Source organism: Nicotiana sylvestris, chromosome 1, assembly GCF_000393655.2.
Source record: "Nicotiana sylvestris chromosome 1, ASM39365v2, whole genome shotgun sequence".
In the NCBI taxonomy this organism is placed as follows: Eukaryota; Viridiplantae; Streptophyta; class Magnoliopsida; order Solanales; family Solanaceae; genus Nicotiana; species Nicotiana sylvestris.
The window spans coordinates 22551898-22623680 of record NC_091057.1 but is presented as its reverse complement, the minus strand read 5'-3'; the positions used below and the strand labels follow the sequence as shown (position 1 = coordinate 22623680).

At 37.3% G+C, this 71783-nt stretch overlaps 5 protein-coding genes across 6 annotated transcripts; 3 read left to right on the top strand and 2 right to left on the bottom strand.

Annotated features, from left to right (window-relative positions):
- Positions 1–27795: 27795 nt before the first annotated feature.
- Positions 27796–28643, bottom strand: LOC138891214 (uncharacterized). The gene is made up of 3 exons (XM_070174375.1): positions 28425–28643; positions 28154–28284; positions 27796–28090 (listed from the first exon to the last, which is right to left on the bottom strand). Exons 1-3 carry the CDS (start codon positions 28641–28643, stop codon positions 27796–27798), a joined length of 645 nt encoding a protein of 214 aa, XP_070030476.1.
- A 3339-nt stretch (positions 28644–31982) lies between these two features.
- On the top strand, positions 31983–35679 carry LOC104219218 (DNA-directed RNA polymerase III subunit 1-like). Of its 2 annotated transcripts, none has more exons than XM_070158538.1 (6): positions 31983–32196; positions 32275–32388; positions 32486–32583; positions 33928–34132; positions 34232–35102; positions 35460–35679. In XM_070158538.1, the coding sequence occupies exons 1-5, from the start codon at positions 32065–32067 to the stop codon at positions 34430–34432; spliced, it is 750 nt and encodes a 249-aa protein (XP_070014639.1). In that variant the 5' UTR covers positions 31983–32064; the 3' UTR covers positions 34433–35102; positions 35460–35679. The 2 variants fall into 2 exon arrangements, with proteins under 2 accessions (XP_070014639.1, XP_070014637.1); XM_070158536.1 differs by having other exon boundaries at positions 35352–35679.
- A 3124-nt stretch (positions 35680–38803) lies between these two features.
- On the top strand, positions 38804–39814 carry LOC104219216 (vicilin-like seed storage protein At2g18540). Its single transcript, XM_009769854.2, has one exon. The coding sequence runs from the start codon at positions 38904–38906 to the stop codon at positions 39624–39626; it is 723 nt and encodes a 240-aa protein (XP_009768156.1). The 5' UTR covers positions 38804–38903; the 3' UTR covers positions 39627–39814.
- Positions 39815–39963: 149 nt separating this feature from the next.
- On the bottom strand, positions 39964–41901 carry LOC104219215 (chitinase 2-like). The gene has a single exon (XM_070170827.1). The coding sequence runs from the start codon at positions 41814–41816 to the stop codon at positions 40896–40898; it is 921 nt and encodes a 306-aa protein (XP_070026928.1). The 5' UTR covers positions 41817–41901; the 3' UTR covers positions 39964–40895.
- A 5119-nt stretch (positions 41902–47020) lies between these two features.
- On the top strand, positions 47021–66352 carry LOC104226293 (DNA-directed RNA polymerase III subunit 1-like). Its single transcript, XM_070174371.1, has 17 exons — positions 47021–47211; positions 48841–48912; positions 49568–49802; positions 51004–51195; positions 52743–52841; positions 53179–53382; positions 53466–53744; positions 55246–55393; positions 55500–55651; positions 62334–62459; positions 62751–62906; positions 62985–63098; positions 63196–63293; positions 64598–64802; positions 64902–65104; positions 65622–65775; positions 66133–66352. The coding sequence occupies exons 1-16, from the start codon at positions 47021–47023 to the stop codon at positions 65668–65670; spliced, it is 2523 nt and encodes an 840-aa protein (XP_070030472.1). The 3' UTR covers positions 65671–65775; positions 66133–66352.
- Positions 66353–71783: the final 5431 nt, after the last annotated feature.

The window sequence follows — 71783 nt, the reverse complement described above, 5'->3', positions numbered from 1 at the left end:
CATGGCCCGTTGACATTAAAGCAGCTTTCTTAATTATATGTCAGTACCAAGGACCGACTCACCTAATGTTTATGCAGTATGACCTATTTTACAAAAGTAGAGTGTTTCCCAATTTTCAATTGGACTGAAGGATGCGAGAAGTTATGTGAGTTGACCTGACAAAGCCATTCTCCGAAAGTAGAAAGTTTTGAAAAGAAGGTTTGGAGGGGTGTGAAAAACAACCCTCATGTGCCATTGTGTGTGATAGTGTATGGCCAAGACTCAATTGAAAGAAATATGATGGCAGTGTATATAAAGCAGTAACAAGCAAAGGTTTAGCAGCAATAAGCATGATAATTATAAAGAGCAAATAAAACAGGTAAGCATGTAATTGCAATTTCAACTACAATCCAAGCAAGGTATAAACGAATCTAGATGCCAAATTAATCTAATCTTGCTAAGTTCAGAACCTAAATGGGGTTTTCCTAGCAGAGTCGCCATGTTGTTGTACCCTATTTTTCACTAGTCAAGACAGGATTCATCTTGTGGTTTCTTTGTTGTTGATGAAATAGAGTTGCCACCTAATATTTAAAGGTATGCTCGGGTACCTATTTAATTACTAAGTTATATTCCTTATAGGTCTGCAAACAAGTGAGATTATGGGTAATGGTTCTTGTTCTTCTAAGGAGAAGATGTTAGGCACCCCTTAAAATCTACCCAAGGTAGCTCCATAGGACTTAGACTAATTTTTAGAAACGCGTTATTTATAATATGCTGAATTACTATTAGGGCATGGCTTACTACATATATATTAAAGGAAGGGTATATATAAAGAGTGTAAGACTTAAGGAGGATGCGAGATTATAAAAGAGTTATAGAAGGTTAAAAGAGTTCTGAAAGTAGTCCATATTTTAAGTGTAACGATCCGACCGGTCGTTTTGAGCTCTGGCGCGTCATTCAGCAGTTTGAGGCCATGAGCGGCTTCATCTCAGGTATATTGACTTGTGTGTATGGTCAGAATTAAAATTCAGGAAGTTTGGAGTCAAATCTAAATGGAAATTCTCATTTTGAAAGCTTAAAATTGAAGAAATGAATTAGGATTGGAATTTTGAGTAAACGACCTTGGAATTGGGATCCGAAGGTTTTAGCAGGTTCGTATGATGATTTTGGACTTGGGCGTATGCCCGGATCGGGTTTTGGATAACCCGGGAGCGTTTTGGCACCTATTGTGGAAGATAGCATTTTAGAAGAAATTGCATCAGTTTGGTTTAAAATGCATTTTAGTGTTATTGATGTCTGTTTGGGATTCTGAGACTCGGAATAGCTCCGTATGGTGATTATGGATTTGGGAGCGCGATCGGAAGTGAATTCGGAGGTCCGTAGGTCATTTTGGAGTCGTTTGGCTAAAGATGGAAAATTGAAGGTTTTTGAGAAAATTTGGCCGGAAGTGGAAATTTTGATATCGGATTCGAAATGCGAATTTTATGGTTTAGATAGCTTCGTTAGGTTATTTGGGACTTAGGAGTGTGTCCGGAATATCTTTGTGTTGAAATATATGAATTATGGGAAAATTTTGATATTTAATATTGTTAAAGTTGACTTTGGTCAACATTTTTAGTAAACGGACCCGGACCAGTGATTTTTCGGTCTCGAAAGGTCCATAGAAAAATATGGGAGTTGAACGTATTTCCGGAATTGAATTCCGAGGTCCCAGGCCCGAGAAATGAATTTTTTCGTGAAATTGTTTTCTGAAAATGTTTAAGGAAAATGAAAATGAAAATGAAATTTGATTAGAAAGTAATGGTACCGAGCTCGTATTTTGGTTCTGACGCCCGGTACAGGTCATATATGTTGGTTAAGCACTTCCTGTAAAGTTTGGTTACAAAAGGACGTTGTTTGACGAGTTTCGGCCTTAAATTGGAAAATTTGAAAGTTTATGAAATTTGAAAGAATTCTTGGATTTAAGGCTCAAATCATTGATTTTGATGTTATTTTGGCGATTTGATTACTCGAGCAAGTTCGGGTGATGTTTTAGAGTCAGTGTTCATATTTGGTTTGGAGCCCCGAGGGCTCAGGAGTGTTTCGGAGGTGTCTCGGAGTGATTTCGGACTTAGGAAAAATTGCAGAAAATTCTGCTGTGCCCAGAAATTTTAGGTGCGAGTAGTCCGGTTTGGAAGCTCATATCTTGTAATCTATAAGAAATCAGAAAAAGTGCAAAACGTGAAAGTTATATCCCATACATTCTAGTTTTCGGAAAGTTAAACCATTCGCGATTTGGATATCATCTCGGAAAGTTACGATGGATCGAAAAGGGCTGCTGGAGCAATTTCGGCAGAATTTACGAGGCACTTTAGAAGCTCATATCTCGGGATATTTAAAGAGTTGTATGGTGTATAACCTATCAAATTAAAGATCTTTGCGAGTAGTTTCTAAATCTTCAAACCGTGTGTCATTTGGATATTTATACAAGACGTTATGGGTGTTTAAACAGAAGGTGTCCGACAAGGAACAATTTTAATAGGATGTACAACTTGTATAGCACAAATGCAAGGTACAATTCGACGAAGCACAGACAAATTCTTTTATACACGGATTTAGCTCACTTTTCTTCATTTCTTCAAAGTATGGACGATTTTTGGGGAGCTACAAGAGGGGATTTTCATCATCAATGTGAAAGTAAGTTATCCCCACTTATTTTGAGTTAAGTACATCAATTATGTATGGATTTGAGCATGAAAATTGTAGAAAAATTGAGGATTTAGGCCTAGGGATTTGAAAATAAGATTTGGTGATTTGAGAGGCCAAATGAACTCCGATTTTGGTAAATTTTAAATGTACGGACTCGTGGCGAGACGAGGAATCCGGTGATGGGACTTTCATAATTTTTCGAGAAGTGGGCCCGGGGCTCGGGTATTGCAAATTTCGTGATTTTCGATATTTTTCGAGTTTTTTCGATTGGGTTATATTACCTTAGCCTATTGTAATATATTCATTGTGGTTTTGGCAAGATTCGACGTGCGAGGAGGTCGATTTGAAAGGAAAGGGCATCGCGGAGTAGACTTTTGGTCGTCTTGAGGTGAGTAATAGATGTAAATGTTGTTCTGAGGGTTTGAAACCCCGGACTTTCACATCGTAACGCTATATTGAGGCATGACATGCACTCCATGGTGAGTGAGGGTCGAATACTATTGGGGATTGTGACTTGGTCCATCCCGTATGATGTTTATACTATACTGGTGATTGATACACATACTTCATTAATATTACTGGGCCTGATGCCATGTTTGGGGCCTTGTGCCGATTTGTAAAATCCTTCGAGGATTGATATTACTTCTTAGCATGATTTGCATATCATTTAATTTCAGTCCAAGGTTTTAAATGTTGTTTTGCAAACTCAGCCATAATTCTAAGTGTTGAAAACTTAAATGATAAATTTAAATGTATTCCGGGCTGGGAACTTCTATTTTGTAAATGCCCAAGGGGCTTATTATATTATTTTTTGGACTGATTATAAAGTAACTTGAAACAGTGGTAACAATGACACTGTGTGATATACTTGAAACAGTGGTAACAATGACACTATATGATATACTTGAAACAGTGGTAACAATGACACTGTGTGATATACTTGAAATAGTGGTAACAATGACACTGGATGATATACTTAAATAGTGGTAACAATGACACTGTATGATATAAATTGGTCAGGTAACAATGGCTGATCGGTCAGGTAACAATGACTGACCAAGATATTGTGCTTAGGCTGCAGGAGCCCCTCCGGAGTCTGTACACACCCCCAGTGAGAGCCGTCGACGATAAATAAATATGGATGGCTCGGGCTGCACGCCGTAGTAGGTACTGGAATGTACCATCATATGAATTGCATTGCATTCATGTATTTGTATTTATACTGGTGTTTAGCTGCTCAGTTCCATATGTTGTTGTATATTCCGATTGTAGCTTACTTTGTGTATTTACTGGATTTTCTTATCTTTGGACTGTAGTTACCTTTATTACTCACTGGGTCGGAGTACTCACTTTACTCCCTGCACCTTGTGTGCAGATCCAGGGCAGTCTCAGGCTCAGTAGATCCAGTTGATCAGCAGATCCAGCCTCTGGGAGTATCGAGGTAGCTGCACGGCGTTCGCAGCCATTGATCTTCTCCCTCCTATCCTATCTCTTTATTTCCGCATTATCGGACTTTGGATATACCGTGTATTAGAATGATATTCTGTATTCTAGAGGCTCAGATTCGTGACACCGGGTCCTAGTGAGATTATATTGTGTAGTTTGTTAAAATCTTCTGTACTTTAATCTTGCTTAATTGATATTTCTATTCGCTATTTTTCATAAATTGGGTTAAGTGTTCAATAATGGTCGGGCTTGCCTAGTAGTGTGTTGGGCGCCATCATGACCGGGATTTGAGTCGTGACAAGTTGGTATCAGAGCCTAGGTTACTTGGTCTCGCGAGTCATGAGCCAGTTTAGTAGAGTCTCGTGGATCGGTACGGAGACGTCTGTACTTATCCTCGAGAGGCTGCCAAACCTTTAGGAAAACTTTACATTCTTGAATTCTTATCGTGTGTCCATGATTCAACTTGAAAAGAAACTTTTGAAATTCCTTCCGCTTGATCGTATGCACCAACGGGCGCTCAGTATCAGATATGTCTCGATGGCTTTTGATTCCCCGATCGAGGGGCGAGGTGTAATCTCTGTGAGTTTGAAGTTAGACCAGTCTGGAGGACTTGAGGCCAAATCTTTGCCAATGGCTTGAGCACCGAGGTGCTGATTTTGTGAGCAAGTGTTTTGAACTCATATGTTCATTATTGTCCTTGTTAGCCGGAATGGCGGTTGGATATCCACGTGATGAGTATGTTAGTGTTGCGAGGTGTATTTGTACGACTTGGTAGTGGCGAAGAAGCCTACTGGATAGTAGATGAACTGTTAAGTGATTCGTTTCTTATTGTGATTTGTTGAGTAGCCCGAGTTATGGGCGCGTGAAGAATATTTTTCGTGTCTCCTAGTTAGATAAGTCTGGGAGCTGAGATCGCTTCCGTAAATGTATTATGACGAAATCGTTGAGTCAAGGAGACCACCTTGAAGGTCGAAAATATTAAAGGAAGAATATGTTCCTACTTGGTTGAATAGCCCAATAATGGAGGGTTGAAGGGTATTTTCTATGTGTTATGATTCAAATAGGTGCAACGCATGTCCATGTATCAATTTAGATTTATGTAATTGATATGCATTGTGATGCTTTGTCAAGTTGTGGATGTGTTGTTAGGATGGTTTTGGTGATTCTCTGGCAGGTGGATAGGACCAATTACAAAGGAGGCTCTGCCGAAATTTTTGAAAAATTTAGGACTTAAAAAAAATTGGTCGCCTAGAGAGTGGGCTTAACTGTTGTGTGAGTAAATGCAAGAATTGCAGAAGAGTTAAAATTCCAGATGATTCGTGTTTCCACGAGCTTATGATGGAGTGAGTTTAATCTCACCATGATATTACGACAGCAATAGAGTATATGTGTTGTGATCTATGGCTTCGAGCCAAGTTGGGGAGCTTGCTGTTGATTAGCTGATTGCACGGTTTATTACCTGCGTGAATTCTGGTTATTGGCGTATTGGTGGGTTATTGCAGCTACGGAAAAGGACCATGAGTGGTAATTTGAGTAAATGAATTGTTGGATGCATGCTATGGTTAGCCTTATTGGCTCATGTTCAGACTTGAGGGAAGATTCATGATTTATGCCTCGTATAGGTGCAGGCTTCGAGGGAAGTGATCCCTCTAGGTGCTTTATCGAGAGGGTATTCATATGTTATAAAATTCAGTAGAGTTGGTTGCATTCGGGGCCAAGTCAGAGCTGGGTGGCTCTCAATAGCGGTCCTAGTTAATTCAAGAGGTAAAGTGTGGTGCCTAATGATTTTGAGTCTATAAGTACGGTTAAGAGTCAAGCTTTTGAAGCAGCTTATGAAGAAAGGCACAGAATGTTCTATGATGTTTTGACTTGCGGTGTAGCATTTGAGAGACATGAAATGGTCATGGTATTTGAGACAGCATGGTCTCGTGATTTAAGGTCACTCGGGGTGAGTTTGGTTGAAATAAGTTAGGTGTTAAAGGGAGATATTATTATTTCTAAGGCAATCAAGGATAAATTGGAAGGAAGTAGATTGATTAGCCATAGTTGAGTTGGTATACTGGTGTCAGTGATCGGTTCGTTCAGCGTGATCGAGTTATGCATGTGAGGCTTGTCGGCCGCAGTGATTGATGTTATTCTGAAGCATTCTTTTGTTAGGGCCTATTATGAGTAGGCGGATCCCAGAAAGTGTTATGGTGGCTTGGACAACTACTTAGAGATTGGCATATTCGACGATTATGAGGATTCGCATGTATGCTGCTATAGTTCTCCTGAAGTGAGTTAAATGGAAAGTCTTATGTGATGAAGTATTAGCCTATCGGCGGTTCCAGAGTTGTGATGGAAATCGCGTCTATCGTATATTGGCACGTGAGGTGCAGTGAGTGGTATGGAATTTGAAGTAAGGACCAAGGTTGCAGTTTGGTCAATGACTGTGATGTCACGATCTCGGATGAGCAGTATATGAGTTTCAGTGTTTTGAGTAAGATGGGTATTGACGTCAGTATCACCTGAGGTCGGTGTTCTGTGAGAAAGGCTTTGCATCCTGGTTAGGGATTCTTGATCGCTTTTCAGCGTTAGTGCAGCCGGTGGTTTGGATGTGCAGACCCGTTAATTATTTCGGAAGATGGTGGGAGCTTGTCCCATATGAATATTGTATAAGTGTGACAGGTAGTCACTTGATTAATTAGAAATTCAAACCAAGTATGAGGATTTTGGTAATATCATCCATTTGAGAATTTATGCTTAGAAGGCATTATGTTTATTGGGTTATGGACCTGTGAAAGATTATTGGCCTAGCTTGGCACGATCAGGATCGACTTGAGGTCGGTGGATAGATTTAAATGTGGAAGTGAGCCTTACATCAGGCCAGTTGTGTTTATTTCATCAATGTGCTCTTTATGGAAGGATAGTCGCGGTCTTATTTCGTGGTCAGTTAATTCATGTAAAGATATATTGCACCGTATGAGTTGTGAGACGGCTTGGTAAATTCCTTATGTGTTGAGGTTCCGCTCAGCGGTGATGTTATATGAGCAGGATGAGACTTAGATCATGTATCGCACCTCAGTTGTGCTTGAGTTTGTAGCCTATAGCGCTATATGTTTCCTTGGGAATGATATTATGCACCTTAGTGTGTTTATGACCGATATTCGGTATTTTGATGTGATGAGCTATTCAGCTCGACGTATATCTCCTTATGTGAGTTCTATATGTGGATCGGGTGGCACACCGCCATGGGTATGTTGTTTGGATCGGGTTGCACGCCGCAACAGTGTGATGTTCAGTTCAGTGCCCATATTTGCTTTTGTGTGTTCTGTTTCCCTATTTTCTGAGGAAGTCTATGTTAGTGTGCAAGTTGAGTAGTTCCTTCTAGAGTTCGCCTTCCTTTTGTATCGCGTTCGAATTGATAACATACTGGCACATTGTGGCGTCTTGTGGGATTTTTGATTATGTCTGAGGTGGCTTATTGCCTGAGCAGTTCGTACTGGGTGAGACGAGGTTACTAGATTTGGGGTCAGTGCAAACTGATTATATGAAGTATATTATAGAGCAAAGATCATTCTTTGGTTTGGGACAAGGTAATGGAACTTGTCAGGAGTGTAGATCCAATGAATTGTTGATTCAGCAGTTGGTTGTGAATTTTGGCACATCTCTTCAGTCGTATCAATGTTGAAAAAAAAAACTAGAGCAAGACCTTGTAGATCATGAGATGCAATGGGAGCATCAGATTCGTGGAATTTCGACTATTATGTTTAAAGAATGTTATTGTGGTTCTATGAGTAAAGTGATGCAAAGTGTGAATTCAGCAAAGTTATGCAGTCATGTTTGGGTACAGCGTGTGGAGATTGATATGGTGGTCGTATGATGGAAACAGGCTTGGCAGGGAAATTCAGGATGTTGGAATTGGGCCTAATGGATTATTTGCTTGAATAAATAAGTATATCTATAAAATTATCGAGCTAATGTGCTCAACGGAGTAGTGGTAGCATGGGAAGGTGCATGGTATGTTAAACAAGTGATTTCAAACTACTCCAGTGTAGTTCTCAGCACGTTCGAGGACAAACGTATGTTTAAGTGGGGGAGATTGTAACGACCGACCGGTCGTTTTGAGTTCCGGCGCGTCATTTAGCAGTTTGAGGCCATGAGCGGCTTCATCTCAGGTATATTGACTCGTGTGTATGGTCAGAATTAAAATTCAGGAAGTTTGGAGTCAAATCTAAATGGAAATTCTCATTTTGAAAGCTTAAAATTAAAGAAATGAACTAGGATTGGAATTTTGAGTAAACGACCTCGAAATTGGGATCCGAAGGTTTTAGCAGGTTCGTATGATGATTTTAGACTTAGGCGTATGTCCGGATCGGGTTTTGGATAACCCGAGAGCGTTTTGGCACCTATTGTGGAAGATAGCATTTTAGAAGAAATTGCATCAGTTTGGTTTAAAATGTATTTCAGTGTTATTTATATCCGTTTGGGATTCCGAGATTCGGAGTAGCTCCGTATGGTGATTCTGGATTTGGGAGCGCGATCGGAAGTGAATTCGGAGGTCCGTAGGTCATTTTGGAGCCGCTTGGCTAAAGATGGAAAATTGAAGGTTTTTGAGAAAATTTGGCCGGAAGTGGAAATTTTGATATCGGATTTGAAATGCGAATTTTATGGTTTGGATAGCTTCGTTAGGTTATTTGGGACTTAAGAGTGTGTCCGGAATATCTTTGTGTTGAAATATATGAATTATGGGAAAAATTTGGAAAATTTTGATATTTAATATTGTTAAAGTTGACTTTGGTCAACATTTTTGGTAAACGGACCCGGACCAGTGATATTTCGGTCTCGAAAGGTCCATAGAAAAATATGGGAGTTGAACGTATTTCCGGAATCGAATTCCGAGGTCCCAGGCCCGAGAAATGAATTTTTTCGTGAAATTGTTTTCTGAAAATGTTTATGGAAAATGAAAAAGAAAATGAAATTTGATCAGAAAGTAATGGTATCGGGCTCGTATTTTGGTTCCGACGCCCGGTACAGGTCATATATGTTGGTTAAGCACTTCCTGTAAAGTTTGGTTACAAACGGACGTTGTTTGACGAGTTTCGGCCTTAAATTGGAAAATTTGAAAGTTTATGAAATTTGAAAGAATTCTTGGATTTAAGGCTCAAATCATTGATTTTGATGTTATTTTGGCGATTTGATTACTCGAGCAAGTTCGGGTGATGTTTTAGAGTCAGTGTTCATATTTGGTTTGAAGCCCCGAGGGCTCGGAGTGTTTCGGAGGTGTCTCGGAGTGATTTCGGACTTAGGAAAAATTGCAGAAAATTCTGTTGTGCCCAGAAAATTTTAGGTGCGAGTAGTCCGGTTTGGAAGCTCATATCTTGTAATCTATAAGAAATCAGAAAAAGTGCAAAACGCAAAAGTTGTAGCCCATACAGTCTAGTTTTCGTAAAGTTAAACCATTCACGATTTGGATATCATCTCGGAAAGTTACGATGGATCGAAAAGGGCTGCTGGAGCAATTTCGGCAGAATTTACGATGCACTTTAGAAGCTCATATCTCGGGATATTTAAAGAGTTGTATGGTGTATAACCTATCAAATTAAAGATCTTTGCGACTAGTTTCTAAATCTTCAAACCATTTGTCATTTGGATATTTATACAAGACATTATGGGTGTTTAAACAGAAGGTGTCCGACAAGGAACAATTTTAATAGGATGTACAACTTGTATAGCACAAGTGCAAGGTAAAACTCGACGAAGCACATGCAGATTCTTTTATACACGGATTTAGCTCACTTTTATTCATTTCTTCAAAGTATGGACGATTTTTGGGGAGCTTCAAGAGGGAATTTTCATCATCAATGTGAAAGTAAGTTATTCCCACCTATTTTGAGTTATGTACATCAATTATGTATGGATTTGAGCATAAAAATTGTAGAAAAATTGAGGATTTAGGCCTAGGGATTTGAAAATAAGATTTGGTGATTTGAGGGGTCAAATGAACTCCGATTTTGGTAAATTTTATATGTACGGACTAGTGGCGAGATGAGGAATCCGGTGATATGACTTTCGTAATTTTTTGAGAAGTGGGCCTGGGGCTTGGGTTTTACAAATTTCGTGATTTTCAATATTTTTCGAGTCTTTTCGATTGGGTTATATTCCCTTAGCCTATTGTAATATATTCCTTGTGGTTTTGGCAAGATTCGACGCGCGAGGAGGTGGATTCGAAAGGAAAAGGCATCGCGAAGTAGACTTTTGGCCGTCTTGAGGTGAGTAATAGATGTAAATGTTATTCTGAGGGTTTGAAACCCCAGACTTTCACATCGTAACACTATATTGAGGTGTGACACGCACTCCATGGAGAGTGCGGGGTCGGATACTATTGGAGATTGTGACTTGGTCCATCCCGTGTGATGTTTATACTATACTGGTGATTGATACACATACTTCATTGATATTACTGGGCTTGATGCCATGTTTGGGGCCTTGTGCCGATTTGTAAAATCCTTTGAGGATTGATATTACTGATTAGCATGATTTGCATATCATTTAATTTCAGTCCAAGGTTTTAAATGATGTTTTGCAAACTCAACCATAATTCTAAGTGTTGAAAACTTAAATGATATTTTTAAATGTATTCTGGGCTGGGAACTTCTGTTTTGTAAATGCCCAAGGGGCTTATTATATTATTTTCTAGACTGATTATAAAGTGACTTAAAATAGTGGTAACAATGACATTGTGTGATATACTTGAAATAGTGGTAACAATGACACTGTGTGATATACTTGAAATAGTGGTAACAATGACACCGGATGATATACTTGAACAGTGGTAACAATGGCATTGTATGATATAAATTGGTCAGGTAACAATGGCTGACCGGTCAGGTAACAATGACTGACCATGATATTGCGCTTGGGCTGTAGGAGCCCCTCCGGAGTCTGTACACACCCCTAGTGAGCGTCGTCGACGATAAATAAATATGGATGGCTCGGGCTGCACGCCGCAGTAGGTACTGGAATGTACCATCATATGAATTGCATTGCATTCATGTATTTGTATTTATACTGGTGTTTAGCTGCTCAGTTCCATATGTTGCTGTATATTCCGATTGTAGCTTACTTTGTGTATTTACTGGATTTTCTTATCTTCGGACTGTAGTTACCTTTATTACTCACTGGGTCGGAGTACTCACTTTACTCTCTGCACCTTGTGTGCAGATCCAGGGCAGTTTCAGGCTCAGTAGATCCAGTTGATCAGTAGATCCAGCCTCTGTGAGTATCGAGGTAGTTGCACGGCGTTCGCAGACATTGATCTTCTCCCTCCTATCCTATCTCTTTATTTCCGCATTATCGGACTTTGGATATACCGTGTATTAGAATGATATTCTGTATTCTAGAGGCTCAGATTTGTGATACCGAGTCCTAGTGAGATTATATTGTGTATTTTGTTAAAATCTTCAGTACTTTAATCTTGCTTAATTGATATTTCTATCCGCTATTTTTCATAAATTGGGTTAAGAGTTCAATAATGGTCGGGCTTGCCTAGTAGTGTGCTGGGCGCCATCACGACCGGGATTTGAGTCATGACATTAAGGCTTGTAATAATGAGATTATGTTATGAAAGTAATTAACTTAGGGAATAGATATTTATATGATTCTAAAAGATGTTTGTGAGAAAGAGTGATTGTAAATGTACCTTGATTTAAAAACCTATCTTTGAAAACTCGTTTGAGTGACAGTATCTTACCGTTATACAAAAAATCTGATTTCATTCCTTGTTAATAAATTGGAGATTCTTTTTTATTTCCTTTTTGAAAAAGGGATTGCTATTTTTTATTAGAGTCTGGGCTTCAAAATCTTTTAAGAGAGGTGAGCGAACAAGATGAATAAACTTTCACCAGCGGTGTGAAGATTAATTACGAACTAATTTTTTTTAAATCCTATATTGTTTAAAGTTTGCCTATGTTTCAGGTGATATTAAAGCATAAAGGTAAGGTACATGATATAATATATGAGTGTTTAATACGTGATAATGAAATACAACAAAATGACAGAAGTAGTAGGCAAAAATAATACAGCTGTAAACTAGTCTATGGAAGCAATGAATAGTAATGAAAGAAATAAGGGAGAGAGGACTGGCCTCTGATGGTTGGGCCTCAATAAGGTAGGCCCAGCAATTAAGGATTGCGACTATAGCTGACTGGATCCTCCAGAAAAATACAACAAGTTGGTTTAGGTCCGAGTTCCTTAGGAACTCAGTAGACCCAAATATGTACATGCCCAAAAAGAAAGAAGGTCATTAGAAGTATATCCCACATTCTCAACATAAACATGTATGAAATGTATATAGACAAACAACTGGAACAGGAAATTTATCAATGATTCAAATACTATGAAAAATTATATTAATAATGTAGTTATACACGACAAATAGTTTACTTTAAAAATCTTTCGCTGTCATTAAACACTAAACCCCTAAAGAATAAAACGTGTCAATGAATTAAGAGCTAATGAAGAAGTTCTACTCAAGGTCTATGCCCCCTTTAAATCCTCCGATACTTCAAAGTTCCCAAGGGACTCAAGGCCCGGGGCAATGCTCTTGCTTGGGAAGGCAGCCCAACCTAGAGCTAAACTCCACTCCCAAATACTCTTAAACATTAACAACATGTTTTCCTTATGGTTTTAAATGCTCAATGGGGCCCTTTAAATATAAACTAGATGTTATAGTATTACTTGCCACAAAATATACTTTCCATCCTAATGGAAAGACATAAGAGGAGACAGTCTACATTTGATACCAAACAAAAACACATATCAAGTGAATTTAAAGGTCTGACTTTCAAACACACATATGTGAGGAGTAGAAATATTACAAGCATGTTGTAAAGGTCTGAACATTAGAGAAGAGCACACTCAAAGGAAAGACAAGCTATATAAGGTCACATATGCAATAATACAACAGACACAGATGTTCCTGTTCTGGCAAACCAAATATGAACTGATTGGTTCACTTCTAGCACATACATAGGTTGACAACACTACTTTAACACTTTAAAACTCTTCAATAAAGCTTCAGACAAAACAATCATGGCTAACCTTTTTTACAGAGGTTATCAAGGATATCGTGAACAAGATCAAACTCTCAACAGGACTATAAGTTCAACAATTTAAACATGGAATCCCTGAAGACTCAACAAAGTCATACCCCTAACAGTGTTAGCCTTAAATAAATTCAGACAGTATCAACAAAGGATCTCATAAGGTTTAAGGATCATATATGGTTTTCTATTAATAGTCGGGAAAGGACTGGGGTGGTTCTGGATAAAGCATGAAATCAGGAATCAAATAGGAACATACAGTATTCTGTTAGTTACATGAACACTTCAAGTGAAGTAATAGCTTTATATAGACAGGGACACTTTACACATTTATAAAATTAAGTTAAGTATGACATGATGATAAACATTACAGATAAGGGATAGCATTGTATCAAAACAAGTTTAACCCAAACATAAATCTAGTTTAGCATCTAAGTATGAGATGGTCATGCTTCTGTTTTCACAAATTATCACTTGATTATAATAGAGTAATTAAGTCCCTTTTTTAAGGGAAGATAATCTTAAAGATAAAATGCATGTCATCTTTTCAAAGACCAATAATAACTTAAAAAGATTAGAGACAGGGATGTATTATGCTAAGTAGGTTTTGAATTGAACATGCAACCAAAGATGCAAATCAGTCAAGAAACAACCAAGTTCAGTTATGCAACAATTACCTTTGACTATAACAAAACATGATCATGACTAGTTTTATGGAGAGGAAGATAGCTCAATCTCAATAGCATGTACAATAAAGATTAATAAAAAGAAGACACTTCAATTATAACAAAACCAGGTCAACAGATACAACCATAACTAGATGAGATCATGAAAATGCCATAGTGATAAACTAGAAATGGTCTTCATAGTATAACAGGCATAAGTATAAAGAATAGAAACATATAAACACTTAGAGCTTCATGTTTAAGTTAAAGGGTAGATAATATAAACTTAAGCACCTTTAGATTTATCTATCATGATTATCAAATAATGAGCTCAATCCCAAGGCTCACATGCTACAGAGAAGCAAACATATAATGGTAAAGGTCAAAGGTCACTGTAGAATCATCAATGGAAGGCTATAAAGTTCATGTGAACATGAACAATCACTCAAACATATAGACTTTTAGAAACTTAGAAACGAAACATCAGCAGGAATCACTTAATGGTTTGATCAATCATCGATTAAAGATTCATAAGGCAAGAAAAATAATCACATAGTAGACATTAGACTAATAGAATATAAGAACTAACATACGAATCACAAATACCATAAAACAACTATAATCATCAGAATATAACTAACACATTTGTAGCATTCAAAGGAGATGAACAAAAGAGAGGGATGAGGGTTGTGCTGACCTTTTTGAGCGAAGCAGACCAAACAAAGATTTTCTCACTTGCTTAAGACCCCAGGAACCTCAATTTTGAATCAGCAACAGTACTCAGAAAATGAAAAGAAAAGAACAGCACGAAAACTTAGGCTTTTTGAACTCTAAATTCTCTTAGATGATATCAGTGTTAGGTCGTAGCGTTCGTGTGTTTCGTGAGAACATTAAAGGTCACTTTTATAGTACCATTTAAGGGTATATGGTTTCACAAGTTCAAATCAGTGATGGAGAGTGATTCATGGTAATGATTTTAGCAAATTGAGTGAAAATTAGAAGACAGAGGGAAATTCAGTGTTGACTTTAATTGAGAGAAAGGGAATCGATCGTTAAAGGTTTTGAACCAACGGACAAACCCTAAGACCTAGATGTCACTACATTTGATCTCTCGGTATAGAATTTCATGATGAATCACTGAAGAAATTTCCATGCATACTCCGATTCGATGGAGTATTAGAGAATTTGAAGGATTTGTAAATTATTAAGTATAAATAAATAAATTTAAAAAAGGGGAGGGTCAACATTGGTGGTTAACAATGACGACTCCAAGGATTACTCTATTGTACTCATTGAATCTCAACGAACCCCACCAAAGCAGAGAACAAGACTTAATATAACATACAATACAAGCAAAGATTCTAAATGCATGGAAACATAAAGCTTCTAAGAACAATTCTAAAATAGTTGCATAACAGCAATTTATGAATATTCTAAAAGAAATTCCTTACTTTTTCTTTCTTAAAAAAGTTCACTTTATGCTTCGGGAGTTCCAACTATCCTAACTTATTTTTATCTTAGTCACCGTATAATCGGCACGGGTTTGATCACATCCTGATGGAATAGGCCCAATCCACGAGGTGCCACTAGCTTCATGGTTCTAAGCGCTCATGTATCATACCTTAGCCTAGCTAGGCAAATTCTAAACAACGAGACCCTCGGCTCGTGTGGTCCCTGCTTTGGCAAGATTAGGTTTAGGAAGTCAACGCCTTGGTCAGGACCCTTGGCCTGGACAATGACCCCTTCTAAGAATAGAGGATACTCCTAAAAAAGCTTTAATAATAAACTTTTTTTGTGTGACCTCGCTAGGGTCTAAAAAAACTTCGCAACTTTCTTGACCATTCAAGTCTTAATCTTTTCTAGAACTACTTATGCATACTCATAATAGTATCTATAAATGTAAAGCATGGAATAAACATGAAATACATATTCAAAAATATTTCAAAGGTTCTTGATTTTTCATGAATTTTCAAAATCAAAACGACATAGAAGAATAACACAAAATTCTGAAAATTTATGAACATATATCAGAATAAATTATCTAAATATTTGCTAGAACAATTCTAAGTTAATAGGTTCTCACTCGCTCCAATTAAGTATATATTAACTCTTTCAAGATATTCATCAAACACCTTGTATGCATGCTTTTGTGAGTTAAATCACTTTAGTAAAAGGTTATATCAACTCACCTTAAAATTCCTCCAGCCAATACGTAGGCTCCAGTCCAATTTATACTCGTCAATGATCGATTCTAATACAACCAATGCATTTTAATTAATTTTAAAGTTTCACGCCTAAACATTGAACTTACTGTTGATACAAAGAAAGGAGGGAATTAACTATCCAATTCTTACCCACTACTATTGTAGGATAATTAACAACAGAAAATTTTATATACATGAGTTCAAGAACTAGTAATTTGCAAAGAAACCTAGAACTTCCTGTTGCCCGCGTGAGTATTTCGCTGGGAGCCTTTGTTTCTCACTACTTAAAATTCTACTTCATTGTTGTTCTGTTTGATATAAGGAGGCTTTAAGCCTTTTACGGACAGCAACCCTCTTTATGTGCTCTAGTAATCCCTTTTTTTACTTAACTTTTTGTAATGACCCAACCAGTTATTTTGAGCTCTAGTGCGTTGTTCAGCAGTTTGAGACCTTGAGTAGCTTCACTTCATGTATTATGACTTGTACGTGTGGTCAGAATTGAATTTCGGGAAGTTCAGAGTTTATTCGGATAAATAATTCTCAATTTGAAAGCTTTAAGTTGGAAGACTTGACCAAGGTTTGACTTTTGATCAAACGAACTAGGAATCGGGATTTGAAGGTTCCAATGGGTTCGTATAATTTTATATTTGGGCGTATATTCGGGTTGAGTATCGGGTGGTCCGGAAGCATTTCGATGCTTATTATAGAAAGTTGGCATTTTTAAGTTCAAAGAATTTCTCAAGTTTGGGTTGAAGTGAATTTTGAGGTTATCAATATCCGTTTGAGGTTTTGAGCCTTGGAATAAGTTCATATCGTATCATGATTTGTGATTTGCACGCAAAATTTGAAATCATTCTGGATTGATTTGATACGTTTTGGCGCAAGATACAGAATTTGGAAATTTAAAAATTCATAAATGCGATTTGAGGTGCAATTCGTAATTTCGACGTTGTTTAATGTGGTTTGAGTCCTCGACTAAGTTTGTAATGTGTTTTGGGACGTGTTGGTATATTTGGTTAAGGTCTCGGGGCCTCGGGTGGATTCTATATGATTAACGGATTGGATTTTGGAATAAGGAAATGCTGGAAAAAATCTGGTTGCTGGTGCAATCGCTAATACGGAAGCTTGATCGCAGAAGTGACCTCGCACAAGCGAGGTGAGAAGCTATTGTCACGACCCTAAAACCGACCCAGTCGTGATGGCGCCTATCGTGAAACTAGGCTAGCCGACACAATCCCCGAATTCAACCAATATTCAATAAAAGTCATTTTAAGCCATTAATTAATCAATAATCTCATAATATAAGTCTAAATGAACAGTGTGGAATAAATACACAAGCCTGACATCGGGGTTTCATAAGTCACGAGCATCTACTAAGGTCTAAAAACAACAAAGTATCTGAGAATAAACTATAACAGGCTAAGGAAGATAAGAGGGAGAAGGCAGGGCTGCGAACGTCGGGCAGCTACCTTGCTAACTCTGATGACTCTGCCATTGAGCAACCAACACCCGCTACCGGGTTCAAAAATACTGGATCTGCCGACAAGGTGTCGGGAGTAATGTGAGTACACCAACTCAGTAAGTAATAAAAGTAAATAAAGACTGAGCATTAGGAAATCACGTAAACCACGTCATAGCACCACAGTAGGTACAATATGTTTCCAAAAAACAGAATACCAATCAAGTTATCTCGTTAAACTCCAATTTCAGTAAAATCCTTTAAAAATGTCTTTCTAACCGTTTTCGTAGAGGTTCAATGTAATTTATAGTGAAAGTGATGAAAATCTTAACTGGCCTCTCGGGCAAAACATAGTTCGTATACAGCCCTCCGGACAAACATGAATCATATACACCTCATAATATAAAAATCTCGATAGAAATAACAAAGCCAAATTAGTGATTAAATTCCGAACATCTAGTAAAAACTCCAGTTTAAATGAAAGTTGTTTAAAACACTTGTTTAACATTTTCAATAGAGGCTCAGTTTAAAGATGAGTGAAATCAGTAATTTAATCAACATATTCAATAGAGACTCACTTTAAGGAGGAGTGAAAACAATAATTTCATAAGCAAACCCCTCAGTCAAAGCATCACTCGTATATGTGTATATATAGCCCCTCGGGCAAGCCTCTCATGTCACTCATGACTCAACTCTCATCAATCAGCGCTTACACTTAGCACTCACGCTCAATAGGTACCTTATAAGACCCGCTGCGGCATGCAGTCCGATCCATATATCTGCGGCGTGTAGCCCGATCCATATATATAGTCGACTGCGCTCACTGGGGGAGTGCAAACTCAGGAGGGGCTCCTACAACCCAAACACTATATCGCTGCAGCGTGCAGCCCAATCCAACATATCGCTGCGGCGTGCAGCTCGATCCATATATCGTTGCGGTGTGCAACCCGATCCATATACAAATATATATACATATGTATATATTTATATATGTATATGGATCGGGCTGCACACCGCAACGATATATGGATCGAGCTGCACGCCACAGCGATATGTTGGATCGGGCTACATGCCGCACCGAAATTGGATCGTGGGTGATCTCAACAGCTTCGTATGGCGATTTTGGAGTTAGGCGCATGTCCGGATTCGAATTTGGAGGTCGGTAGGGTAATTTGAGGCGTTTTGGCAAGTTTGGAAAATGGAGAAGTTTGATCCATAACTGACTTTTGTGATATCGCTGTCAAAATGCGATTCTGAGAGATGGAGCAGCTCGGTTATGTCATTTTGGACTTGTCTACAAAATTTGGCGTCATTTCGGGTTGATTTTACTGATTTTGGCACAAGTTTTCAAATTTGGAAGATTTCGAAGTTCATAGTTTGATTCATGGTGTAATTCATCGTTTCAACATTGTTTGAAGTGATTTGAGACCTCGAGCGAGTCCGTGTTAGGTTATGTGACTTTTTTATGTGTTTAGACATGCTCAATGGGGCCTCGGGTGTGTTCCAGGTGGGCCACGAGTCATTTTCCCTATGTTTGAACTGTTGTTCTGCTATCTGGTATTTCTTTCTATGCGATCACAATGATTTGTCCGCGATCGCGTAGCACAAAATTTGGACAGTAGCATTTTCCTTCTATGCAATCGCATTGATTTGTCCGCGATCATGTAGAACAAAATTTGGACAGTGGCATTTTCCCTTCTATGTAATTGCATTGATTTGTCTGCAATCATGTAGCACAAAATTTGGACAATAGAATTTTCCTTCTATGCGATCGCGTTGATTTGTCCGCGATCGCGTAGAACAAAATTTGGACAGTAGCATTTTCCTTCTATACGATTGCATTGATTTGTCTGCATTTGCGTAGCACAAATTGGGCCAGCAACTATTTCTTCTATGCGATCACATCTCTTCTCCCGCGATCGCGATGTACAAATACCTGGGCAGTATTTAAATAGCCCATCCGCGACCCTTCTTCATTTTTCCACCACTTTTGAACGGGATTGAAGCTTTTGAGGGAGATTTTTGAGGAAACCAAAGGGGAATCACATGGAGGTAATATTCTTGAAGTTAAGTACTCGTGGTAAGTATCTTTTAAAGTTAAGTACTCGTGGTAAGTTCACATGGGCCATTTAAAGTTAAGTACTCGTGGAAAGAACGTTGTTTTGGGTTGATTTTGAGCCTGTTCGAGGTAAGTATCTTGCCTAACCTTGTGTGTGGGACTTCCCCTTAGGAATTGAGTCTTGTATGCTAATTGTAGTCCATGCATGCGAGGTGACGAGTGTGTGCTCGGATTTATTTGTGGAAAATTTGCCTCTAGGATTCTTAGGTCCTTATGTGGAAAGTATCTCGTTATGATTAGGTTTTCTAATTGCTTAAATTGCCTCTATATGCTCCATATGACGTTGTTAGATTTCCTCTAATTCTTACTTGTTACATTGACCCTTAATTACCTTAATTGAAGTGATTGCCTTCGTTATTGTTTTGATATGTCTTGATTGTGAGTTCCTCTATGACTTCGTGCAAAGAGGTTGCATGTCCAATTGTTGTGGTTACTGGTGTAATTATCACGTGCTTATTATGTCTTGTTGTTTAGTTGAGGTTTTATTGTGAAGTTAATTTTTGGTACAAGTTTGGCTACAGCCGATTCCCTTGCCGGGACATATTTAATTCTTACTATTGGTTCCCTTGCCAGGACGTGTTTATTCTTGTTGTTGGCTCCCTTTCCGGAATTCTTTTGTGATTGGTGTTGATTTGTATATTGGGATCGGGTTGCACGCCACAACAATATTATATGATTTGGATCGGGTTGCACGCCTCAACAATATTATATGTTTTGGACCAGGTTGCACGCCGCATCAATATTATATGATTTGGATCGTGTTGCACGCCGTAACATCACTATATGATTTGGATCGGGTTGCACGCCACAACAGTACTACATGATTGGGATCGGGTTGCACGCCGCAACAAGAAAGAATAAAAGTGAATATTGATTTTTTGGTGAGAACGAGAGTAAAAGCATGAAGGGTAATGCCGTGCACTTTCTGCTGCTGTGTTTATTTGTTGTTATCAATTCAAATGTTTAACTCTCATATTAAAAGTAATAATACATTCGATGTTGTATTTTAAATTAAAAGGGGTACTTTCTTTACTCAAAGGATTTCCAAAGAAATGACTTCATCTTTTCTCGCTGGCTTTCCTCATTAGCTTAGAAATTGTAATTTTACTTATATTAGGTAAATATGACATCTTGGACATATTGAGTGCATTGTACGGACGTTATGTATTGTATAGCATGTGGATTTTGTTGTTAAAAGTGAAATGGAAAAAAATATGGGGACACAAGGTGCCATGTGTGTTGAAGGTTCGGAAGTTGAGATTATTATATGAGAAATCAAGGGTTAAGACGGTCAGGATTGTGTTCTAGACATGATGTGATTGATTTAGTTGACATTGCCTTCTTTATTTGGATACATTCTTACTTATCTCTGTTCATGTTATGTCAGTGTTGATTTACTTGGTCATCCAATTTACTTGGTTATCTGATTTACTTGGTTATCATTCGTTACTATCCATGTTCTCCCTTTTAATTTTGTTCCTACTATTTGTATTTTGATTTCTCTCCGCTGTTGGTATTACCTCGTTATCTTTATCTCGATATTTTATTATCATATCCTGTTCATTCCATTTGACCAGTAGGTGTCTTGACTGTTCCTCGTCACTACCCCACCGAAGTTAGTCTTGATATTTACTGGGCACCGCCGTGGTGTGCTCATACTACACTTCTTTACATTTTTGTATACAAATCCAGGTGTTCGATCGATAGTAGTTGTGCGAGTCGTTGCGGTGGAGACTCAAGGTAAACCCACTACAGCGTTCGCAGGCCTCGTAGTCACCTTCATTTGTACTTGTCTACAAAATTTGGCGTCATTTCGGGTTGATTTTACTGATTTTGGCACAAGTTTTCAAATTTGGAAGATTTCGAAGTTCATAGTTTGATTCATGGTGTAATTCATCGTTTCAACATTGTTTGAAGTGATTTGAGACCTCGAGCGAGTCCGTGTTAGGTTATGTGACTTTTTTATGTGTTTGGACATGCTCAATGGGGCCTCGGGTGTGTTCCAGGTGGGCCACGAGTCATTTTCCCTATGTTTGAACTGTTGTTCTGCTATCTGGTATTTCTTTCTATGCGATCACAATGATTTGTCCGCGATCGCGTAGCATAAAATTTGGACAGTAGCATTTTCCTTCTATGCGATCGCATTGATTTGTCCGCGATCATGTAGAACAAAATTTGGACAGTGGCATTTTCCCTTCTATGTGATTGCATTGATTTGTCTGCAATCACGTAGCACAAAATTGGGACAATAGAATTTTCCTTCTATGCGATCGCGTTGATTTGTCCGCGATCGCGTAGAACAAAATTTGGACAGTAGCATTTTCCTTCTATACGATTGCATTGATTTGTCTGCATTTGCGTAGCACAAATTGGGCCAGCAACTATTTCTTCTATGCGATCACATCTCTTCTCCCGCGATCGCGATGTACAAATACCTGGGCAGTATTTAAATAGCCCATCCGCGACCCTTCTTCATTTTTCCACCACTTTTGAACGGGATTGAAGCTTTTGAGGGAGATTTTTGAGGAAACCAAAGGGGAATCACATGGAGGTAATATTCTTGAAGTTAAGTACTCGTGGTAAGTATCTTTTAAAGTTAAGTACTCGTGGTAAGTTCACATGGGCCATTTAAAGTTAAGTACTCGTGGAAAGAACGTTGTTTCGGGTTGATTTTGAGCCTGTTCGAGGTAAGTATCTTGCCTAACCTTGTGTGTGGGACTTCCCCTTAGGAATTGAGTCTTCTATGCTAATTGTAGTCCATACATGCGAGGTGACGAGTGTGTGCTCGGACTTATTTGTGGGAAATTTGCCTCTAGGATTCTTAGGTCCTTATGTGGAAAGTATCCCGTTATGATTAGGTTTTCTAATTGCTTAAATTGACTCTATATGCTCCATATGACGTTGTTAGATTTCCTCTAATTCTTACTTGTTACATTGACCCTTAATTGCCTTAATTGAAGTGATTGCCTTCGTTATTGTTTTGATATGTCTTGATTGTGAGTTCCTCTATGACTTCGTGCAAAGAGGTTGCATGTCCAATTGTTGTGGTTACTGGTGTAGTTATCACGTGCTTATTATGTCTTGTTGTTTAGTTGAGGTTTTATTGTGAAGTTAATTGTTGGTACAAGTTTGGCTATAGCCGATTCCCTTGCCGGGACATATTTAATTCTTACTATTGGTTCCCTTGCCAGGACGTGTTTATTCTTGTTGTTGACTCCCATTCTGGAATTCTTTTGTGATTGGTGTTGATTTGTATATTGGGATCGGGTTGCACGCCACAACAATATTATATGTGATCGGGTTGCATGCCACAACATCATTACATGATTTGGATCGGGTTGCACGCCGCAATAATATTATATGATTTAGATCGGGTTGCACACCGCAGCAATATTATATGATTTGGATCGGGTTGCACACCTCAAAAATATTATATGTTTTGGACCAGGTTGCACGCCGCATCAATATTATATGATTTGGATCGTGTTGCACGCCGTAACATCACTATATGATTTGGATCGGGTTGCACGCCACAACAGTACTATATGATTGGGATCGGGTTGCACGCCGCAACATGAAAGAATAAAAGTGAATATTGATTTTTTGGTGAGAACGAGAGTAAAAGCATGAAGGGTGATGCCGTGCACTTTTTGCTGCTGTGTTTATTTGTTGTTATCAATTCAAATGTTTAAACTGTTTAATTCCTTTATTGTTGTGATCCTTTGTGTTAGAACCCACAATGTTTTCAAAACCTCACCGTATTTACATATATATATATATATACGTTCCAATACTTCAAACTTCAATAATTGTTACATCCTTAATTCAATCAGTTTCTCAATTATTTCCCCTTAAACGGTCTGAGGTTGTATTTTTCTTAAAAAGGAATTTCTACTAAATTTTAAGTTATTAACTCTCATGTTAAAAGTAATAATACATTCGATGTTGTATTTTAAATTAAAAGGGGTACTTTCTTTACTCAAAGGATTTCCAAAGAAATGACTTCATCTTTTTTCGCTGGCTTTCCTCATTAGCTTAGAAATTGTATTACTTATATTAGGTAAATATGACATCTTGGACATATTGAGTGCATTGTACGGACGTTATGTATTGTATAGCATGTGGATTTTGTTGTTAAAAGTGAAATGGAAAAAAATATGGGGACACAAGGTGCCATGTGCGTTGAAGGTTCGGAAGTTGAGATTATGATATGAGAAATCGAGGGTTGAGATGGTCAGGATTGTGTTCTAGACATGATGTGATTTATTTAGTTGACATTGACTTCTTTATTTGGATACATTCTTACTTATCTCTGTTCTTGTTATGTCAGTGTTGATTTACTTGGTTATCCAATTTACTTGGTTATCTAATTTACTTGGCTATCATTCGTTACTATCCATGTTCTCCCTATTATTTTTGTTCCTACTATTTGTATTTTTATTTCTCTCCGCTGTTGGTATTACCTCGTTATCTTTATCTCGATATTTTATTATCATATCTTGTTCATTCCATTTGACCAGTAGGTGTCTTGGTTGTTCCTCGTCACTACCCCACCGAAGTTAGTCTTGATACTTACTGGGCACCGCCGTGGTGTGCTCATACTACACTTCTTTACATTTTTGTATACAAATCCAGGTGTTCGATTAGTAGTAGCTGTGCGAGTCGTTGCGGTGGAGACTCAAGGTAAACCTACTATAGGGTTCGCAGGCCTCGTAGTCACCTTCATTTGTACTTATTTTCATTTGTTCCTTTTGTTTCAGAGCAGTGATGTATTTATTTGTATAACTACTCTTAGAAAGGCTTGTGACTTGTACCACCGATTTTAGGAATTATAATTTGTTCAGAGTAATTTAATTTAATGTTAGTAACTATCTATGTTTTTTCAGTTTATGTTAGGCTTACCTAGTTTAGAGACTAGGTGTCATCACGACTCCTTTGGAGGGATTTTTTGGTCGTGACAAGTTGGTATCATAGCTCTAGTTTCATGGGTGCTACGAGTCACAAGCAGGTTTAGTAGAGTCTTGCGGATCGGTACGGAGACGTCTGTACTTATCTTCGAGAGTCTACAGAAGTGTTAGGAAATTCCCCTTCTTTCATTTCTTATCGTGCGATATTGATTCAGCTAGAAGTATGTAACTTATGTTCCCTTACATCCACTTATTTATAATATTATGCTCTTAGCGTTCGCCACACGCCAGTGGTTTGCGATGCTACAGACGAGCTACGAAGGAGTCAGGGATGCTAACGCATTGCCTTGACGTGTTGTCCAGACTAAAGATACAGAGGTATTGAGAGACTAATAAAATATTAGTACAAGATGATGTTAATCGAGGAAGGTATGTATATTTTAATTAATTTTATTGTATTGCTTAAGATAGTTAAATAATATATTAATTGCTTGACCTGTTAATATATATTCTTATTAGATTTTACTAATCTTGGCAAAGAAGCTTCCACCGACGATGTTTGCTAGAGTTTGTTAGCTGCTATGTAACTTCTCCATGTTAAATAATATACTTGTAAAAGAATGTGATGTATTACAAAGTTCTTAATATTTTTCTTAATTTCTTCCATGTTTAAAGGTTAGGACTTTCAGCAAGGGATACCACAATTAAGGAATAATCATATTTAAAGCTCAAGGGAATGAAGTTCAAATTAATGGAAAACATAATTAGTCGTGATGATGTATTTTTTTTTATACCGTTCGAGCGTTGGTGGCATACATTTGATCCCTTACTTTAGTTTCGTTGCATGTGCTTGTTGACATAATTTTTATGTTATAAACGGTGTTCGTCTTATTTTAGCTTCTTTTGTCCATATTAGTTAGGCGTGTTTATAGCGATATACTTTCCGTGGAATCCCGCAAATTTTCTTATTGGTGTAATCGATAACCGAATCGATAAGCCCCAAAAATCGATAAATCGAAATCGAAAAAATCGAAACCTTATTGAAACGATAACGATAAGCATATGTACAAATCGATAATCGATAAGTAATTATCGATAAGGGTCAAAATTGAATCGATAAATCGAATGCATACCCCTAGTGTCCTATTTTGTTGTTGGAATATTCTGTAGTTTCTCTCTTGCCATATGTGATAAGTAGTACAAGCCAAGCTCACTCTATAGGTTTCTGCCAACGAGTTCTTTCCATTAGCTTGCATTCCAACACAACTAATCTCCTCCCTCCCCCAATAGGACCTTTTTCTAATGCCGAGCCACTTCAGAATATACATCCACACCTTCGCGGATGTGCAACAGTTGAAAAACAAATGTTGGTGACTCTCCTGTTCAACTTCACACATTGCACAAATAGTATCATTCCACATACCCCATTTTATTATCCTATCTTTGGTGTATAGCCTCTCTTGTATCGATGAGAACAATATGAATATCCATTTTGGGCTTGCTTAGGTGTTACAGATCAACTTCTTCCAGCTCACTTTAGGGAAGTTCCCCCCTAAGCATGTTATACATTCCCCTTATAAAGTACTCCCCATCTACCACAACATCTTCAATCTTCAAGGTTGCCTTCTCAAGATATTTCTTCACATTAATTATCTTTCGAATAGTCCACGAGGTATTCTTGGCATCCACATCACTTATATCCCTGCCTTTCACATAATAAATGTGCACCCACTTAATCCATAACTTGTCCTTTTTTTAGACAAGTTCAGTAATGTTTCAGGATTGCAGCTCTATTCCATACTTGCACATCAACGATATTTAGGCCCACAGTTGTCTTAGGTAAACACAATTGATTCCATGCCACCAAGGCCTTTTTCTTAGCTTCTGTATTTCCTGTCCAGAGGAAGGTTCTGCATACTGCTTCGACTTTGCTGATGACCTTCTTAGGCAACAGGAAAATCTGAGACCAGTAAGACTGAATTGCTATTAGCACACTTTTAATCAGTTGCAACCTCCCTGCATATGATGGAAACTCTTTACAGTCCAATTAGTTATTCTTCCGAGCATTTTATCAATCAATGGTTGGCAGTATGCTATAGCCAGTCTTTTGGAGCTTAATGGTACTCCAAGGTACTTGAAAGCCAAGGTACCAACAGAGAATCCAACTTGTTGTACTATCTCATGCTGCACATGGTTAGGCACTCCTCTAAAGTATATACTACTTTTGTTTATGTTAGCTATTAGTCCTGATGCCTTGGAAAATTATTGAAATTGATCAAATAATAGCTTGGCTGATACCACATCACCCCTGCATAACATGAGGCTGTCATAAGCAAAACCTAGTTGTATTATGCCCAGCTTTTCACATCTAGGATGATGATTGAAGTTTGGATTCCCCTTTAGTGTTCTAAGCAATCTAGTAAGATATTTCATGGCAAGTACAAATAAATATGGGAATAATGGATCACCCCGCCTGAGCCCCTTTTTGCCTCAAATGATTGTGTTGGATTTCCATTTATAACAATTGAATAGGAAACTTTTCTGATGCAGCTGCTAACCCATTTGATGAACCTTTCTGGAAAATTCATACTTGACAAGATCTGCTCCAGAAAAACCCATTCCAATGAGTCATAAGATTTTTACATATTCACTTTGATCACAATACTTTGTGACACTCCTTTTCTCTCGTATCCTTTAATGATTTCATCGCTTATAACCACATTATCATGTATCACCCTTCCATGAACAAAAGCATTTTGGGTGCAATCCACTAGGGAATCCATGAGTTGTTGTAGTTTGTTGGTAATCATTTTGGAGATGATTTTGTACAATGTTGTGCAGCAGGAGATTGGTCAATATTCTTTGATAGAGACAAGGTTCTTTACCTTAGGTATCAATGTTACTGAAGTCCAGCTTATAGGTCTATACATATCAGCTGTTTCAAAGTATCTAAGTACTTCAATTGTTACCTCCTCTCCCAGTATGTGCCATGTTTTCTTAAAGAATGTTGAGTTAAAACCATCACATTCTTGGGCTTTCAATGTGTTTATCCCTTCTGGTGCTTGATATACTTCTTTATTTGTGAATGGACTTACTAATTGAAGCTGTTGGGCTCTGTTCAGTTTTGGCCCTTCCTTCATGATGTTTGGGTTGATGCCAAGTAAGCAATTCTGGCTTGAGTCTAGTAGGCCTTTGTATAAGCCAATTATCTCTTATTTGATCTCCTCTGGCTTTTGCAATAACCTTCATGTTGTGGATTTAAGCTGCTTCATATAATTTTGTGCTCTTCTCCCCTTCATGTTAGCATAGAAATATGCTGTATTGGAATCACCCAGCTTGAGCCATTTGACCCTTGACTTTTGCCTATAAATGCTTTCTTCTATTATACTCCACTTTTCAAGTTGCTTCTTTAGTTCCTTATCCCCCTCATACTTTCCCGTAGAGTGGCTGATATCCCTCATTTGTGCTTGCAATTTGTTCAGCTTGTCCCTAATATTCTGAATTTTGTTCCACACTCCTATAAACTCCTCACTGTTTAATCTATTCAGGGCTCATTTAACAATCTTCAGCTTTAACCATATGCCCATCATGCTTTGTGTAGACCTTTGACTTGACCAGCCGCTTTTAACTATGTCTGCAAACTTAAGATGGTTTGCTAGACAATTCAGAAATCTAAAACAAAGGAGGCATGGATCCTTGATATGGACTTGCAGAGGAGGCATGGCATTCATCCACTGTGCATTTACTAATGCTTTGTCTATCTTACTATAAACATGGCCATTGGTCCATGTAAATGTTCTTCGAGTAGTTTGAAGTTCTGCAACCCACACTCTTCTGTGAACCTTCTAAAATCCCTGGTTTCATATTATTGTACCTCATTTCCTTGTGATCTATCCTTCACATATATAATTGAATTAAAGTCCCCCATTATCAACCAAGGGTGGATCATTAGCTCCTCTATTTCCTTTAGTTTCCTCCATAGTTCCCTCCTAGCCGGGATATTATACAACTCATACACTGCTAAAAAGTGAATGATTATATTAGTATGTCCATGCTGTATTATCCCATGAATGAGCTGATCATGGATCTCCATGACTATAAATTTGACTTCAGTAGCGACCCATATTATCCATATACAATCTCTAGTTGTATTAGATCCGTTGGTACACCATTCCCAGCCATAAGCTATTTTGTTTACTATCTTGGCAACCTTATTGCTATTAACTCTATGCTCTGAGATAGCTATTAAGTTTACTTTATTCTCCTTTAAAAACTCCTTCAACTCCTTTTGTTTGTATATTTTGTTTATTCCCCTAACATTCTATGTGACGATCTTCATGTGGAATGTTGAGATGGTTGGGGTCTTCATTCATTCTTACCACAACTACATTGCCCTTTATTATCTATTTCCCTTTGTGTGTTTGTGCATTAGTTTCTGATTAGTGGACCAAAATCATTGTTTGTAGGCACCCCGACTTGTTGCTATACTAACATTTTTATTGCCTTTGTTTGCAGACCTCATTCTTGCTTTTTGTCATCCTTCATCATCCTTGGGATCATGCTGTTGAGTTGGTCCAATACCCATTCCAATCCCCTATTTCTCCACTACCACCTGAGTCTATGATTTTTTGGTCTGCCATACCCATTGCTTGGTCTAATTCTTCTCTCTTGGCTTTTGGGTTTTTTCCTTTCTTGTCCTAGGTTGTTTATTTTTTGCAAATAGCCATGTTTATAGTAATCCATCTCAATCCATCTTTTACTTGAAGGACAACAATCCATTTATACATGTTATGTCATTTCATGAAAAGTTAGATTTCAGGCAATGGAAGGCAGCTTGATTGTCACATATTAGCTTCACTTGTTTGACTTCACTTCACCATAATTATTGGAGAAATTGTTTCTACTATATTAGCTTACAAGTTATAATTACCATCACTATATTTCTACACAATATCTAGTGGATAACGTTTCTCTTATCTCATTGAGAACTTGTTTAATTCGCATAAGAATATCCAACAATGTATGTGTTGATGGTCTCATATTTACCTTAGGGAATACGTTGTTGTTTCCTTATATGATCTTAGGTTAAGTTAGGCTTACGGTTCATTTCATTAACATATGTTAGAGACAGATACACTCAAGCGTTGGGTTTTATTTAATAAGATAAAGAGGTTTGAATGAAAATGGAGGGAAAAGAATTGGAGGGAAATGAAAAACTTGAAATGTTCCTTTTGTTAAGGCATTTTGTTATGCTTATATAGAGAAGCATATCTTCTACCTCTTAAAAAGTTGAGAAGAATTGGTGCCTCGCGTCATTGCGCTCGCTCGGCTTTAGATTTGGATTTGGTCAAATGATCTAATTGATTGATATATTTTTTGGACCAAATTTATTAATTTCCTTTTTCCTATAATTACTCATGCAAATTTTTAAAAGTAAAATTTGCGGTATAAATTTATTTTAATTTTTTTCCAAACGTCAAATTTGCGACCAAACAATTCACTTAACATAAACTTGATTAATTTATGTCAAAAAAAATACCTTGTCAAACGAACAGGTATCTTGGCACATGTTGAACCCAAACCATTGGCTATAAATGCGGAGGGCTAGCCTAATTTTTCATACACTAAACATCGAAAAATCTGCATATATTTTCTCCTCTTTTCTATGCATTTATGCATAGTTTTCAAATGAAAAAGTAAGTGTCTAGTGTGATTTCCAGCCGTTTGTTAAGTTCACTGTAATTTATATTGCCGATACTACAAAATACTTGTTCCATTTTATCCTAGGAGAAATTAATCCGAAAATTTTGAGAAACAACGAGGGGATTAAATTCTTTAAAAAAACACAACTTTCTGTAAGTCTTGGAACTTTATTTTTTTCGATTCAGTTTCTAATTTGTTCATCTAACTTTTTTAGTTTCTGATTGTGAACACAAATTACTAATATCAAGTTCTTGGTACTAATCTTGGGCCCAAGTGTTCCACGTTGATTGTATTTTTTTATAGAGAAATTTTCATAAAGCACTATCTTTTGGTAGTAATTAGTCATCTATAGATACCATTTGCTATATTACGGATTATAGATACCTTTTATGTGGTTATAAGATGTATTTGATGTATTTAAGCTATTGTATTCATGAATACAGTAGCAAAAATAGGCGTGAATCAGGGAAGTCCAGCTAATCAGTTGTTGTATTCGAGTGTATTCGACTGTATTCATGGAGTGAAACATGGGATTACAGCTGGACAGATTATTGTATTCGACTGTATTCACGGCGTGAAATAAGGGATTACACTATTTTTAAAACAGAAAGTGAATCAATTAACATACTAGACTCCTAATATAATTCCGGTAAGAACTCAAGTTTTAACTTTGGTATAACTCATGCAACATTTTCAACTTTCTATATAACTTATTTAGCATTTACGTGTTCTGGAAAATATGAAGTTCATTAAAAGCTACTTAAAATCTGTAAAATATTATGCATAATGTTAAAAATATTCCTTGCCCTGTTTAGAGCAATATATTTTGATCCCTGCCATTAGGGGTGTCAATGGATATTCGAAAACCGACTAAACCGTACCGCACCGAACCAATTTTTAGGTTTCTTTTTAAGAAACTGTAGGTTTTTATATAAATCTATAACCGCACCGATAACTAGGGTAGGTTTTTTACCGAATAAATTTTACATGTAGAAAATATATTTATTTATTAAGTTTAAAAATAATAATGTATTAAATTTTCTTTGAGCCTTGTAATTATGAAAACTATTACAAACCAACAAGTAATTAAACTCAAAATACTAATTCCTAAAACCTATTATGCTACTTCTACTTAAACTAAGTTATTTCAAGTATCTTTATTAGCAAGACACAAAGTATTCTAGCGATTATGAGTAGCAAACTACAATGTATTGAATATGTTTCCTTTCATATAATTTAGATTTATCTTTTTGAATATTTAATCTTCTATAGACTTTATTCTTGAGTCTCAGCTTTGTATATCTTTCAACTCGTGTGATTAATATTTTCTTTGCCTTTGTTTGATTTCTTTTACGCTGTTGTAGAATAGTTGATGGATCTATACTCTAGCCATCTTTTTTTTTAATTCATCACCCTTTAAATAGTAAAAATGTCTAGAGAGTTTTGCTAAGTACTATAAAAGAACGTATGTTATTGTAATTCTACTTCTACTGGTGAATTTTACATGATATTAAAAACAATACCGAAAATTAACCGAACCATACCGATACCGAAGAGAAACCGACATGATTGAGACGGTTTTGAAAAGTCTAATTTTGGTTATACATAATAAAATAACCGAAAAATTGGTATGGTACAAATTTTATAAAATAACCAACCGAACCGAACCATTGACACCCCTACCTGCCATTTCTTCTTCCACTCAAACCTCCTTGATTAATTTGTGAAGCTCTCATAATGACATTGAACTAAGTACTTTGTGAGTTGAACATTTATTTTCTGTGCAGGTGGCTAAAAGTGTAAAGATTGTGATGGCATCTCGATTAGCATCAATTGCTATTACGCTAGATATGGAGACAATTCAGGTGTCACAACTGTGTATTGATGCTTATATTGTCAAGCAGTCGATTTTGCAGACCCCAAAAATAAAATTGAAAGAACAGGTGAGAAAGGTTGTGTTTCTGGTTCGGCTGCTTATCTATTAATTATATCTTATTGGGGAAAATTCCTATTTTCTGCAGCAAGTAAAAGTTTTGAACCCCAGGAAGCTAGAAGTTTTTCCTCAGGCTAATAAAGATAAACTGCATTTTGAACTTCACCGGTTGAAAAATAAGCTTCCTTTTGTTGTTGTGAAGGTATGACAATTATCAACACTAAAATCAAACTAAATTTGTGGGTTTTTGTCCGAACTACTCTGTTCACTTCAACTTGTAAATCTTGTCGGGATGTCAGGGTATTACTACGGTTCAAAGAGCTGTGGTGAACAAAGAACAAGAAAGAGATCGTAAGAGTGATGTCAAAGGAGAAACATATGAGTTGCTTGTTGAAGGGTAAGTTTTATGTACGGCTTCCGCATTCTACATCATTTGGTTGTGCTCTGTTTGGTGTGGCAAGCCTGTTATTCACTACAATATTCTGATAACTAGATGTATTCAAGATCTCAGAACTTATTTCTCTTTTCGGAAGAGAGATCCCAAAAGTTATTTCGCTTTCACATACCTTATTCTTTTTTGTTAAATTAAAGAATAACCTAAGAGGAGGGCTAGTTAGGTTATCGAAAACGTTGCACCAATCTAGAGAATTTGAAACCTCCTTCTCAAACAATTGCTTAAAGTGAAGTAGATTAGAACTTGGGTCAATCTTAGTCTTTTAACCTCCTTTTGGACAGGCCAGGGTAGTCTCGGACTGATAATGGCCCCTTACCAAATTGATTATCTTCAATTATTTATAGCTCTAACATTAGATATTCATCTAATTGTATCTATCAAAATAAATTGGTAAATCTTAATTTTAAAAGTATATTCATTAGCAAACATAGTGTATTTAACTAGTCAATGGCTACAAATACACATTAAAATCCAGTAAAGTTGTTGCAAATTTTTCTGTTATTTTTTCTTTGGGACCTGCATACGCATGCTATGTTTGCAATTAATGATTTAGACATAGTCTAAATATCATAACAATACACCAAACTAATTCAAAAATTAAATGCAATTATGATCTCAACTATATGAAAGAAGACAAAAAACTGTAACTGCGGGCTGCATTTTATGTCTATGCAGGCAGTGTAAGGCTGTCGGCTGTTACATGAAAATTAATGTTCTACCAAGATTCTGGAGGCTCTGATACCATATTGAAGCGTCTCACCTACCTCATCTAAAAGTTTAAGTTGTTAGAAAGAAGGAGCACTGTAAAATATTTATTTATCTATGTAAGTTTAGGTCTGTTACATTTTTAAAAATCAAATAAGGAATAACTTTGAAATTTATCTTTTCAATTGGAAAAAAGTAATTAATGGAACAATTTGAATCACAAGATCATGATTTGGAGATGTTTTGGGGCTGGTTTGTTGCAGTTAGATCATTAAAAAGAATTTGAAAGGATTATAAAGTATGTGCAGAAAATCTGTATTTGTTTCTTTGATTGAGAGGTTAACTGGAAGGCTAGCAACTCATCTGATCAAATTTATTTCAAAATAATATTGTCTAATATAGTTTCGAGGATCTTGTGAAGAAGTGTACAAGAGAATAACAGTCCTACCTTACTGTTTTGGTTCAATTTTCAGCAGCTTGGGCTTTTGGTTTTCTTTTCTGTGACTCCATGATCCAGTTAGTTCTTGCAATAAAATAGAAGTCCTTCCACACGATACCTGATTTGCTCTTTCCTTTCTGCAGTACCGGTCTCCTAGCCGTAATGGGCATTGACGGAGTTGATGGGCGTAATACAAAGAGTAATCATATAATGGAGGTGCAACAAAGACTAGGCATTGAAGCAGCAATGATCTCTATAATTGATGAGATTAACTATACCATGTCAAGTCATGGAATGACAATAGACTTGCGGCACATGATGCTTCTAGCAGATCTGATGACATATAAGGTAGTTCTCCTGGAAAATTTTCCTCAACCAAAAACATGTTGGATTCCTTTAATGTCCGATTAACAAGTTTAATGGACACTCTTTTTTTTTCTATCATAGGGTGAAGTTCTGGGAATAACCAGACATGGCGTTCAGAAAATAAAAGATAGCGTACTGATGTTAGCCTCATTTGAGAAGACAACCGACCACCTGTTTAATGCATCTGTAAATGGAAGGGATGATAAGATAGGAGTTAGCGAATGCATCATCATGGGCATACCAATGCAGATAGGCACTGGGATGTTTAAACTTCGGCAATGATATGTGTTTGATATTTTGGCATGAAAATTTTAATCTTGAACCTTAACGTATCTTATATGTATGTCGTAATTATTTGAATAAGCTAATCATCAGAAGCTCCAAAGGGAGAAAATTGATTAATCTACACAACCTTTAAGGTCTTATTGCTAGATCAGAGAAGTAATATTCTGAGGAATGGTTTCTTTTCATAAAATAATCTAGAGGAATGATTTTCTAGCTTGTTCCAATTACCTGGAGTTATTGTAGTAGCTCCTAAATTCTAGCTGCATATTAAAGTGTCTTTTCCATCTGTGGTGAATCTCTAAAATCCAATGAAATCCAAACGTCTGCTTTGGTAGGATACTTCCAGAATAACTTGGCTATTTTGATCCCTCTACTTATCATATTTTATCCTTTATTCCTGCCCTCTTCTCTTGTCATTCTTGTGAATGTCTTTATAGTTTGATGTTCTTCGTACAGTCCAAGTTAACTAATCCCTTGTTTCCCTGTGTTTTGTCTTTCCTTTGTCTATGCCAGTGTTCAGCAGGTTGAGCTGAATTATCAATCAGAACCTATGTTATCCTAGGGCTTCTAAATGAATTTGTCTGGTTCTGCAAAGTTAATATTTTGTCAATGCCTCAATGGCATTTGGGAGGCGCTGCTGAATTCTCTTCGAAGGATAATGGCAGAGGTAAAGATGAATTTAATATGAGGAGAATATGCACTCTTTTTGTGGCTTGATATTTCAATGCAGCTGCTTGTTTTCTTCTTCCATTGCATATTGTGCATCAAAATTTATTTTTATAGTTCCTAATCTGTGAACTATTCTTCAAAATGCTTTAATGGATAGCATTTTCAGATTTCTCCCCTTTTTCCTTCTACTTACTGTTTTTCCTTCTATTTTTCATGGGGCACCCACTCTCGGGTTTGGGGGAGGAAGGAATTGGAAAAGCTGGAGCATTGTCAGATGTTATTGGATATTAATTTGGTGCTACTTTTCTTGATTTAACCATCTTACCTTTTATCTTCTTTGGCACTGATTGTACAGGTAGACGACTTACAATATTTTCTTCGTGTGGCGTGATATGCAGATTCTAGCATTGACCATGCAACATCAGGTGAATTTTAAAAGAAATCGTCGAAGGAGGCAGTCTTACCAACACCTGGAAGATTGGTTTCACCAACCTTATAACGTAGAAAGTTACTTTGGCCCCTGTTGGTAATCATGTTTACGGGTGACATTGTTTTCATCTTTATTTAAGGCAAAACGTAATTTCGGGAGTCCCTCCTCCAGCCTATGGTAACACATCCTTATGTTACTCCATGGTTGCTGATGCAGATTTTGTTAGTATTTTTTATGATGCATTTGCAAAAAGTCTTGGCATATTGGTAACTCATATTGGGAATCTTCCCTCAGGGAGTTGCAGAATGTCTAGCTATCCAACCATTTGTTAGAGGAATAGGAGTAGTGTACAGTCTGTGAAGCAATAGAAGCAAATTAGGAAATTTGAATTATAATTTTCGGAAGTGGAATTTATGCTTTTGGCATAAATTTCCTAGTTTACGTTTATTTAGAGTCAAGATAGAAAAGTAACTTGTGAGAAAGGGAATTGCACTTTTTGTTTCTGGAGTTCACCATTTCTGGACTTTAAATCTGGGGCAAGACTTTTCACATGTTTGAAGAGGTCAATGATGTACCTGTCACTTTAATAGATGTGTTCTGGTCCGCAAAAGGTTCCTTCTTTTTACAATGTCAAGGTAATGTAAATTGATTCTTTTGGCGTTCCATAACATTATATTTTTTTCTACAACATTGCTATTAGAGAGTGTGTGTGTTGTGTGTAAAATGGTAGTCGCTACCTTTTTGGCTGAACCAATTGTTGGCGATGTTTTTTTCCCTTTCTTGGACTGTAAAATGGTAGTCGCCATGTTTATAGTAATCCATCTCAATCCATCTTTTACTTGAAGGACAACAATCCATTTATACATGTTTTGTCATTTCATGAAAAGTTAGATGTCAGGCAATGGGAAGGCAGCTTGATTGTCACATATTAGCTTCACTTGTTTGACTTCTCTTCACCATAATTATTGGAGAAATTGTTTCAACTATATTAGCTTACAAGTTATAATTACCATCACTATATTTCTACACAATATCTAGTGGATAACGTTTCTCTTATCTCATTGAGAACTTGTTTAATTCGCATAAGAATATCCAACAATGTATGTGTTGATGGTCTCATATTTACCGTAGGGAATGCGTTGTTGTTTCCTTATATGATCTTAGGTTAAGTTAGGCTTAAGGTTCATTTCATTAACATATGTTAGAGACAGATACACTCAAGCGTTGAGTTTTATTTAATAAGATAAAGAGGTTTGAATGAAAATGGAGGGAAATGAAAAACTTGAAATGTTCCTTTTGTTAAGGCATTTTGTTATGCTTATATAGAGAAGCATATCTTCTACCTCTTAAAAAGTTGAGAAGAATTGGTGCCTCGCGTCATTGCGCTCGCTCGGCTTTAGATTTGGATTTGGTCAAATGATCTAATTGATTGATATATTTTTTGGACCAAATTTATTAATTTCCTTTTTCCTATAATTACTCATGCAAATTTTTAAAAGTAAAATTTGCGGTATAAATTTATTTTAACTTTTTCCAAACGTCAAATTTGCGACCAAACAATTCACTTAACATAAATTTGATTAATTTATGTCGAAAAAATATCTTGTCAAACGAACAGGTATCTTGGCATATGTTGAAACCCAAACCATTGGCTATAAATGCGGAGGGCTAGCCTAATTTTTCATATACTAAACATCGAAAAATCTGCATATATTTTCTCCTCTTTTCTATGCATTTATGCATAGTTTTCAAATGAAAAAGTAAGTGTCTAGTGTGATTTCCAGCCGTTTGTTAAGTTCACTGTAATTTATATTGCCGATACTACAAAATACTTGTTCCATTTTATCCTAGGAGAAATTAATCCGAAAATTTTGAGAAACAACGAGGGGATTAAATTCTTTAAAAAAAACACAACTTTCTGTAAGTCTTGGAACTTTATTTTTTTCGATTCAGTTTCTAATTTGTTCGTCTAACTTTTTTAGTTTCTGATTGTGAACACAAATTACTAATATCAAGTTCTTGGTACTAATCTTGGGCCCAAGTGTTCCACGCTGATTGTATTTTTTTATAGAGAAATTTTCATAAAACACTATCTTTTAGTAGTAATTAGCCATCTATAGATACCATTTTCTATATTACGGATTATAGATACCTTTTTTTGTGGTTATAAGATGTATTTAAGCTATTGTATTCATGAATACACTAGCAAAAATAGGCGTGAATCAGGGAAGTCCAGCTAATCAGTTGTTGTATTCGAGTGTATTCGATTGCATTCATGGAGTGAAATATGAGATTACAGCTGGACAGATTTTTGTATTCGACTGTATTCACGGCGTGAAATAGGGGATTACACTATTTTTAAAACGGAAAGTGAATCAATTAACATACTAGACTCCTAATATAATTCCATAAACTCAATTACAACACACAAAATTTGTATTTTCAGTTATAAAAAAGATTCTTAACCAAAAAATACCCCAAAAACATAGCAATCTTCAGAGAAATTATATAATACATCTGAATACATAAATTATATTAATTAAAAAAAAACTATGAATAGTGAATACGATGAAATACATAGAATATAGCGGGATACATTGAAATACAATGGAAAAAAAAGATAGAGAATACAATAAAATACATGGAATACAACGAGATACATTGAATTACAATGAAAAAAAGACAATGAATACAATGAAAATCATGAAAATACAGCGTAATACATTGAAATTACATTGAAATATATTAAAAGAAATGTTCTTCTTCATCGCGAAAGAAAGAAATCGTCACTTAATGGATCTCCGAAACCGAATCCTCTTTCCACGACCGCCGCCATCTCCTAGTTGGACTTGTATGTTATAATTGAGTTTGTTGAGCTATATTAGGAGTCTATTATGTTAATTGATTCACTTCCCGTTTTAAAAATAGTGTAATCCCCTATTTCACGTCGTGAATACAGTCAAATACAATAATCTGTCAAACTGTAATCTCGTGTTTCACTCCATGAATACATTCGAATACACTCGAATACAACAACTGATTAGGTGGACTTCCCTGATTCACGCCTATTTTTGCTACTATATTCATGAATACAATAGCTTAAATACATCAAATACATTTTATAACTACAAAAAATGTATCTATAATCCGTAATATAGCAAATGGTATCTATAGATTGCTAATTACTACTAAAAGATAGTGATTTATGAAAATTTTCAAAAGGAAAAAGGTATTGGGTCGGGTAAAATCTGAAACTCAAATGTCAAAATCATCATAAAACCCTAACAAAAGCCCTAGCTCTCCGTAACCCTCAACCCCAGCAGACACCGCTACTGTAGCAACCAAAATCGAACCAAAATCTCAAAGCCAATGAAGACAATATCAGGGAAATTAACATCCACAACCCCAATCTCTCTTTCTCAAGCAGCGAAATCGCTCTCCAAATTTGCTGCATCAGAAAACGGAGCTTCACATTCTGTCTCCATATATATCCAACGTGCCGCTGATTCATTCAATCAACTTGTTCAGCTTCATGAGAAACTTAGACCAAATAGTGCAAAAAATGAGCTTTCTATCAAAGTTGAGGAAAATTCCGAAAGAAGGAAGAAAATTAGGGAAGTTGGTTTAAAGGCTGAAGATGTAGTTAAGAATGATGATTTCCCAAATGGGTCACAAAAAAGCAGAAAAAGCAACAGTCTTGATAATAAAAGCAAGAAGCTTGAAAAGGATCAGAAATTGATCCAGACCGAGCACCGGCTCGATATAAGTGAAGGAGAGACAGCAAAATCCAAGAAAAATGAGCTGGAGTTTGTTAAAATGGATAGCTATGTGAAGAGGGAATCGGAGTTCGAGGAAGTTAAGGAAGATGGTATGATAAGTAGGGACACAAAAAATAAGAAAACGAAAAATAAGGGTGTTGATGACAATGAGGGTGAGGTGGTGGGGAAAGTGGAAGAAGATTTGAGGGTTAAGGAGGAGGAGGAAAGGAAGAAGAGGAAGAGCGTGGATCGCAGTGAGGGTGAAAATGCTGGCTCAGCAGAGCAGAGTAATAAGAAAAAGAGTAAAAAGAGGAGAATTGAAGGTGAAAAGTGAATGAGTTAGCTGAATTGTATGAGATTTTTGCTGCTGCTGTTGTTGCTAGTATTGGTGAGGATCAGAGTAATGCTTTTTTATGTAGGAAAAATGTCCCTTGTGGATATCATTGCTAAAGCTGTATTGATATAAAATTTCAAATGACATTTTGAGTTATATTTAATGAGATACGATTCAATTTCAAATGATTATGGATCTAACAAAGTTTATTTGACATATCATAATTTATGTGCTAATTTTCATATCCTTAAAAAAAATTGTTCACTTGGTACTTTATAGTTGTACATAAGCAAAGTCATTCTCAAAAAAAAAAAACAGACAGTGCTAGTTCAGAAGAGCAGAGTAATAAGAACCAAGAGTAAAAAGAGGAGAATCAAAGGTGAAAAGTAATTGAATTAGTTCAACTGTATGAAGATTATTTCTTGTGTTGCTACTAATTGTGAGGATCAGACTAATTTTTTTTTTATATATGTAATACCTTCAGAAAATTATCCCTTGTGGATATTATTGCTAAAGCTGTATTGATATTACTGTTCGAGTAATTCTTTATGAGTTATGATTCAATTTGAAATATATGTATCTAACAATCTTTGATTGACTGGTTAGCTTTCTGATTTTTTTGGATAGTGAGAGTGTGTTTGTACGAAACAACTGTGTTTGTGTTACTTGATAAAAAACACCACAAGCACTTATCGAAAAATTTAGACAGCACAGTCATAACATTTGAAAGTGAGAAGCATAAAACTATGAATGCTGATCTGCTATTACTTTTTGCACCAAAAGAGTAATAAAGAAAAAATCTCCTTTCGTTTCTCCTGTCCTCCTCTACTACTCTCTGGAAGCTAATAGTGCGAGTGTAAGGACACCTACATCCTTCCGTTCTTCTTTCACCTTTGAAATTTGACTTAATTATGGTTTTCATTTACTTTGCTAGAAGGGAAGTGGGCTGTTATTTCCTTACATTTTACATCCTATTTTGATTCTCATATTTCTATGTACTTATCCTATAACTGCTCTTTCATGGAATGCACTAAACCAACTATATTCAATACTTTCATGTGAAGAGTAAGGTTTAGCACATTTGGGAATTGTAAATCTGAAATAGTTTGCTTCAGGATTGTGATGTTAAGACCACAATAAAAGAACTACCTCAAACACGTTTTATTTTCTAGAGAAGCCTTCAAAATAAACAATAACATTCTCTTGCGTTACAATTTTTCTATTTTTGTCATGGCTTACAAAAGATTATATTTAATAATTGCAAGATATTCAAATTGCACTTGCTAAGAGGTCCTGTGACAGCTTTTCATATAGGAAACAATCCTCCATAGAGTCATCTGCCGACCAAATAAAGATACCATGAAGTTTTCCCTGACTCCTTAGTATGCTGCATGCATCATAGAATCCATGTTTAGGAGACAAGCCACCACTGTTATCAGTTCCAAAGCTCACTAGAATCTTGCCTCCTTTATAGTTATACCTCTGGGTTTCAAAGTACTGCAGGAATTGAGTAATGGTTGTGCCCTTTTTATAGGCATAAAATTGGAAGTTGACATAGTCTATTTGATGACCATACTTTCTCCAGAGAGCTAAATAGTGCACCTGCACTGAATCATCTGCATATGGTGCTATTGATGTGTAAGAGACGACATTGTTTTGTTTAAGATAGTACAACAGTCGCCCGATGCACTCAGCGAATGTATCTGGATCTGCATTGAAGTGTTCATAATCTATATCTATTGCATCCAGGTTATATTGTTTCACTATCTTGGTGATTGAATATGTTGCATTTCTCACCCAAGAAGTAATTGAAGTAGGAGCAAAGGTTGCATTTTTACCATTCACTGTATCACCACCGAGACTCAATCCTACCTTAACATTTTTGTACTGGGCCTTGATGGAAGAAACCTGAGAAGGGGATAGATTATCAGTGTCCCAATAGACCAAGAAGTCGCCATTAGTGGGTTCTGGTGATGTTGTGTTTGTGTAGTCTATAGCAAAGGAGAAGAGGAAGTGAAACTCAATATTTGGATTAATTGGGACATCAGAGAATGTGACATTCTTGCCCTCAGCTCCAATGTATTCTCTGAAAACGCCAGGGCAGTCTGCTGGATCTGCGTTGGTTGTAGGGGAAATGTTGAAGAGAGCTTGAAGGACAAGAATAGAGATGCAGAATTTGAAGGGCTTCATGCTTTCTTTGAGCCAGATAGTCCTCTGATCATGTCACAGTGTGGTTCAAAAGGATCCCCAATTAACATAAGCCAGATGATTGCATGTGTTGGTCAGCAGTCCGTTGGCGGTCGTCGTGCTCCTGATGGATTCATAGATCGAAGTCTTCCTCATTTTCCTACCAAATCAAAGTTTCCAGCTGTGAGTACTGCATGTTACATTATCAGTTTATTTGTTATTCTCTGGATCTTTAGTCATCGCTCTTCCGACAAGAGCTCAAGGTCTTTTCTTGTACGCCTCTATGCTAGTAGTAGGTGGGATCCCTGAGAACATCCTCCTATTCTTGTCATAACTGTGTTCACTTTTTTTTTCCCGTTCAATCTTTTCAATTAAATTTATTAAGCTGCATCAGTTTGTTGCTGCCGAGGGTCTATCAGAAACAACCTCTCTACCTTACACAAGGTAGAGGTAAGATCTGAGTATACCCACCCTCCCCAGACCCCACTTATGGGATCACGCTGGGTATGTTGTTGTTGTCTGTTGCTGCCATACAGTTATCATGATTCCGTATCTAATTCTTTATGTGATGTGTCTTCATTAACACAGTGTCATATATAGTTATTTCAGCGGACTACACGTTACAATTGTTTCTCATTCACGTACGTGGCTGTACTTGTACTATTAAATGATTGACCGGATGCCTTAGGTGAGATATGCATTTAGCAGATAGTGCTAGTGATTGTTGTGTCTGTCTATTCTACCAATGGAAGTTCACACCTGCCCACTCGTTAGCTATTGGTCTATCTCTTCTACCAACGGAAGTTCACCTCAGCTCAATTGCCTCTCGTATATTCTAGTTACTTTGAGTTGGCTGAAGAAATGGTAATGAACTGGAAACCTAATAAGAGCGGATAAATGTGGTGCTTTTGAACATAAGGATGATTCTGAATTTGACAAAGGAACACATTCTTTGCTGGCTGCCATCTGTTGTGGGAAGAGAAACATTTCTTTGGTGGGGCCTTGGGGAAGACGTATCCTAGGGACTAGGCACATTTACCATGTTCTGCAGCAGGGGTAGATGGGCTCTCCATGTCACAGGCCTCACTGCTGTTTCTACTGTGAGATCCCAGAATTATTCCTTTGATAAGCAATTATATGTAGGTCTAAGTGGTCAAGTGGTGCACTATCTTTGGTTCCAGGAATGGGAAAGGGAGGGGACGGTTTACTTCACTTAGGTTAAGTATTAATGATATAAAAATAAGAGAGAGAAGCAGATACTTCGATGGTTTTGACGATTTGATGATTATAGGACACACCTATTTATAGGTGTCAAATGGAAGACTATCCAATTTCTTTGTAGTTTCCTGGCAAGACATTCCTTTTCAGATTTTGATCTTTCTTTGTTTTATTCAATCACTTTTTAAGTGATTGGTTAAAAACTGATATAATGACGGAGAGATGGGAATAAATTATATGACATCACGGAGAACATTGATTGCTCAGAAGCTTGGTATGACTGGGTTGAGAGAAGGACAAATACTCTATGCTGCATGTCAGTGAGTAGGAAGGTGCTTTTGTGGTAATTTAACTGCAGCAAGGATGATTAAAGCCCGCATTGAGAAAACTCTTTTGGGACAGGTAAGTTAAGTGTATTTGCTAAATCTTTTTAGACTTAATGCCTCAGTTGACACCTCAACTTATTCCGTTCTGCAAAGCTGGCCCCTAAGTTCCGTTTTTTTCCGTTTAAACACCTGTACTTGGTAAAAACACATTTCAAACGCTTCTGAAAATAGAAATAGCACGTATCTCTCAATCACTCTTATTTGTTATACACATCGTATAACTTTTTGACACATCACAGACAAAAGAATGACACGTCAAGGCATACTATAATTGGCAACACATTCATCTGGAAGCCATTCCTCTCCTTCCCCTTGACTGCCTCTTTATTCGCCAACTCCAACCACCACTCCCTTGACGACCTTATCTCCTTTGCACCTTCTCTACGTCCTCTTCTTCTCCACCATTTATCACTGCCAGCGCCCTCAAGCGGGCATCCCAACAGCACCAGGCCTCCACCTCTTACTCACCTCCACCCTCATTGCCTTACCACCACTGCCACCACTGAGCATATTGCCTCCACCTAAGTTGTTTGGACTCGGGTGCGGGTGTCCGATATGGGTGCGGATCTAGAGGTTGGATCTTTCATGATCTAAATTTTAAGATTCGGGGGTACGGATCTATGTACGGTTGTGGGTGCAGGGATTCGGCTAAAAATAATTCAAATATTAAAAATAGAGTTATATAAAATATTTCTAAATTATGAGACATTATGTGAAAACCTACAGGTATTCCGAGAAGGAGAAAAATATTGATCAAGAGGAGAATCTGAGGAGATAAAAGGAAAAGGACCGATATAGAAATTTTTATGTACAAGGTATTCCATTTTCTTCAAATTCATCTTGGCATTTATTTTGATTTAAAAAATCATTGTATCTGTCTCGAATTTCTCCTTCGATTTTGGTCAAAGTACCCCAAATCAGTTGACCAAATCTGATACGGATCCTACACCCACACCCATGTCGTGTCGACACGGGTGTGACACCGAAAGTGAAGAGTCCAAGCAACTTAGGCCTCCACCACTTCCTTTCTTGTATGCTCTTCACCTCCACCCGTCTACAGTGCTCCTTGTGCACGCCCACCACTGCCCTCCTAGCCATTTTGCTTTCTTTGTTGACCGGTAGGATCCCTGTTTTTCAATCACGAATCTAACCTCCTACAACTCTTAAAGGTCCGGTCTGCTCTTGTTGGCTTCAAAATTCAAGTTGGGTAAGAGTGGTATGGATAGAACTCAAAGGATGGGATTTGGAGTTGGGGATATTGAAGATCATGAGGCATGAGGAATTTGGTAATTTGATTATTTTGACCTTTGGGTTTTAGGCCAATTCTACAGAAAAATATTAAATTTTGATGGCAGCAGAAAGCATAGCAGTGTTTGGAGAGCGGTGACCAAAGAAAAAGAAAGTAGAAAGAAAGATAACAGGGATGATTTTCTTCATATTTTCTTTCCACCCATGCTTTTAAGCCACATCATCGGAACCTATGCCTCATGAGCATGGTCAATGGTCGAAGGTGTTTAAAATATGTGTTTTTACCAAGTATAGGTCTTTAAATGGGAAAAAGGGGAGTCGGGGGCCGTCTTTGCAGGCCAGGACAAGTGAGATGTCAATATAGGTATTAAGCAGTTTTTTTCATGATATAATAGCTGCTTAGTTACTTGAACTGCTTACTGTGCAAGAATGCTGCCAGAGATGGTTGCTTTTTTTTTTTTTGCTTCATAGTTTGCATCTTCAACTAAATCATTGATAATAACACTACCGAGCCCTAGTTGGATTGCTACACTGCTTCTTTCTCAGAAGCTTTTATCAAATGTCTCCTATTAAACCACCACTCTGTTGAACTTGCCTTTAAGTGTAGGAGGTCAAAGGAACATCAAAGAAAATAAAGGATTAGAGTAAGATAGCTCTTAAAGAGTGCAGCAGAGATGCATTATACACAAAAATTAGTGGCAATTATTTCAGTTTAGGGTTTTCTGTTCCTTGATATTAGTCATAAACTAGCTTCCTTGTGTTTGTTCGTATCATTTTGAATGCTTGAAATATTAATAGTGTAGTTCTTTAGTGCAACTGAATTAATATTGCTAACTTAATGAAGCTTAAGAAATTCTCCAAGGGAAAAATCCCCAACAGAAAAGCTGTAACAAGATTGTTTGCCTTGCAAATTGAACTTTGAACTTTTTATTATATCCAATGTTAAAAGAAATTTGATCTTTCTGAATTTTATGATTAATACTGTCAACACATAGAAGTTAATATATAGCATTTTACGTTCAAATATTCTTGAATTAAGTTAGTCAAGCACTTTTTTATTGCAAGTAAGCCTGTCCACGGATGCTAGGTTGTATCAAAGTTGTATATAACACCAAAATTGTTCTGTTCAAGAGGAATACCTTGTTGCAATTGAATCCTGAAATACCATCATGGTTCGACACAATTATTTCATATACTTACTCTAGTAGTTTTTACAAAATAATTGCAAAGCTGATGGCTGAAAGCTGGTATCAGATAATCAGAATGCCTTTGTAAAAGGCAGGCAAATTGTTGATGCTGCTATGGTGGCAAATGAATGCTTGGAGTATCTATTCAAAAGAAAGATCAAAGGAGTGGCTTGCAAGCTAGATTTGGAAAAGGCATATGACCATGTTAATTGGCATGTTTACTATATCTCATGAAGCAAATGGACTTTGGTGAAAGATGGATTGGGTGGATAAAATATTGTATATCCACAGTTAACTTTTCAGTCCTGATTAATGGGTGTCCTCAGGGTTACTTCAAGTCTTACAGGGGGCCAAGGCAGCGGGATCCTTTGTCTCCTTATCTATTCTTGCTGATGATGGAGATTCTAAGCATCCTGCTTCAAAAAGCAGAAAATTTGGGATGGATCAGAGGGTTGAAGTGTAGAAGAAGTGAGGGAGCAATCTCACACATACTTTATGCAGATGATACTTTGATTTTGTGTGAAACTGCGATAGATCAAATTTTACATCTTAGAGGAGTTCTATTAGCTTTTGAAGCTGTCTCAGTATTTAAAGTGAACTCGGCGAAGAGTAATGTTTCAGTATTAATGCAGAACATTGCATTGGTGATTTGGCAGACATTATTGGTTGTAAGGTGGAGCAGCTCCCTACGGCTTACTTAGGCCTGCCTTTAGGAGCTAAAAAGAATGACCAGAAAAATGTGGCAGGGAGTTCTGGACAGGTGTAGGAGTAAACTTGTTCCATGGAAGAAACGGCACTTGTCATTTGGGGGAAGACTTAAACTGGTTAACAGTGTATTGGATGGTATGCCTACTTATTTGATGTCAATAATTAGAATGCCAACAACAGTGGAGAAAAAATTGAGTGCTATGCGAAATAAATTCCTTTGGGAAGGTAATGCTGATAGAAGGAAGCTCCACTTGGTTAAGTGGCAGGAAGTGATGAAAGGAATAAAAGGAGAAGGTTTGGGTGTAAGGAATTTAAGGCTGCACAACAAAAGCCTATTATTTAGGTGGCTTTTGAGATATAATCATGAAAGCAATAGGTTATGAAACAACTCATAGATTTCCAGTTTTATATCGATGCTCCACTGACAAGACTGGGAAGGTAGCAGACTTTTACTCGAGTAATGGCTGGGCAGTTGATTTTCAGGAGGGGTCTTAATGACTGGGAAGTAGATGAATTCGCTCAGTTAATGCAATTGCTGGACAGTGTCAGTTTGGACAGCAATAGGAGAGATTCAATTATTTGGGCAGCAAGCAATGATGGGAAATTCACAGTTAGCAGAGGTTATACTCTTTTACAGAAGCAACAGGGGAGGTATGAATCTGATTGGCCATGGAAAGCAATATGGAAATGAAAAGCTCCTGTTATAGCATGTTTTGGGTGGGTGGCAGCAAAGGTAGCTTGTTTAACTCAGGATAATATCCAGAAGAGAGGAACTATTTTAATTAATAGATGCTATATGTGTGAAGAAGAATTAGAAACAGTCAATCATCTCCTCATTCATTAAGTGGCAAGACAGGGTTGGGAGCTATTCCTTGATTTGTATGGTATTAAATGGGTTATGCCACAAAATGTAAAAGTCTGCTGAAGACATGGCAACATCAAAAAGTGGCAAGAATTCAGTAGGCAGTGTGGAGAACAATCCCCCTTTGTGTCTTATGGACAATATGGTTGGAGAGAAACAGGATTTGCTTTTAAGGGATAAGACGACATGTAGCCTGGATTAAAAATAGATGTCTTTTGAATTTGTTTTTTTGGGTGCAAAAGGAGTGTTATGAAAAATCTAGAACAATACATAGATTTCTTAGAGGAGATAGTTGATTTGTTGTTGAAAATTATTATGGAAGTTTTTGGTCTGGTGTAATTGTACCATCTTGGTACCTTCGTTAATAAAACATTACCTTATCAGAAAAAAGGTGATGGCTCTGGCAGACGTTGACCTTTATTATTGATATATTAACTAACTAGAATTCTGTTTATATGTTTTGCACGTAAATGTTAAGGCTCATCAATTGATTTGTGACTGGAAATAAAGATTTTCACAAGGATCTTTTAGAGAACCTCTCAACATTGCTTGTCCCTTGGTTCCTTCCTTTTCAGAGTTTTCCTCTAATTGCCCTTCCTTTCCATTTTTCTTAAATATAGTTTGCTCTTTCAGTGCTTTTTCCATTTTCCTTCCTTCACTTCCAACTCTTGTCCCTGATTTCTTCTTATCCGCATTTTGTCATCTTTGGCTTTTGTTGCCTTGAGGTGTTTCTGGAGCGTAGCTATTCATTGATGACATGTAGATTCAGTATTTAGATCCCTTATCAACCTGATATCGTTTTTCTTTGTTATCAATTTGTCAACCATATTTTTTTTCTGATCAAGTCCACGTTCAACTATATTGTCCCTCTCTACCAAGGAAACAGATGATACTAGATTTTGAATGCTGACATTTCCAAGTTTATTTTCTTTAACCTAAGCATAAGTTTTCATTGATAACCCAAAAGCCAAGCACTCTGATAATGCTGGTCATTGGTTATCAAAAAAGATAATGCTGGTCATTAAAAACTGATCTATCTTACAAAAGCTGCTTTCTTGTGTAAGGAGTCTATGAAATGTATCACTCTTTATTCATCATATACTGCACCAGGGGGCTCGCATGCTAGGACATATCAGTTATAAGGTAAGCAAGGCATAGCCTTCCTTTTAAAACATCTCTTATTCCTTTCATTCCTTAATGTCCAATCAATACAAGCTGTTCTTTTGAATCCCCCTTGTTCTCTTTTACCCTTAGTCCTGTCCTGATCTTTCTTCCTTCCCAGCAAAATAACTCTTTACCTGATAAAGGCATCATGTAGCACACACCAAAAATGCTACAGATAGTTCCCAGAGTTGGGGCCACCACTGGACTATGTGATGATTTCCAGTTTTTACCCAATTTTGTTAAAATTTTATCAGCACCTTTACATGGGTGGTTCTGGCTCTAAATAAAATTGAAACTTCTTTGCGGTTGCCATTTGGTTATAGCAGGTGAGTGGGAAATTTTCTTTTTGTGAATTCTTGGCTATTTAAGCTTAAAAAGTCTCTTTCACCGATATTGATGCTGAAATTAGTTACTCTGTTGCAAGTTGATTTTAATTTTCATTCAATATATAGACTTCATTGAAATTAAAACACATCATGTTTCATCACAGCATAAGCTCCTATAAAATGACACGACATAATCCGACAAGTTTTTTTTCATTAAAATCATAAATAAAGCACGAGTGTTCCACCTTAAAACCCTAGCTTGGTTCTACGCCAGTGCCTCGCCTAGCATGGTACCTGATAGTGTTGTCAGTCCTTATACAGATCCAGTAAGGAATGGGCCTGTTTTGCCTCTGCTTCTTCGCCAGTTTCTTCTTAATCATAAATGTCTATGTGACGGCATTTTCACCGGTTGGAGATTCTCAGCGATAAGCTCTGATGCTGCTTGAACATTGAAACCCTCAATTGCAAGTTTACTATTGTAGCACTAAGTTCATACGCTTTTGTTGTTTTTGAATTTTCAGCAAATTGTGCGCCCATTTCAAAGAAGCATGCATTTTCACATCAACCTTTTCGCTTCAGCACCATGGACCTTATCGTCTTGTTGCGCTTTTCTTTATTACAAACACTGACCTTATCTCTGTTTGTGTCTTGCTAGTGCTCGGTGGATTGGTAATCATGGATTTTCTATAGGGATTGATGATGTCACACCTGGGGAAAACTTAGTTAAGCAAAAACAAGAAGAGATTCATCAAAATTACAAGAAATGTGAAGATCGTATTCAACAATTTAATGAAGGAAAGCTTGCCGTGCAACCAGGCTGTGATGCTGCCCAGACTCTGGAGGCTGAAGTAACTATGGCGTTGAATAAAGTTCGTGACGACATAGGAAAAGTAAGAACAACTTATCTTTTCATGTGCTGCCTGTTTCCAACTAACAGTCGTCACTTGTAGGGATTTTATCTATCATAACAGGTTTACTGCTAGAACCTTCATGTCTTTGATCTCTTCCTAGCTTCCCTGACAGATAAAAGGAGGGAAAGCATGGACAAGGAGAGCTTAGCCACAATATTTTAAAAAAAAGGGCAGCCTGATGCACAAAACATCTTTCGTTCACGCAGGGTCTAGGAAAGGGCCGCACCCCGAGGGGTGGTAATATAGGCAGCCTACCGTGATGCAAACATAAGTGGCTGATTTCACGACTCGAACCTGTGACCTATAGGTCACTCGGAGACAACTTTACCGTTGCTCCAAGGCTCCCCTTCCTTAGCCACAATATACAAACATTTAAAACTTCAAGACCGAGTGAAGTGCTAAACTTGTGAAAGTAAAATAGTAAGTATAGAAGGCAAAGAGTTACATTTGGCTGCTGACTGAAGTGCTCATCATGTAAACAGCAGCTCGAATGGAACACCATAAGTCAATCTGAATAAACCATATCGGATGATGTTAAAGTTCAATTCGTCAATTAAAGAGTTGTGCCTACTCCCTACCCATATAAAGTATAGGAAAACCTGTGTGCATCAAAGCCTTCAAAATCCAGGAGCCTAATTTAGACATAATCCTCAAAAAGCAGCCCCCCTGCAAAATCTACTGTCCTAAGACCTTATGTTTCCATAGTTCTTTTTGGCGCCTCTTCCCCGGTCTTCTATCAAAATTTTGTCCATTAGATAAACCCTTGCCAAATTGCACAAACCATTTTATGATTTAATCAAATTGTGGCCAATTATATGTGGATTTATACATTATATTCTTGTTCTTCACCTGGAGAACAATGTCTCCTTGCATCAAAGAAGAGAGCCCAGTCAGTGATAGTGCCAACTTGTAATGGGAATTTTCTTCCTTAAAGCAAATCGTCGCTTTAAGGTCCCACCAAATCCAATCTATGAAAAAAAGAAATTGAGTGATCATTTGCATCCAAGGCCTGCATCAAATAATATTTAGAGTTAGGAGGCATGCTTCTTTGCAGTCTCTTTGTTTCCTCTTGTACCTTTCTCCCAGAATAGTTGTTGTGATGTTTAGTTATTAACTCATAATGTCACATTTTGATACGGGATGATGGAGCAAATTTGCCTGAATGTGATTTTTTTTACAGATTTGTATGAAAGCACTACATTGGAGGAATAGTCCTCTGATCATGTCACAGTGTGGTTCAAAAGGATCCCCAATTAACATAAGCCAGATGATTGCATGTGTTGGTCAGCAGTCCGTTGGCGGTCGTCGTGCTCCTGATAGATTCATAGATCGAAGTCTTCCTCATTTTCCTACCAAATCAAAGTTTCCAACTGTGAGTACTTCATGTTACATTATCAGTTTATTTGTTATTCTCTGGATCTTTAGTCATCGCTTTTCCGACAAGAGCTCAAGGTCTTTTCTTGTACGCCTCTATGCTAGTAGTAGGTGGGATCCCTGAGAACATCCTCCTATTCTTGTCATAACTGTGTTCACTTCTTTTTTCCCGTTCAATCTTTTCAATTAAATTTATTAAGCTGCATCAGTTTGTTGCTGCCGAGGGTCTATCAGAAACAACCTCTCTACCTTACACGAGGTAGAGGTAAGATCTGAGTACACCCACCCTCCCCAGACCCCACTTATGGGATCACGCTGGGTATGTTGTTGTTGTCTGTTGCTGCCATACAATTATCATGATTCCGTATCTAATTCTTTATGTGATGTGTCTTCAGTAACACAATGTCATATATAGTTATTTCAGCGGACTACACGTTACAATTGTTTCTCATTCACGTACGTGGCTGCACTTGTACTATTAAATGATTGACCGGATGCCTTAGGTGAGATATGCATTTAGCAGATAGTGCTAGTGATTGTTGTGTCTGTCTATTCTACCAATGGAAGTTCACACCTGCCCACTTGTTAGCTATTGGTCTATCTCTTCTACCAACGGAAGTTCACCTCAGCTCAATTGCCTCTCGTATATTCTAGTTACTTTGAGTTGGCTGAAGAAATGGTAATGAACTGGAAACCTAATAAGAGCGGATAAATGTGGTGCTTTTGAACATAAGGATGATTCTGAATTTGACAAAGGAACACATTCTTTGCTGGCTGCCATCTGTTGTGGGAAGAGAAACATTTCTTTGGTGGGGCCTTGGGGAAGACGTATCCTAGGGACTAGGCACATTTACCATGTTCTGCAGCAGGGGTAGATGGGCTCTCCATGTCACGGGCCTCACGGCTGTTTCTACTGTGAGATCCCAGAATTATTCCTTTGATAAGCAATTATATGTAGGTCTAAGTGGTCATGTGGTGCACTATCTTTGGTTCCAGGAATGGGAAAGGGAGGGGACGGTTTACTTCACTTAGGTTAAGTATTAATGATATAAAAATAAGAGAGAGAAGCAGATACTTCGATGGTTTTGACGATTTGATGATTATAGGACACACCTATTTATAGGTGTCAAATGAAAGACTATCCAATTTCTTTGTAGTTTCCTGGGAAGACATTCCTTTTCAGATTTTGATCTTTCTTTGTTTTATTCAATCACTTTTTAAGATTGGTTAAAAACTGTGATATAATGACGGAGAGATGGGAATAAATTATATGACATCATGGAGAACATTAATTGCTCAGAAGCTTGGTATGACTGGGTTGAGAGAAGGACAAATACTTTATGCTGCATGTCAGTGAGTAGGAAGGTGCTTTTATGGTTGTGTCAACTGCTTTTAAAATGGTTTATTCAGATTCATCAATTGCAGTTATGTTATTTTAAGGAAGAGATGCTTAAAGTAATTATTGTTGTTACTTATGCACTCAACTGTACAAATTGCTTGTATGTATGCCCGTGGATGCTGATTACAGTTATGTTTTTGGTCCAGGCTAAAGGGTTTGTAGCTCATTCCTTTTTTGACGGTTTGTCAGCAACTGAGTTCTTTTTTCACACAATGGGAGGAAGAGAAGGCCTTGTTGATACAGCAGTATGGATTTCCTCTTTTGACTTATTTGATGGTGTTACTATTTATTTTTCATTCGGACATTAGATATGTTTACCTGAATTCTTCATTTGTCTGCCTTGACATACTTGTATGGAACGGATATAAGTGCGGATACTTGTAGATTTTTTGAAATGCATTAAAAATTAACAAAAAGATTGCAAAAACTCGTATCGGATGCTTAACACACCTGTATCAGATATGAGAGTGCATGTAACATAGGATGTGTCCGGATCCAACAGATTCTTGCTGATGTCTTCCTTTAAGTGTCAAGGCTAAAGTTTTGCCAGTGTTGGATGTTCATCCATTTCGATCGTCACAGGTTAAAACTGCTGACACCGGATACATGTCTCGTCGACTTATGAAAGCTTTAGAGGACCTTGCTGTTTATTATGACAACACTGTACGAAATGCCAGCGCAAGTATAATTCAGTTCATGTATGGTGATGATGGCATGGATCCTTCACAGATGGAAGAGAAAAAAGGCCGTCCTCTGAACTTTAGCAGATTATTTATGAAAGTTAAGGTATGAGCTTCAATTTTTTAATAGAATTCTCAACAGTTTTATGGCGAAGGTTAGAAAATTTTGATAATAATTTCTATTTACAGGCAACGTGTCCTCCTAGAGGTGAGAAGGGTTTGTCTTACTCGGAAATCTGCGAGATAGTCAATGAAAGGCTCTCGTATCATGATATGAGTCCTGAAGGGGGGTGCTCAGAGGCATTCCGGGCTTCATTATCAGATTTTCTGATTAAAAATTTAGCTGAAACCTTGAAGAGATTACGGGAAGCCCTATTATTGGGTGGAGAGCAGTATGCCGGGGGTGACCGTGAATATCTTGAAAACGTTGCATTAAACATATCTGGTATTACAAAGAAGCAACTACAGGTAAATAGATTTAGAAGTTCCTTTTCGCCTTTCTCGAGGATTTTGGGTAATTCCTTGCTCCAACTATAAGGGGCTTACTAACAGAACTTTGAGCAACAATTAAGTCACTACCTGATTTTTTTCCTTCATATATATATATATATATATATATATATATATTGGTTATCCTTTAGGATGTGAAGGTATATTATAAAACTAATGTCATTGAGTATGATGCCAAACAGTTATTCAGATGTAACTCATTATCTTGTCAGGAGTTCAATATGACATGTTTTCTATTACTGCTAGATTTTAAATTCTTATGGCTACTTTATTATTGATAGAAGTTTTCTGATTGGCCAAATATAAATTAAATAAATAGCAAGAAAAAGCAAGAATTAAATCTTTGTTGCTCCTTAGTGGAAACTTTATATACTTCGATCTAACCATTGTATGTGGCATTATTTGCTTTCCCAAGTGGATTCAATGAATTTTTATTTGCATTTCGCACTAATATAACAAAATATATGGATTCAAAATCTTTTTCAAAAGTTCTGTGTGCCCTTGAATGATAAAAATATGAAGTATGTGAACAGAATATAGCTGTTCTGCGTCACATACTGTAAAGGCGATGCAATTTTGACTAGTGTAAAGATTTGCATAAAACAAAATAAGACAGGAAGTAATTTATTTTCAATCAAAAGTTTCATGCACTAATTTGTCTGAAGTATCTAACAAGCTATCTTTCTTAATTGTGAATCCTAAATTCAAGTTTAACTGGATCACGGGAGTAAGTGTTTGATGATATGTCTCAAATGCTAACCAAGTAAATTTTAGTTCTCTACTTCGGAAAATGTTTCTCTTTTAAATGAATTTGTGTCTTAGTTTCAAATTTGAAAAAAGTAAGCCCCGAAACGGGAAAAATCAAAGTTAAAGTCTAATAGATAAATGAATATGAATTCTTCAAATTTTGAAAGTCATATACAAGTCTTTTTAGTTGAAGTGTGTCAGATATTTAGGGAAGTCCAAAATTAGAAAGAGTGTCGCAAATTAGAGCAAAGCGGTTATTGACCTTGATGTGTCACATTTGCTGCAAACCATCTTACGTTGCACTTTTTCTGTCAGTATTTTTAAAATCCTAGCTCCCTCCATGTAAACACGAGAGTGTTATCCTATATTAACTGTTCTGCTAGCCAAAATCATTTAAATTGGAATCAAGGAATAATTCTATAATATCCCCTGTAGTAGGACTTAAAAATAAAGATATAGCATGTAAAAATTGACATGAATCTGTGTCCGGTATTCTAGGAACGGTTGGGTATCAAATAGGTTACAAGACCTACGAGCTGTACTTCATTGAGTGAATACTTTCAATGGGGAATTTAGGAAAAGAAAGAAAGGAGAAACTAAGAGATAAATCTTTTCTATTTTAAAAGAGAGAGTATCTGTAATTTCCCCAAGCAATAAAGTTACTAATAGCACTGTGATGTGTGGGTTTTTATTTTTCCTTGCTTCTTTGTAGGTGTTCCTCAACATGTGCATCTCTCGCTATCACCTGAAAAGACTAGAATCGGGAACTGCTATTGGTGCAATTGGAGCTCAGAGTATTGGGGAACCTGGGACACAGATGACATTGAAAACCTTTCACTTTGCTGGAGTTGCAAGCATGAGTATCCTTGTTTATTTGGAGCTTAATTTTGCATCTTCAAGTTGGTTTTTTTGGATAGTCTAGATGGGTTTTGATCATATTATCCTGTTTCTTTAACTCTTTGGTAGACGTTACACTTGGAGTTCCTCGAATAAAAGAAATTATAAATTCAGCAAAAAAGATAAATACTCCTATTATTATTGCAAAACTTCTGTCTGCTGCTAATTTAACTGCAGCAAGGATGATTAAAGCCCGCATTGAGAAAACTCTTTTGGGACAGGTAAGTTAATTGTATTTGCTAAATCTTTTTAGACTTAATGCCTCAGTTGACACCTCAACTTATTCCGTTCTGCAAAGCTGGCCCCTAAGTTCCGTTTTTTTTCGTTTAAACACCTGTACTTGGTAAAAACACATTTCAAACGCTTCTGAAAATAGAAATAGCACGTATCTCTCAATCACTCTTATTTGTTATACACATCGTATAACTTTTTGACACATCACAGACAAAAGAATGACACGTCAAGGCATACTATAATTGGCAACAAATTCATCTGGAAGCCATTCCTCTCCTTCCCCTTGACTGCCTCTTTATTCGCCAACTCCAACCACCACTCCCTTGACGACCTTATCTCCTTTGCACCTTCTCTACGTCCTCTTCTCCTCCACCATTTATCACTGCCAGCGCCCTCAAGCGGGCATCCCAACAGCACCAGGCCTCCACCTCTTACTCACCTCCACCCTCATTGCCTTATCACCACTGCCACCACTGAGCATACTGCCTCCACCTAAGTTGTTTGGACTCGGGTGCGGGTGTCCGATATGGGTGCGGATCTAGAGGTTGGATCTTTCATGATCTAAATTTTAAGATTCGGGGGTACAGATCTAGGTACGGTTGTGGGTGCAGGGATTCGGCTAAAAATAATTCAAATATCTAAAAATAGAGTTATATAAAATATTTTTAAATTATGAGACATTATGTGAAAAACCTACATGGTATTCCGAGAAGGAGAAAAATATTGATCAAAAGGAGAATCTGAGGAGATAAGAGGAAAAGGACCGATATAGAAATTTTTATGTACAAGGTATTCCATTTTCTTCAAATTCATCTTGGCATTTATTTTGATTTAAAAAATCATTGTATCTGTCCCGAATTTCTCCTTCGATTTTGGTCAAAGTATCCAAAATCAGTTGACCAAATCTGATACTGATCCTACACCCACACCCATGTCGTGTCGACACGGGTGTGGCACCGAAAGTGAAGAGTCCAAGCAACTTAGGCCTCCACCACTTCCTTTCTTGCATACTCTTCACCTCCACCCGCCTACAGTGCTCCTTGTGCACGCCCACCACTGCCCTCCTAGCCATTTTGCTTTCTTTGTTGACCGGCAGGATCCCTGTTTTTCAATCACGAATCTAACCTCCTACAACTCTTAAAGGTCCGGTCTGCTCTTGTTGGCTTCAAAATTCAAGTTGGGTAAGAGTGGTATGGATAGAACTCAAAGGATGGGATTTGGAGTTGGGGATATTGAAAATCATGAGGCATGAGGAATTTGGTAATTTGATTATTTTGACCTTTGGGTTTTAGGCCAATTCTACAGAAAAATATTAAATTTTGATGGCAGCAGAAAGCATAGCAGTGTTTGGAGAGCGGTGACCAAAGAAAAAGAAAGTAGAAAGTGTTAGAGATAGCTATGTAAATGTTAGAGATAGCTATGTAATTGTCCCACATTGGAATAGGAGTAGTATCCCCTTTGTATAGAGTAGCTATAAATAGCACCTCTTGTATTGCATCACCACACAATATCAATATATCATATTTTCTCCCGTGCCTTCTCACATGGTATCAGAGCTATCGTGAGAGATTTATCGCTGTGCATAAATTCCAGCGATTCCGGGAAGTAAAATCAGTCACCGGAACCCTTTTTTCCGGCGACTTTCAAAGTTGTTTTGCGTCTGCTTTGTCTCGGTCAGTGTTGTGCACAAAATCCAACACTACCACAAGAGTAGTCACTGTCCGGCGACCAAATCCCAGTGAAAATCTCCGGCGGTACTGTAGCTGTCCAAAGAAAATTTTCCGGCGAAGTTCCAACGTTGCGTGGGCCACCTTCCGGCCATTTTTTGGCGACGACTCTTCAGGACAGATTGTTTCCCTTGCAATTCCGAGCCTACCCATCCAGGTTACACCAAATTCCGACCACTTTTTTATTTTTCCGGCGTGAATAGTGATTTCAAAAAGTTGACTTCCGGCCATTTTTTGAAAAAGTTCCTTCAGAACAATTGGGTCTTCTGGTAATTCCGATCCTACCCCTACTGTTTTTATTTCATTCCGACCACTTTGAATATTTTCCGGCTGCAACAGTAACTTTCCAACTGCTACAGTAGTTTACTATTCTGGTTCAGTGTTCCTTACTCTATTTTCAGTGGATTACAGTTGATTATTTCTCTTATTTGGTAATAATTTACAAGATGTCTTTGGGAATTGATGTTTTTGGGTCTAAAAGCATGAGTTCTGGAAACTCTAATGTTATGATTACCTCGGAACCTTTAATGGGAGGTTCAAACTACTTAGCTTGGGCTTCATCTGTCGAGTTGTGGTGTAAAGGTCAAGGTGTGCAAGATCATCTGATTAAACAGTCTAGCGAAGGAGATGAAAAGGCGATAGCGCTTTGGGCAAAAATTGATGCTCAATTATGTAGCATCTTGTGGCGTTCTATTGATTCTAAGTTGATGCCTTTGTTTCGGCCATTCCAGACATGTTATTTGGTTTGGGCAAAGGCTCGTACGTTATACACTAATGATATATCTCGCTTCTATGATGTGATATCACGGATGACAAACTTAAAGAAGCAAGAATTAGATATGTCTACTTACTTGGGTCAGGTACAGGCAGTCATGGAGGAATTTGAGACATTGATGCCAGTTTCTGCTAGTGTGTCAAAACAACAAGAGCAGCGACAGAAAATGTTTCTAGTTCTTACACTCGCTGGACTTCCTCATGATCTTGATTCAGTACGAGACCAGATTTTGGCGAGTCCGACTGTCCCTACAGTTGATGAATTATTCTCTCGATTACTTCGCCTTGCTGCAGCACCAAGTCACCCAGTGATTTCATCACAGATACTTGATTCCTCTGTTCTTGCATCCCAGACAGTGGATGTTCGGGCATCTCAAGCTATGGAGAATAGACGAGGAGGCGGTCGTTTTGGGAGATCTAGACCCAAGTGTTCTTATTGTCACAAACTTGGACACACTCGCGAAATGTGTTATTCCTTAAATGGCCGTCCACCCAAAAATGCCTACGTTGCTCAGAGCGAGACTACAGGTAACCAGGGCTTTTCTGTATCTAAAGAAGAATATAATGAGCTCCTTCAGTATCGAGCAAGTAAGCAAACATCTCCACAAGTAGCCTCAGTTGCCCAGACTGACACTCCTATTGCTGGTAATTCTTTTGCTTGTGTTTCCCAGTCTAGTACTCTTGGACCATGGGTCATGGACTCAGGCGCTTCTGATCATATCTCTGGTAATAAATCACTTTTGTCGAATATTGTATATTCACAGTCTCTTCCTACTGTTACTTTAGCCAATGGATGTCAAACTAAGGCACAAGGAGTTGGACAAGCCAACCCATTGTCTTCTATCACCCTAGATTCCGTTCTTTATGTTCCTGGTTGTCCTTTTAGTCTTGCATCTGTTAGTCGTTTGACTCGTGCCCTCAATTGTGGTATATATTTTATTGATGATTCTTTTATTATGCAGGACCGCAGTACGGGACGGACAATTGGTACAGGTCGTGAATCAGAAGGTCTTTACTACCTTAACTCGCTCAGTCCTTCCACAACATGTCTAGTTACAGATCCTCCAGATCTAATCCACAGACGTTTAGGACATCCGAGTTTATCCAAACTTCAAAAGATGGTGCCTAGTTTATCCAGTTTGTCTAGATTAGATTGTGAGTCGTGTCAGCTTGGGAAACATACCCGAGCTTCCTTTACGCGTAGTGTTGAGAGTCATGCAGAGTCTGTTTTCTCCTTGGTTCATTCTGATATATGGGGTCCTAGTAGAGTCAGTTCAACCTTGGGATTTCGTTATTTTGTTAGCTTTATTGATGATTACTCAAGATGTACTTGGCTTTTCTTAATGAAAGATCGTTCTGAGTTATTCTCTATATTCCAGAGTTTTTGTGCTGAAATCAAAAACCAATTTGGTGTCTCTATCCGCATTTTTCGCAGTGATAATGCCTTAGAATATGTATCTTCTCAGTTTCAGCAGTTTATGTCTTCTCATGGAATTATTCATCAGACATCTTGTCCTTATACCCCTCAGCAAAATGGGGTTGCAGAAAGAAAGAATAGGCACCTTATTGAGACTGCTCGCACACTTCTAATTGAGTCTCGTGTTCCGCTGCGTTTTTGGGGCGATGCAGTTCTCACAGCTTGTTATTTGATTAATAGGATGCCTTCATCTCCCATCAAGGGTCAGATTCCACATTCAATATTGTTTCCCCAGTCAGCCTTATACCCTCTTCCACCTCGGGTTTTTGGGAGCACATGTTTTGTTCATAACTTAGCCCCGGGGAAAGATAAGTTAGCTCCTCGTGCTCTCAAGTGTGTCTTCCTTGGTTATTCTCGTGTTCAGAAGGGATATCGTTGTTATTCACCTGATCTTCATAGGTACCTTATGTCAGCTGACGTCACATTTTTCGAGTCTAAACCTTTCTTCACAACTGATGTCACTTCTGCTGACCACCATGACATATCTGAGGTCTTACCTATACCAACTTTTGAGGAGTTTAGTAATCCTCCTCCACCTTCAACCACAGAGGTTTCACCCATACCAACTTTTGAGGAGTCCAGTGTTATCCCTCCTAGTTCCCCAGCCACAGGAACACCACTCTTGACTTATCATCGTCGTTCGCGCCCTACATCAGGCCCATCTGGTTCTCGTCCTGCACCTGACACGGCTCCTACTACGGATCCTGCTCCTAGTACACCGATTGCACTTCGAAAAGGTATACGGACCATACTAAACCCTAATCCTCATTATGTTGGTTTGAGTTATCATCGTCTGTCATCTCCCCATTATGCTTTTATATCTTCATTGTCCTTGGTTTCCATCCCTAAGTCTACAAGTGAAGCATTGTCTCATCCAGGATGGCGACAGGCTATGAGTGACGAGATGTCTGCTTTACATACAAGTGGTACATGGGAGTTTGTTCCTCTTCCTTCAGGTAAATCTACCGTTGGTTGTCGTTGGGTTTATGCAGTCAAAGTTGGTCCCGATGGCCAGATTGATCGACTTAAGGCACGTCTTGTTGCCAAAGGATACACTCAAATATTTGGGCTAGATTACAGTGATACCTTCTCTCCAGTGGCTAAAGTGGCATCAGTTCGCCTTTTTCTATCCATGGCTGCAGTTCGTCATTGGCCCCTCTATCAGTTGGACATTAAGAATGCCTTTCTTCATGGTGATCTTGAGGATGAGGTTTATATGGAGCAACCACCTGGTTTTATTGCTCAGGGGGAGTCTCGTGGCCTTGTATGTCGCTTGCGTCGGTCACTTTATGGTCTAAAGCAGTCTCCTCGAGCCTGGTTTGGTAAGTTCAGCACGGTTATCCAGGAGTTTGGCATGACTCGTAGTGAAGCTGATCACTCTGTGTTTTATTGCCACTCTGCTTCAAGTCTATGTATTTATCTGGTAGTCTATGTTGATGATATTGTTATTACGGGCAATGATCAGGATGGTATTACTAATCTGAAGCAACATCTCTTCCAGCACTTTCAAACTAAGGATCTAGGCAGATTGGAGTACTTTCTAGGTATTGAGGTTGCTCAATCTATGAGTGTTGTAAGTCAGTTTCTTATCCTGTGAGTGTTGTAAGTCAGTTTATGAATTCTCCCTGTGATAGTCATTAGGATGCAGTTGTCCGCATTATCCGGTATATAAAATCGGCTCCAGGTAAAGGATTACTGTTTGAGGATCGAGGTCATGAGCAGATCGTTGGGTACTCGGATGCTGATTGGGCAGGATCACCTTCTGATAGACGTTCTACGTCTGGATATTGTGTTTTAGTAGGAGGAAATTTGGTGTCCTGGAAAAGTAAGAAACAGAATGTAGTTGCTCGGTCTAGTGCAGAAGCAGAATACCGAGCAATGGCTATGGCAACATGTGAACTAGTCTGGACCAAACAATTGCTCAAGGAGTTGAAATTTGGTGAAATCAGTCGGATGGAACTTGTGTGCGATAATCAAGCTGCACTTCATATTGCATCAAATCCGGTGTTTCATGAGAGAACTAAACACATTGAGATTGATTGTCACTTCGTCAGAGAAAAGATACTCTCAGGAGATATTACTACGAAGTTTGTGAGATCGAATGATCAACTTGCAGATATTTTCACCAAGTCCCTCACTAGTCCTCGCATTGATTATATATGTAACAAGCTCGGTACATATGATTTATATGCTCCGGCTTGAGGGGGAGTGTTAGAGATAGCTATGTAAATGTTAGAGATAGCTATGTAATTGTCCCACATTGGAATAGGAGTAGTATCCCCTTTGTATAGAGTAGCTATAAATAGCACCTCTTGTATTGCATCACACACAATATCAATATATCATATTTTCTCCCGTGCCTTCTCACAGAAAGAAAGATAACAGGGATGATTTTCTTCATATTTTCTTTCCACCCATGCTTTTAAGCCACATCATCGGAACCTATGCCTCATGAGCATGGTCAATGGTCGAAGGTGTTTAAAATATGTGTTTTTACCAAGTATAGGTCTTTAAATGGGAAAAAGGGGAGTCGGGGGCCGTCTTTGCAAACCAGGACAAGTGAGATGTCAATTTAGGTATTAAGCAGTTTTTTTCATGATATAATAGCTGCTTAGTTACTTGAACTGCTTACTGTGCAAGAATGCTGCTAGAGATGGTTTTTTTTTTTTTTTTTTTTTTTTTACTTCATAGTTTGCATCTTCAACTAAGTCATTGATAATAACACTACCGAGCCCTAGTTGGATTGCTACACTGCTTCTTTCTCAGAAGCTTTTATCAAATGACTCCTCAATTGAAAATCTACTGAAAGCAACACCGGTAAGAACTCAAGTTTTAACTTTGGTATAACTCATGCAACATTTTCAACTTTCTACGTAACTTATGTAGCATTTACTTGTTCTGGAAAATATGAAGTTCATTAAAAACTACTTAAAATCTGTAAAATATTATGCATAATGTTAAAAATATTCCCTGCCCTGTTTAGAGCAATATATTTTGATCCCTGCTGCCATTTCTTCTTCCACTCAAACCTCCTTGATTAATTTGTGAAGCTCTCATAATGACATTGAACAAAGTACTTTGTGAGTTGAACATTTATTTCCTGTGCAGGTGGCTAAGAGTGTAAAGATTGTGATGGCATCTCGATTAGCATCAATTGCTATTACGCTAGATATGGAGACAATTCAGGTGTCACAACTGTGTATTGATGCTTATACTGTCAAGCAATCGATTTTGCAGACCCCAAAAATAAAATTGAAAGAACAGGTGAGAAAGGTTGTGTTTCTGGTTCGGCTGCTTATCTATTAATTATATCTTATTGGGTAAAATTCCTATTTTCTGCAGCAAGTAAAAGTTTTGAACCCCAGGAAGTTGGAAGTTTTTCCTCAGGCAAATAAAGATAAACTGCATTTTGAACTTCACCGGTTGAAAAATAAGCTTCCTTCTGTTGTTGTGAAGGTATTACAATTATCAACACTAAAATCAAACTAAATCTGTTGGTTTTTGTCCGAACTACTCTGTTCACTTCAACTTGTAAATCTTGTCGGGATGTCAGGGTATTACTACGGTTCAAAGGGCTGTGGTGAACAAAGAACAAGAAAGAGATTGTAAGAGTGATGTCAAAGGAGAAACATATGAGTTGCTTGTTGAAGGGTAAGTTTTATGTACGGCTTCCGCATTCTACATCATTTGGTTGTGCTCTGTTTGGTGTGGCAAGCCTGTTATTCACTACAATATTCTAATAACTAGATGTATTCAAGATCTCAGAACTTATTTCTCTTTTCGGAAGAGAGATTCCAAAAGTTATTTCGCTTTCACATACCTTATTCTTTTTTGTTAAATTAAAGAATAACCTAAGAGGAGGGCTAGTTAGGTTATCGAAAACGTTGCACCAATCTAGAGAATTTGAAACCTCATTCTCAAACAATTGCTTAAAGTGAAGTAGATTATAACTTGGGTCAATCTTAGTCTTTGTAACCTCCTTTTGGACAGGCCAGGGTAGTCTCGGACTGATAATGGCCCCCTTACCAAATTGATTATCTTCAATTATTTATAGCTCTAATATTAGATATTCATCTAATTGTATCTATCAAAATAAATTGGTAAATCTTAATTTTAAAAGTATATTCATTAGCAAACATAGTTTATTTAACTAGTCAATGGCTACAAATACACATTAAAATCCAGTAAAGTTGTTGCAAATTTTTCTGTTATTTTTTTCTTTGGGACCTGCATACGCATGCTATGTTTGCAATTAATGATTTAGACATAGTCTAAATACCATAACAGTACACCAAACTAATTTAAAAATTAAATGCAATTATGATCTCAACTATATGAAAGAAGACAAAAAACTATAACTGTGGGCTGCATTTTATGTCTATGCAGGCTGTGTAGCTGTTACATGAAAATTACTACCAAGATTCTGGAGGCTCTGATACCATATTGAAGCGTCTCACCTACCTCATCTAAAAGTTTAAGTTGTTAGAAAGAAGGAACACTGTAAAATATTTATTTATCTATGTAAGTTAAGGAATAACTTTGAAATTTATCTTTTCAATTGGAAAAAGTAATTAATGGAACAATTTTAATCACGAGATCATGATTTGGAGCTGTTCTGGGGCTAGTTTGTTGCAGTTAGATCATTAAAAAGAATTTGAAAGGATTATAAAGTATGTGCAGAAAATCTGTATTTGTTTGTTTGATTGAGAGGTTAACTGGAAGGCTAGCAACTCATCTAATCAAATTTTATTTCAAAATAATATTGTCTAATATAGTTTCGAGGATCTTGTGAAGAAGTGTACAAGAGAATAACAGTCCTACCTTACTGTTTTGGTTCAATTTTCAGCAGCTTGGGCTTTTGGTTTTCTTTTCTGTGACTCCATGATCCATTTAGTTCTTGCAATAAAATAGAAGTCCTTCCACACGATACCTGATTTGCTCTTTCCTTTCTGCAGTACCGGTCTCCTAGCCGTAATGGGCATTGACAGAGTTGATGGGCGTAATACAAAGAGTAATCATATAATGGAGGTGCAACAAAGACTAGGCATTGAAGCAGCAAGGATCTCTATAATTGATGTGATTAACTATACCATGTCAAGTCATGGAATGACAATAGACTTGCGGCACATGGTGCTTCTAGCAGATCTGATGACATATAAGGTAGTTTTACTGGAAAATTTTCCTCATCCAAAAACATGTTGGATTCCTTTAATGTCCGATTAACAAGTTTAATGGACACTCTGTTTTTTTCTCTCATAGGGTGAAGTTCTGGGAATAACCAGACATGGCGTTCAGAAAATGAAAGATAGCGTACTGATGTTAGCCTCATTTGAGAAGACAACCGACCACCTGTTTAATGCATCTGTAAATGGAAGGGATGATAAGATAGAAGGAGTTAGAGAATGCATCATCACGGGCATACCAATGCAGATAGGCACTGGGATGTTTAAACTTCGGCAATGGTATGTGTTTGATATTTTGGCATGAAAATTTTAATCTTGAACCTTAACTTATCTTATATGTATGTCGTAATTATTTGAATAAGCTAATCATCAGAAGCTCCAAAGGGAGAAAATTGATTAGTCTACACAACCTTTAAGGTCTTATTGCTAGATCAGAGAAGTAATATTCTGAGGAATGGTTTCTTTTCATATAATAATCTAGAGGAATGATTTTCTATCCTGTTCCAATTACCTGGAGTTATTGTAGTAGCTCCTAAATTCTAGCTGCATATTAAAGTGTCTTTTCCATCTGTGGTGAATCTCTAAAATCCAATGAAATCCAAACGTCTGCTTTGGTAGGATAATTCCAGAATAACTTGGTTATTTTGATCCCTCTACTTATCATATTTTATCCTTTATTCTTGCCCTCTTCTCTTGTCATTCTTGTGAATGTCTTTATAGTTTGATGTTCTTCGTACAGTCCAAGTTAACTAATCCCTTGTTTCCCTGTGTTTTGTCTTTCCTTTGTCTATGCCAGTGTTCAGCAGGTTGAGCTGAATTATCAATCAGAACCTATGTTATCCTAGGACTTCTAAATGAATTTGTCTGGTTCTGCAAAGTTAATATTTTGTCAATGCCTCAATGGCATTTGGGAGGCGCTGCTGAATTCTCTTCGAAGGATAATGGTAGAGGTAAAGATGAATTTAATATGAGGAGAATATGCACTCTTTTTGTGGCTTGATATTTCAATGCAGCTGCTTGTTTTCTTCTTCCATTGCATATTGTGCATCAAAATTTGTTTTTATAGTTCCTAATCTGTGAACTATTCTTCAAAATGCTTTAATGGATAGCATTTTCAGATTTCTCCCCTTTTTCCTTCTGCTTACTGTTTTTCCTTCTATTTTTCGTGGGGCACCCACTCTCGGGTTTGGGGGAGGAAGGAATTGGAAAAGCTGGAGCATTGTCAGATGTTATTGGATATTAATTTGGTGCTACTTTTCTTGATTTAACCATCTTACCTTTTATCTTCTTTGGCACTGATTGTACAGGTAGACGACTTGCAATATTTTCTTCGTGTGGCGTGATATGCAGATTCTAGCATTGACCATGCAACATCAGGTGAATTTTAAAAGAAATCGTCGAAGGAGGCAGTCTTACCAACACCTGGAAGATTGGTTTCACCAACCTTATAACGTAGAAAGTTACTTTGGCCCCTGTTGGTAATCATGTTTACGGGTGACATTGTTTTCATCTTTATTTAAGGCAAAACGTAATTTCGGGAGTCCCTCCTCCAGCCGGTGGTAACACATCCTTATGTTACTCCATTGTTGCTTATGCAGATTTTGTTAGTATTTTTTATGATGCATTTGCAAAAAGTCTTGGCATATTGGTAACTCATATTGGGAATCTTCCCTCAGGGAGTTGCAGAATGTCTAGCTATCCAACCATTTGTTAGAGGAATAGGAGTAGTGTACAGTCTGTGAAGCAATAGAAGCAAATTAGGAAATTTGAATTATAATTTTCGGAAGAGGAATTTATGCTTTTGGTATAAATTTCCTAGTTTACGTTTATTTAGAGTCAAGATAGAAAAGTAACTTGTGAGAAAGGGAATTGCACTTTTTGTTTCTGGAGTTCACCATTTCTGGACTTTAAATCTGGGGCAAGACTTTTCACATGTTTGAAGAGGTCAATGATGTACCTGTCACTTTAATAGATGTGTTCTGGTTCGCAAAAGGTTCCTTCTTTTTACAATGTCAAGGTGATGTAAATTGATTCTTTTGGCGTTCCATAACATTACATTTTTTTTCTACAACATTGCTATTAGAGTGTGTGTGTGTGTTGTGTGTAAAATGGTAGTCGCTACCTTTTTGGCTGAACCAATTGTCGGTGATGTTTTTTCCCTTTCTTGGACTGTAAAAAATAGTTGGCCCCTGTTTAAAAAGATAAGGCCAAGGTTTAATTCTTAAAGGAAATCAAGAAATAGTGTATTACTTAATATAGAAAAGTCTTGATGTACCAATAAAAGAATATTATTTTAGGGCCATAAACAAGAATTCAGGAAGATTTTTAATTTTTCATATGCTCCACACCATCTTCATAAATTCGGGTGACGGACTCTGAATCGTCTCAAATTTTGTGGGCCCATAAGAAATAACCTAATGAACAATAGTCATTGCTTTGCCATGACTGTTTTTCGTTTTTTTGGCGTTTTGGGCCATAAAACAAAATCCATGACGATTTCCAATTTTTTGTGGCCTATCAGAAATGACCTAATAAACAATAGTCATTATTTCGGCATGATCGTTCCTCGTTTTTGGTGTTTTAGGACCATAAAACAGGAATTCAAGACGATGTTTAATTTTTAAAATGATAATGTCTCTTCATGAATTCGGGCGAGTGGCTCTGGATCGCCAATTTTTTTTGGCCTATTAGAAACGATCTAATGAATAATAATCATTTCTTTGTCATGACCATTCTTCTTTTTGCCGTTTTAGGGCCATAAAGTATAAATTCATGACGATTTCTAATTTTTCGTGTGCTAATATTCACGCGATCTTTATAAATTCGGGCGACGCACTCCGAATCGCCTAAACTTTTGTGGGCTTATCAGAAGACCTATGAACAATAGTCTTTGCTTCGCCATAATTGTTCATCGTTTTTTGACATTTTAGAACCCTAAAAGAGAAATTCAGAATGATTTTTAATTTTACGTGTGCTAATGACCATGCCATCTTTCATCAATTCGGGCGATAGGCTCCGAATTGCCTAAATTTTTTTGGACCCATAAAAAACAACCTAATTAAAAATAGTCATCCTAGTTTTTGGTGTTTTAGGGCCATAAAACAGGAATTTAGGATGATTTTTAATTTTTCGTGTGCTAATGTCCATACCATCTTCATGAATTCGGGTGACGGTCTCGGAATCACCTAATATTTTGTGGGCACATCAGAAATGACCAAATGAATAATAGTCATCCTTTGCCAAGATCAATCCTTTTTTTTTTGTCGTTTTAGGACCATAAAACAGGAATTTATGACGATTTCTAATTTTTCGTGTGCTAATGCCCATGCCATCTTCATGAATTCGGTCGATGAACATCGAATCGCCTAAAATTTTGTGGGCCCATCAGAAACAACTTAATGAACACTAGTCATCGCTTCCTACGTCTGTTCCTCATTTTTGGTCTTTTAGGGACATAAAATCAGAATCTCGAGCGGTTTCCAACTTTTCATGTGTTAATTAATGTCCACGCTATTTTCATGAATTCGGGCGACGGGCTCCGATTCGCTTAAAATTTTGTGGGCCTACCAGAAATGACCTAATAAACTATAGTCATTGTTTTGTCCTGACCGTTACTCGTTTTTTTGGCTTTTTAGGACCATAAACCAAGAATTCAGGATGTTTTCTGATTTTTCGTGTGCTAATGTCCACGCCATCTTTATGAATTCAGGTGACCGGCTCCGAGTCGCCTAAAATTTTATGGGCCAATCAGAAAAGACCTAATGAACAATAGTCATTACCTCTCTATGACCGTTCCTCGTGGCATTTTAGGTCCTTAAATAGTAATTCAACACGGTTTCTAATTTTTTTGTGTGCTTATGTCCACGCCATCTTTATGAATTCGAACAACGGGTTCCGAATCGCCTAAGATTTTTTAGGCCCATTATAAATGACTTAATGAATAATAGTCATCGCTTCGTCATAACCATTCTTCATTTTTTGCCATTTTAGGGTCATAAATAGGAATTCAATACGATTTTCAATTTTTCGTATGCTAATGTCGACGCCATCTTCATGAATTCGGGTGACGGGCTCAAAATCACCTAAAATTTTGTGGGCGCATCAGAAACAACCTAATGAGCAATAAACATCGTTTTGCCTTTATTGTTCCTTGCCTTTTGGAGTTTTTAGGATCATAAAATAAGAATTCAGAACGATTTCTAATTTTCCGTTTGCAAATATCCATGTCATCTTCATGAGATCGGGCAACGGGCTACGAATTGCCTAAAATTTTGTGGGCCCATAAAAAATGACCCAATGAATAATAATCACAACTACGCCATGATCGTTTTCCATTTTTGGAGTTATAGAGCCATAAAATAGGATTTCAGGACGATATTCGATTTTTCGTGTGCTAATGTCCAAGCGATTCTCTTGAATTCGGGCGACGGGCTCTGAATTGCCTAAAATTTTGTGGTCGTATAAGAAACGAACTAATGAACAATAACTATTACTTTGCCATGACCGTTCCTCGTTTTGATGTTTTAGGATCATAAAACAGGAATTCAAGATGATTTCCAATTTTTTGTGTGCTAATGTCCATACCATTTCATAAATTCGAGCGATTGGCCTCGAATCGCCTAAAATTTTATGGGACCATAAGAAAGGACCTAATGAAACAATAGTTATTGCTTCTCCATAACTGTTTCTCATTTTTTGGTGTTGTAGGGCTATAAAACAGGAATTCAGTACGATTTTCGATTTTCGGCGTGCTAATGTCCATGTCATGTTCATGAATTTGGGGGACCGGCCCCGAATCCCCTAAATTTTGAAGGCCTATCAGAAACAACCTAATGAATAATAGTCACTACTTCTCTATGACCGTTCATCGTTTTTCTTGGTGTTTTAGAGCCATAAAATAGGAATTTTACAGGATTTTCAATTTTTCGTGTGCTAATGTCCACGCCATCTTCATGAATTCAGGCGATCAGTCTCGAATTGCCTATAATTTTGTGGACCTATCAGAAATGACCTAATGAATAATAGTCATTGCTTCTCCGTAACTGTCCTTAATTTTTGGCATTTTAAGGTCATAAAACAGGAATTCATCATATTTTTGATTTTTTATGTGCTCCATCTTCATGAATTCGGTCGATGAGCTCCGAATCACCTAAAATTTTGTGATCTCATAAAAATGAATTAATGAACAATAATCATTATTTTGCCATGACCATTCCTCATTTTGATGTTTTAGGGCTATAAAACAGGAATTTAAGACGATTTCCGATTTTTCGTGTGCTAATGTCCATACCGTTTCATAAATTCTGGTGATTAGCTTCGAATCGCCTAATATTTTATAGGCCCATCAGAAATAAAAGAGTAAACAATAGTCATTGCTCACTATGATTGTTCCTTGTATTTGTTTTTAGGGCCATAAAATAGGAATTCAGGACAATTTTCGATTTTTTATGTGCTAACATCCATGCCATCTTCATGAATTCAGGCGACGAGTTCTAAATCGCCTAAAATTCAGGTGACCGTTCCTTATGTTTTTTTTTTTGCGTTTTAGGGCCTTAAAATAGGAATTTGAGATGATTTTTAATTTTTTGTGTGCTAATATCCACGACATCTTCATGAATTCAGGTATCACGACCCAATTCCATATCAGACCGTGGTGGCATCCAACACCGTTACTAGACAAACTAACAATGAACAACCTACTAATTTCCCATTTTTACGAGTTTCCCATGTAGCAAAATTTACCTTTATTTAAAAGACTTAATAAGAAACCGATTTAAGTAAATAAATGAAAGCAGTTAGAAACATTTGTAACCATAGGAACAGAACCCAAAAATCACTAGTCTACTAATGTGTGCCAAGATCTAGTGTCACAAGTATGTGGGCAACTAGTAGAATATACAAAGATGACTATCCTACTGCCTGAAATAGAATAGATAGCAACAAAACAAAAGAGAGACTTCAGCATGCTGCTGAACGACTTAGAAGGGGGCAGCTCACTGTAAAATCTCGAACCAGGATCAAGAATGCGCACCGGACCGTTAACCAGATGCACATGCCTCAGATCCTATACAATTAAATACAGAAGTGTAGTATGAGTACATAAACAATATGTACCCAGTAAGTATCCAGTCTAACCTCGAAGAAGTAGTAACGAAGGGTCGACTTTGACACTTACTATGGACTAACAATAATATATTAAAAATATTATACTAAGCATGGATTTCATGGATAATACTGAAAGCTCAATAACAGGAAATAATAAATTTTTCTTTCATAAATATTAGTTTCAAGTTTAGTTTTATCATTTAACAACTTACAGTTCAAGACATTTAAGCAATATCAATTATGGAGAGTTCCAAAAAATTATCATGCGTAAATTATGCCGAGGTCGTATGACCTGATCCAACATGATATTTTGTTACATCCCATGTTTTCGTACGTGAGAGTACGTCGTGAGCCAATTGATGTAAGCTCGGAAACGAGATCATTTTTAAAAGTACATAATGTAAGTTCATCATATTATCTTGGAGGTTACAAATCTTTAAGATCATGAATAACAAGTACCAAAAGAGTTGGAAAGCTTAGACGCTAAACAAATTGAAGAAAATAAGTTTCGTCGAAACTCGACAAGTTTGGAATGTTATAACATATACTTTTGGGGTGAGACTAGGATTATTAACATGATGAGGAGGTTAAGTTATGAGTTATTTTAGTCGTATGATAGTTGTGTGTTATGTTTTTAAGTCAAGCGAATTGTGGAACAAAAGTTGACAAAGGTCATCACAAGTTGCATTTATAATGTGCTGAAATTTAGGTCAAATGTAGCTACACTTTTATCCCAATATACTTGGAATCAAGGGATGATCTATATATCAAATAGAATATCTACGAGTCTAGTTTCTAACTCATTAAACCGTTTGTCAATATGATATCAGAATAGAGAGATATTCACATTTTC

What these genes read in the sequence shown, in the direction of transcription:
- LOC104219215 (XM_070170827.1), bottom strand. Translation starts at nt 41,816, where the DNA reads ATGAAGCCCTTCAAATTCTGCATCTCTATTCTTGTCCTTCAAGCTCTC.
- LOC104226293 (XM_070174371.1), top strand. Translation starts at nt 47,021, where the DNA reads ATGGCTGGGCAGTTGATTTTCAGGAGGGGTCTTAATGACTGGGAAGTA. An exon ending in TGCTGGAGTTGCAAGCATGA is followed by an intron (nt 55,394 to 55,499) that starts GTATCCTTGTTT and finishes ACTCTTTGGTAG; the next exon opens with ACGTTACACTTGGAGTTCCT. An exon ending in CAGATCTGATGACATATAAG is followed by an intron (nt 64,803 to 64,901) that starts GTAGTTTTACTG and finishes TTTCTCTCATAG; the next exon opens with GGTGAAGTTCTGGGAATAAC.
- LOC104219216 (XM_009769854.2), top strand. Translation starts at nt 38,904, where the DNA reads ATGAAGACAATATCAGGGAAATTAACATCCACAACCCCAATCTCTCTT.
- LOC104219218 (XM_070158538.1), top strand. Translation starts at nt 32,065, where the DNA reads ATGGCATCTCGATTAGCATCAATTGCTATTACGCTAGATATGGAGACA. An exon ending in TTCCTTTTGTTGTTGTGAAG is followed by an intron (nt 32,389 to 32,485) that starts GTATGACAATTA and finishes TCGGGATGTCAG; the next exon opens with GGTATTACTACGGTTCAAAG. An exon ending in TATGAGTTGCTTGTTGAAGG is followed by an intron (nt 32,584 to 33,927) that starts GTAAGTTTTATG and finishes TCCTTTCTGCAG; the next exon opens with TACCGGTCTCCTAGCCGTAA.
- LOC138891214 (XM_070174375.1), bottom strand. Translation starts at nt 28,643, where the DNA reads ATGGAGATCCATGATCAGCTCATTCATGGGATAATACAGCATGGACAT. An exon ending in ATAGATCACAAGGAAATGAG is followed by an intron (nt 28,285 to 28,424) that starts GTACAATAATAT and finishes GTAAATGCACAG; the next exon opens with TGGATGAATGCCATGCCTCC. An exon ending in AGCGGCTGGTCAAGTCAAAG is followed by an intron (nt 28,091 to 28,153) that starts GTCTACACAAAG and finishes AGCCCTGAATAG; the next exon opens with ATTAAACAGTGAGGAGTTTA.